At 48.9% G+C, this 70,126-nt stretch overlaps 2 protein-coding genes across 2 annotated transcripts; both read right to left on the bottom strand.

Moving 5' to 3' along the window:
• Positions 1-9,496: 9,496 nt before the first annotated feature.
• LOC102937739 (CCN family member 2) lies at positions 9,497-30,897 on the bottom strand. The gene is made up of 5 exons (XM_027827217.3): positions 30,346-30,897; positions 24,780-24,993; positions 15,921-16,160; positions 12,700-12,911; positions 9,497-11,657 (listed from the first exon to the last, which is right to left on the bottom strand). The coding sequence occupies exons 1-5, from the start codon at positions 30,652-30,654 to the stop codon at positions 11,346-11,348; spliced, it is 1,287 nt and encodes a 428-aa protein (XP_027683018.2). The 5' UTR covers positions 30,655-30,897; the 3' UTR covers positions 9,497-11,345.
• Positions 30,898-40,785: 9,888 nt separating this feature from the next.
• Positions 40,786-45,115, bottom strand: LOC122463348. The gene is made up of 2 exons (XM_043532388.1): positions 44,706-45,115; positions 40,786-42,743 (listed from the first exon to the last, which is right to left on the bottom strand). Exon 2 carries the CDS (start codon positions 42,300-42,302, stop codon positions 41,049-41,051), a length of 1,254 nt encoding a protein of 417 aa, XP_043388323.1. The 5' UTR covers positions 42,303-42,743; positions 44,706-45,115; the 3' UTR covers positions 40,786-41,048.
• Between the last annotated feature and the right edge of the window lie 25,011 nt (positions 45,116-70,126).

Below are 70,126 nucleotides of genomic sequence, written 5' to 3'. Positions count from 1 at the left end.
GCTGTCTGTAGGCAAGGACTGGCCTGTCTCCCAAGATCTGTGAGAGTGATGGGTCGTCCTTCAGGATAGGTTGTAGATCCTTGATGATGGGTTGGAGAGGTTTTAGTTGAGGGCTGAAGGTGATGGCTAGTTGCGTTTTGTTATTTTCTTTGTTGGGCCTGTCCTGGAGTAGGTAACTTCTGGGTACTCTTCTGCCTCTGTCAATCTGTTTCTTCACTTCAGCAGGTGGGTATTGTAATTGTAAGAATGCTTGATAAGAGATCTTGTAGGTGTTTGTCTCTGTCTGTGGGGTTGGAGCAAATGCGGTTGTATCGTAGATCTTGGCTGTAGACAATGGATCGTGTGGTGTGGTCTGGATGAAAGCTGGAGGCATGTAGGTAGGAATAGCCGTCAGTAGGTTTCCTGTATAGGGTGGTGTTTATGTGACCATCGCTTATTAGCATGGTAGTGTCCAGGAAGTGGATCTCTTGTGTGGACTGGTCCAGGCTGAGGTTGATGGTGGGGACACCATCATAGGGCCTAATCACATCAGCCACAGTATCAGAAGCTCGTTCACCTGCACATCTACCAATGTGATATATGCCATCATGTGTATATAAAATCTCCCCACTGTATTTTCCACTGCATGCATCCGATGAAGTGAGCTGTAGCTCACGAAAGCTTATGCTCAAATAAATTTATTAGTCTCTAAGATGCCACAAGTACTCCTTTTCTTTTTGCGGATACAGACTAACATGGCTACTACTCGGAAATCTGTTAATTATAGAACAGTTTCAGAAGCACTGAGCTCTGCGGGGCAGAGTAATCCCACTGATGCCTGGGCACGTGTCATGGCCCCACTTGTACAGCCCAAGGTGTGGGAAGCTTGTTAGAGGCCTGCAGGCTGCCCACACATAAGAGGGGCCCTCTGGCCATGGCAGGCAACAGTGGGTCCTCTCACCACCAGAGGAAGATTAATTGGCCAAGGATATGTGTCTGCTCTGCAGAAGCAGCTGTTTGCCTGGAGTCCTAGCTGGAGCCGCATGTAGGTGGGGGCATGAGTGAAAGAGGAGAGATAGAGAGAGAAAATACAGGAGCAAATCTCGGGCTAACTTTGGAAATCTACTGAAACTCTGGGGGCCAGATTTCACCCGGGTGTAATCAGGTGCAACTCCTGTTCAAGTCAATGGAGCTGCATCTGCTTGGCACCAGGACCAAACCTGGGCCTATGTGTGGACACCAGTGTTAATGCAGAGTAACTCCACTGAAGTCAATGGAGTTACTTTGGATCTGCACCAGAAGACGAGAATCAGTCCCTGCGAGACTGGCTCCCGCCATGAAGAGGATCCGCTGCTCACAATGCTCACTCTGATGCCCGTAACAGCCTGCTCATCATCTCAGTCCCCTTTTCCTCCTGTTCATGGGAGCAGGTGACAGGTGGGAAAACTCCCTGGGAGGATGTTTCTGCCCCTGGAGGCACTCTCAGGTGCAGAAACCGCCTCCCTGCTCTCTTACCTGCTTTGCCATGAGTGACGCGGTGCCCTGATGCCACCTCTGTTTCATACCTGCTTACCCAGTCTGGCAAGAACAGAGCTACTCCCTTTGCATCCGACAAGCCGGGCTAGGTTGGCTGGCTGAGAGAAAAGCTGCATCACGACTTGGCATGCGGCCTGGAGAATAGGATGGGGCAAGAGACACTTGGCCTGAGTCCTAGAGATGAGTGCGCATTGTATTTGCCAGTGAGAACCATTTTGGGGCTAGCAGTCTATCCAGGAGAGTTTCCGGACGTGGAATAGCTTGGGGGCTGCCAGCCAGGAGAGAGACGCAGAGGCTGTTCTGCGCAGGGGGAGCCCAGGACTGGATTAGCAGCGGGGGCTGTGGCTCAGGATTGAGGGGCATTGGCAGAGCTGTGTAGGGAGTCTGGGATTCAGGGGGCTGCAGAGATCAGGACTGAGGATGTTTTGCCAGCACCTGCCTGCACCATCGGTGTCTCACTTTGATAGGCGCACACAGATCTTGGGAGACAGGCCAGTCCTTGCTTACAAACAGCCCCCCAACCGTAAGCAAATACTCACCAGCAACCACACACCAGAACCACTAACCCAGGAACCTATCCTTGCAACAAAGCCTGTTGCCAACTGTGTCCACATATCTATTCAGGGGACACCATCATAGGGCCTAATCACATCAGCCACACTATCAGAGGCTCGTTCACCTGCACATCCACCAATGTGATATATGCCATCATGTGCCAGCAATGCCCCTCTGCCATGTACATTGGCCAAACTGGACAGTCTCTACGTAAAAGAATAAATGGACACAAATCAGACGTCAAGAATTATAACATTCAAAAACCAGTCGGAGAACACTTCAATCTCTCTGGTCACTCAATTTCTGATCTCAAAGTGACTATCCTTCAACAAAAAAACTTCAGAAACAGACTCCAAGGAGAGACTGCTGAATTGGAATTAATTTGCAAACTGGACACAATTAACTTAGGCTTGAATAGAGACTGGGACTGGATGTGTCATTACACAAAGTAAAACTATTTCCCCATGTTTATTTCCCCTCCTACTGTTCTTGTAAACTGCTGGAAATGGCCCACCTTGATTATCACTACAAAAGGTTCCCGCCCCCCGCCCCCCACCCCACTCTCCTGCTGGTAATAGCTCACCTTTCCTGATCATTCTTGTTACAGTCTGTATGGTAACACCCATTGTTTCATGTTCTCTGTGTATACAAAATCTCCCCACTGTATTTTCCACTACATGCATCCGATGAAGTGAGCTGTAGCTCACGAAAGCTTATGCTCAAATAAATTTGTTAGTCTCTAAGGTGCCACAAGTCCTCCTTTTCTTTTTACGGATACAGACTAACACGGCTGCTACTCTGAAACCTTTGATAGATACGTCACTGCCCTGCAATATTTGAAGGAAATCGATTCCTAGCTCATCGCCATTTGCAGCCATGAGTGATCACTCCCCGAGGTGTCCTCCCAAGCAGGCCATGCGGCAAATAAGGGGAACGACTTGGCAGGTGTCATATAGGGAACAGCACATGGAGTAGAAATGCTCAGGGGGGAGATCTCTTTGCTGGGAGAGTCACAGAGCTTTACCATCAGCTCTCCCAGCAAATGACCCCCAATCACCCTGGGTGTCTCAGCAAATGGAGCATCTGGAAGGGAACAGGAGAGATAGGATTGTCCCTTTGGCCTCTGCAACGCTGCCTGAATGTTGATGGGGGACTGTCTGGCTGGAGGACCAGAACGGGCTCCTGCTGCTGCCACTCAGCCCCAAAGCAGTCACTTGGGAAATCAAACTAATTAGGGCAGGGTCATCTAGCCGCATGGCAGAGCAATTAACCCTCTGTGGACTGCAGCATCCGAAAAATCAGCAGCTGCCTCCAGCCACAGGCAATAAACCACAAAGAGCCTGGCTCAACCCTACTGCTGGGTGCAATGCAATGCTGAGAGATAGCAGCTATCCTGCTGGGTGCCCAGGGAGGAGGAGTAAACCCTACAGATGCTGTCTAGAAAGAGGAATAGATGAGAACACAGCTAGAGTATGTTGTTATTGCTCTAAAAGGCAGGAGACACGAATAATGTCTCAGCCACAGCACTGCTCATTCAAGGGTCTTAAAGCATTTTACAAAACGCACTTTACAAGCCTCACATGCTTCTTTCTTTCTCTCAGAAAAATCACCACTGAAAATGAAAGGCTCTACCTGTCCCCACACCGCAATAATATGAGCTTATTGGGCCAAAATCTGGCTCTAAAGATCATCATTGGATGTTTGGCACAGGGCTCTCCCTGAAACACTGATAGGCTCATAGGCCCATTTGCCTCAGAACCTGAACTACGAAACTGGGTAATTGTTACCCGCAGTGCTGGACTAGAGAGACACGGCCCGAGTGACACAATCCAGTTTGCAGTGCAGCACCTCAATGGGGGAGAAGGGACTAGATTACAGCCCAAGCGGAGGCAGGGCGGGTCACTACCTGGCTGGGTGGTCTTGTGATAACTGAGCCTGAAAAGTTACCCTAATTGTGAGTTTCACTGTAGGAAGTGAGTGAAAGTTCATAAGACATCACAATAACCTATAACAACCAGTGTTGATGGGAAAGGGTACAAAAGGGAGACAGAAAGACTGAATTAGTCCAAACAAAAAGGCCGCCTGATATAACTCAAGGACTGTGTTCAGATTGTGTCTGTTGAACAAGAACAATGTGGGACCAGAAATCATCGAACCAAAATTGGTGTGTCAGAAACTAGGCCTAATTGTCCACCCATTGCTCCCTTTTGGAATCCTTAAAAAAAGAGACTTTGGGGGGGAAATTGGTTACTGGAGCAAGCTGCATCATCATGGCTGGTACCCCACAATCTTTTGGGACCCCGGCAGAGGCGGATTAGGGTTTTGTGGGGCCCTGGGCCTGAGCAAGTGGCGGCCCCTCCCCACCCCTTCTGCCTGCAGTCCCCTCCCACCACCGGCGGTCCTGCTGGGGACTGGGGTTGGGGCACAGAGGCTTCCCCCACGCACCTGGCAGTCCTGCCAGGGAGGGTTGGTGTGCAGGGGCTTCCCTCGCTCCCCAGCAGGAGCACCAGGCGGGAGGAGTGGGTCGGGGAACAGGGGTGCCCATTTTTCCGAGCCCCCCCCCCCAATTGGCCAGGGCCTATGAGCATGGGCCCCGTTGGCCCAGTGGCTTATCCACCATGGGACCCCAGGCCTTTTTCAATCTAATCCTGAAAGATGTCCTGACCAGAGAGAGGCACCCAGATGACATTGCCACCTGGGATGAAACAGGATCAGATGAATAACAGCGGCCACAACAACCGATCCAGCCACCTCAACTACCTTCTTCTCTTCTCCCCAAAAGGCCAGTTTTGTTACCATCTTTGGTACCATCTCAGACCCTCAAACAAGGGGCTTTTCCTTCTAAAACTCTCTCCAGCTAAAGGGAAAGGAAACAAGGGACGTTACACTTTACATTTCAAACCCTTGACCGTTTTTCCTTCTAATAAAAGGCTAAAAGGATTTTTAATGGTGTGTTTGCCCTGGTGCTAAGCAGGCTGACCACTGGTGGATAATGGTGGGTTATGCTAACACCTTTGGCCCATACATTCCATCTAAATAAAGAAAACAGTTTCCAAGGAAAACAAAGGAGTCGCCGGGAAGTGGCTTTGGTGATTCCGTAGGTGGTGTGCTTCCCTCTGAGTGAGGACAGAACTGGGACCACCAGAAGGGGGCACCGTGCTGTGCTGCTGGACGACAAGAGGTCCTGACCACTTGTGGTCATTAAGGAGCCCATGGTATTTTTCACAACTGTTGGGACACTAGCCATGGTGTCCTGGCCAAATTCTAACTGGGCAATTGCATTGTCTCTCTGAAATCCCCCTGATAGTTTTAACTCAATTCAGTATTCCTCGTTTCCTGGCCTAAATGTCTGCGCTCTACTCCAGAGGTGGCTGCATTTCAGGGGCTGGTTGGAGTGATTCTGACCTCCTCAGCTTGTAAAGCCATATGGGCGGAAAGGCACTGTAGAAATGTCAGCTTATCTTCCATTACAATGACTAATATAAGAGCCAATTTACCCTCTGCCGCTGGGATCCTAAGATATCAGCGTCACAGATGACACCACGTTCCAGCCAGATGAGCATCTCCAGCTGCAGGCTCAGACACAGCAAGGGAAATGTCTATCTATGGATCTGTCCTCATTTCACCATGTATTCCTGCGGAGGGAGGCCTTGTTCTCTTTTCAAAAGACTGTAATAATCACCAGCAAGGGTCCACAGCTGTCAACGTGCTGCACACCACAGCTACTTGGAACTTCACAATGGCAGCATGGCTAGAACTGGAGCTAACAGAGATTCTCCACAAGCTACCAGCAGTATAGGGTCTATGGCACACCACTGAGCCGTTCAGATTCCATCCAGCAGAGCTCAGAGGATGCAGACAGAATAGCCAGCACTGTACAGCCCTGCTTACCATAGCATCATTACAGGTGCCTTGTCTGAGACCTGGGTATATTTCCCTATATTCCAAGGGGCAGGAGTGTTGCTAGTTAGTACTTCGGGCATGCAGAGCTCTATGTATGTGATACGTAGCATTCGTTATTATTATTAAAGCCTTAGGAGCCAGTGGAGTCCAGTTATCTATCTCCCTCCTGTATGGGGTATGCAAACACTCAGCCCCACCTTTGGCCAGGCTGACAGAGCCGAGGGCAGCTTGCCTTGAGGGGCAGCTGCAGGAGCCTTTACTAATGTTTGCACAGCTCCATCCCCCAGGCGCCCCGGTGGAGGACCAAGGAAAGAGCCCAGAGCCTGTTTTCAGCTCCACTGAGCTGCGGGCTGCAACTGACAGTGATACCGTCCCAGCGGACGGGTGTGGCAGGCTGATAAGGGACCTGCTCTGCAGGGCGAAGAGCACAGTGGAGAATGCCTAGCCGCTCCGTCAGCTCTCTTATCCCCAGCCAAGCCAGCCAGAGCCCTGGCGACACACCCAGAATATCACCCCACACACGCAGTAAGGAGGTGGTTTGGGCTAAAGTGATAAAGTCACCGAGGTAAGTGAGGGCGGGAGCCCTCAGTTCACAGCTGGCCCCAAGGACACGTCCCATGTGCATGTTCCACTCCAGTCCAAGCCAGGGAGCTGAGCACCTCAGTACCCCTGGTAAAACCTGCGGGGGGAAGCTGGGGGCTTTTCGACATGGGGATATTGACCAGAATAATCCCCTGGCGTGGACACTCGTACTACGGAATAGCTCCAGCACTTTAAGTTCACACCCTACCTTGTTCCAGAATAACTCCCCTGTGTAGACAAGCCCAGGCGTTGGGCTGCCCTGTGAGCGTGCACTCATATACCACTCCCATTTTGCTCCAGAGTGAAGGCATCTCCATTATTGGGGGCTGTACCTGTCGCTAAAGAAGCTGACACCGGAGCTACAGCGGACTATTTAACCCCTTGCCAGCCCTCCAGAACCGCCCTGGGGTTCAGGCCGCAGGCTGCAGCGCATTCAAAGGGGGCATCTCATCTGAAATCTGACTTCGGAATCGGGAAGGCTCGCTAGGTGGCAGCCACACGAAGGAGCCGTGTCCCCCATCTCAGCCCCCCACGCACCAGGAGAACCCGAGTCCCGGCTAGTGAGGTGCCTGCTGCCACCTAGTGGCCACTGACTGTACACAACAGAGAACGAGAACTCATGGACGTTATGAGGAGTTTCAGAGTGGGAGCCGTGTTAGTCTGTATCAGCAAAAAAAACGAGGAGGACTTGTGGCACCTTAGGGAATAACAAATGTATTTGGGTATAAGCCCACGAAAGCATATGACCAAATAAATTTGTTAGTCTCTACGGGTTTTTTTTATTATGAGGAGTGACTCCAGACTTGGGTTCTTAGAGGCCCTATACTGAAAGCGGGCCACTCACCCCTTTCCCAGTGAGCCGGCCCCCTCTCCATTCCTCTGTCTTCCTCCTCCATCCTCCTCACCTGTCTTCCCCTTGCTGGGGTGTGGGGCTTGTTTCTGGGAGCCCCAAATCACATGCCAATTTCTGTCACGTCATGTATTGGTGCCCCCTGGCGGTCTCTGCGTGTGGTGCCCCACGCCCACTGAGAACAGAGACAAGCTCCTCACCTGCCCCCATGTCGCCGGCAGCCAGGAGCCACCAGCGTATTGCTCCTTGACTCTAGCTCAGGGATGACACAGGCTGCAACTACTCGTGGTCATTAAAGATCCGTGGGCACGTCCAACAAGATCCGTGGGCACGTCCCAGCGTCCTGGCCAGATTTCAGCACGGATGATCTGATCTGCTTCCCTCTATCCCCCCCGCCCTCCCGCACCTCTCCTTCCTGCCCTGTGCTAGTGTGCAAGCTGCTCTGCACGACTGAACACCTGCTACGGTCCACTCTCGAAGGGGTGGCATGCCAGGGTGGGTGAAGAAATTCCTGCTTCCAACGTGCTTTGGGAACCACTATAAGAAAATGCCAGATTATTGTTCGACTTCTCTGGTACTTAGGGGTGGGGAGCGGGGGAATGTGCCAGAAGCAGCAGCTCCTGATCTCCCCTCCCAACTTTTCTCCCTCTCTCCGACGACGCTGCCCTAGGAGCAGACAGCTTGGCGATGGGATGGAGGTAGCAGTGCAGTGTGGGATTGTGAGGCTGGCATTAGACAGTTGCAGAGGCACAGAGAGGGAAGGGTACACAGACAGGGTCTGGTGGGACATGGATTGGGAAGGGGTCCCCCTCCCCACACTCAGCAATGGGTGATTCACAGGATCAGCCGCCTGGGCCAGATCTAACTCTAAACATCCCTGAACTCTGGGAGTGTCTGGAGTCGGTGTGCCTCACCTTGCCAGAGAACGTTACAATTCTGCTCTCCCTTAGGCTGGCGTGAATGAGGAGCGGCCCCCTGGGAATCGATGGAAGTGGATGGTGTAAAACCAGCCAGAGCGAGAAGGAAATCGGGCCTGGTTATACACAGTAAATCAGGGAGGTGGGGGATTTGTCCCCGCTGCCAGCTTACTTGTCCTGTCTCCAAAGGGGCCGTAGCTGCAGAGCCTTCCCCCAAAAGAGATGGGGGAGAGCAAAGCTTATAGGACAGGAAAGGACCTTTCCTCTGTCCCAGCCAGCATCATGCAAGGTTCACCCACATGACCTCTGGTAAATTGTTCCTGTAAGTATTAAAAGAGAGTGGAGGTGCAGGGGAGAACCGCCTTTGGATAATACGATGAGATAGTGACTATCATTCGCAAGCTGCAAAGCCCCCATAAAACTCCCCCTCTACACCTTGACTTCTGGCCACATCTGCTCCCAGGTTCATTTTCATCCCAGTATTAAACACTGCAGGAAGCATGTCTGGCAAATAGCTGCCTCCGTGTGCACCGCAGGGCTGGCACCCAACTGAATCTTGTCTCACACACACTTGCACGATAGGATGCTAGCATAGCACGAGCATCACCTTGGCCTTGGGGGCTGGGGGCACAGGCCGGCACCTCTCTGCACATGCACTGTGCTATCCACGTCAGCGGGGATCATGCCAGGCCCTGTCCTTGCCGAGGCAGGACCAGAGGCTCAGTGAGATGAAGCGATTTGCCCAAAGTCACATACCCCAGTGAGTTGCAGAGCTGGGACCAAAATCGTGTCTCCTGACCCCCAGATCCAGGGGCTGGTTCACTCAGCCAGGCAGCCTGGGTCTCCCTGCCTCTTATTTAGAGTCAGTGAGATATTGGATGGACATGACTTACTGGCAGCATTCCTTGGGGCGGGGCGGGGGGGGGGAAGAGGAATTAATCTGTTTAGAGGACTCCAGCACGGACCAACGGCAAAGATCCTGGGGCTCTGAGGACTCCAACACGGACCAGTGGCAGAGATCCTTGGGTATGAAAATGGCCGGTGATTGGTCATACAGCTGAGACTTGCCCCTGTTCAGAAGGGAGCTCCTCTCAACTCGCTGCTTTGACACATCCCCTACTATGCTGCCAGTGGCCCTCCGGGGGCCATTCATCCACAGAGGAGTTCAGGTGGGTGAGTTATATACAAAACAAAGAGACATTTATTGTTATCAGGTAAAGTGCAACCATCATTTAGTTTTACACTCTGAAGCCAAGCAGCCAAGAGGAAGAACAGCCACCAACCCAGAAGAACTGCACGAAAGAGGTGGGGGCTGGGGAGTTTACAGTATGGCTGTTTGACAGATAGCAACACAATAACGGTACAAAGACCACTTACAGTTTGAATCCCAACACAAACAACAGGAGGCCAAAGCTCCAGGAGCAGCTGTGATGGGAGCGATGCTGCTGCAGCTGTTCAGGGATGGGGAAAAAGGGGTGATGCTTTATACCCCGGGCATTTCAGTGGCCAAGTCAGAGATGATGCTTTGAAGCCTATAAGCGAAGGGCGGCATTAACTAACTGCCTGGAATGTTATTTGAAAGGAAGCTCTGTTCTGAAATACCGCTATGGATGGCAGCATAGGCACAGTCCCAGCCTCTGCAGTTGGCTGGACCTTAGTTCTGCAGCAAGGCCACTTGATTCTGCATCATTCTGGTAGAAATTCTGTCCCAGCTTCAGATGAATTAAAGAATGGAGACAAAGGGCACTTAGAAATGGTGGGATCAGCCCATTAGCTGGATGTTTCTGCTAAAATGAGCAGGCATTAAATAGTAATGTTGATATTTGGACCATCATTAGTCTTCAGAGTTAACATCCCACTGAGTTCACACCTCTCAAACCTATTGCTGCAGGCTGGTTGCACACTCTGGTAGATACTCCTGCACTGGTTATACTTGGGCTACAATTGTAAGATTTTTGTTTGCAATTGTGAGGACTAGCAAAAATTTTCTCTACTGGAAGCTGAGATTATGAAGCATAGTTCTGCGGCAAGGGATGCATCCCATGACTGACACACAGGGCCCCAGTCAGAGTTTTTCTTGTTGTTGTCTCAATAACTTCAGGTCAAATCTGCTCAGTTTAGTTAAAGATTGTTTTTTTTTCCTTCCAGCACCTCAAACTCTCCCTGGGATCTGACCTGAGCTGGGTTCTTCCTGTTCACACACCACCAGGAATAAAGACTCTACAACTGAAACTTAGTGACAGCCCACCACAGCCCCATCATCTACAGAGATGCCTCATACTGGGTTTGGATTTTCCAAAGAAAGCCACACAGCAATGTTAGGTCTCTTGCAATGGAACCTGCTGGCCAACTCATCGTTTCCCTTGTAACTCTCTCTCTCCCGTTCTCAGTAGACCCCAGGGCACATGCAGGGTCATATGGCTTTTGAAAAATGGCTAATGTCAGAGACGCGCAGTGGATGCACAGGGCTCTCGAGCTGCTGACTGCTCTGAGACATAGGGTATCAAACAGGGGCACTGAGCAGGGAAAGAGAATTTGTCAAACAGCACCAAGACATGGCAGGTGTCAATAAGTCAAGAGTAACTGACAACCACAGCACTAACTCATCACTGGGCCAGGACTACTTTCATTTACAGGGATGCATTGCAAAAAGATAGATGCCTATGCACCAGGGCCCTAGTGTGTTGTTTAATGGGAAACAGGCCTAGCACACTGATGCACATTCAGACTTCTTGGACCTCTCCTTTGCCTGCTGCCCTGGATTTGCTGCCAGGTACCGGCACCGCAGGGGCTTTAAGGAATTGCTCACCCACTGCACTTTCAGCTAGAAATGGGCCTGGACCACAAGGCTTAGATCCCGATCCAAACTGCCTCAAAGTCTGGGGAATTTGGATCAGGATTTCAGTCCAGGCCCATCTCTGTTTCCAGGCTCGCCTCTTTCTGCCTCAGCATCCTCAAAAGGAACCAGCTCTGCAGGGACTTGAGAGCACTCAACGCATTGGCTTGACCAGGGAGAGGAGGGGCTACTGCCTCTGTATCTTGACATGGTCACCAGTCATCCTTCTGCGGTAGGTAGCCAGGAAGATATCGTTGTCTCTGGGGCAGTCATGGTGGCAGGAGCACGTCTTGATGAACATTATCTTACGCTGGAAGAAGTCCCCCTCCGGGCACCTGAACTCCACCTCTGCAGTGGTGGTGGTGTGGGGTGTGCAGCAGCGGCCGTCTGTGCAGCTACCGCAGAACTTGGGCCAGTAAGAGCGGGCGCTGGTGCAGCCCGAGAACTCAAAGCGGATTCCCCGGCGGGACTTTGGGGTCCGCACACACTTCTTTCCTTTCTGGGGAGAGAGCAGCAGGAAGGAGAAGGTTAACACAGCAGGACGGGATCGCACTATGGAAAAAGGCACCTGTGGGGGTGCGGGGGGTAGAAAAACCCTCAGAGGAAATACAAGTGGTTTCATTTGGGTTGAAATTCACTGTTTGTGGAAACATTTTTTTGTTTCAGTGTCGCCGGCTCTATTGGGGAAAAATAAAGCAATGAAACGTAGCGGTGGGGAAACCGTTTTAAAAAGCGAGAAGTGGGATTTTTCCCACCAAAATGAGGGGGGGAAATTTTTTAACATATTTCCAACATTTAAAAAAATTGGAGGAAAAATGGGGATTTTCAAAGAGCTCAGAACACTTTGGTGAATCGCTTTGATTGAACCCAAACACCAGTTTTCACTGGATATAGATCTAGATATAGATAGATAGGTATAAAGTGTTTGACCAGCTCTAGCTACATGACCTGATTCTGCCAGGAGCCAGCGCTCAGTTCCCACTGATATCAATGGAAGTGGACGATGCTCAGCACCTTTCTGGATTGGGCCCTGTATGAGATGCAGTATTCGGGGGAACTGATGTTCCAAACGTCCTCTAGGCTTTTAGGGCTGGAGGGGTGAGGCTACGTCTAGTAATGTGGTTGATGATCCTGCAGAGTGAGCATCCCCGGCCCAGGCCCTCTGGATCAATAGAAGTGGCACCTGCCTATGCCAGGGCTGAACTGGGCCTTTGAATGTTAGCCAGGATGGGTGTGCCATGACCAGCAACTTGGGGAATGAGCTGGTGGCCTCCTGAGCATGTACTCATAGTTTCATAGATTGTTAAGGCCAGAAGGGACAATTAGGCCATCTAGTCTGACCTGGATCAAACTGATGGGTGTCCCAGGCACACAGAACTGCGGTGCTACCCATGCCCAAGGCCTCTGCGATGGCAGGGAATTGACCGCTGTGTAGTCAGCCTCATCCTGCTTTGTCCTACCCACTCCAGCCCTGCTCCTGCCCCGTCTAGTCGCTCAGACGCTGGTGGCCCCTGCTCCCAGCTTCCACCAGCAGACAGTACCTTGATGATCTTCTCCCTGGGGAAGTCACAGGGCCGGACCATGCAGAGCCGGCTCTCCTTCTCCAGGCGGCACTGGGGGTTGTCATTGGTGACGCGGGTGGAGATGCCCATCCCACAGCTCTTGGAGCAGGCACTCCATTCGGTGGTCTGGACTACGCAGTTCTCCTGGAGGTCGTTCAGCTCAGGCCTGGGCGCTGGGTTCTCCCTGTAAACTGACCCAGGTCAAGAGGGACACAAGAGAGCGTTCAGGGACGTGGCACAAGGCACATGGCCAGATGCAAAGCAAGTGAATATCTGCGGCCTTGCTCTGCTGGGCAGCTCACAAGCTGGTGCTGCCTTGCTCTCCAGCGATGGGACAGGAGGTGCAGTAAATGAGGCCCTGCCAGAGCTGTTTGCCCTTTCACTAGGAGGGTGAGCAGGATCTGGTCTCCTTTCCCCGCTTCTGTCAGCTCCAGTGAGTGTAAACCTAGATCTGATTTGGTAACTGGATGATGTCTGAACCTTTCCCCCCTTTCTGGTGGTCATAAAAGGCACCATTCGGATGCCCTGTAGCCACAAAACAGGAGCAGCAGAGTCAGCAGCAGCACCTGCCTCTTCCACAAGACTTTGCCAACGGTCCTAGCTCCGGCCAGAGAAGATTAGTTGTTACTCAAAGTAGACCGGCCAGATCCAATGTGGCTAGTTCAGTTCTGCCCCCTCAATCTTCCTCCCCAGGCCCTGCTGATACAGTAGCTTCTTTCCCCTCTGTTACTACAGGAACTCACATGGAACCAGCTCCTGGTGCAGAACTGGTCACCCATCCCTTTGCCACTCATCACCACTCCACAGTCCTGATCGAGGGGAGGGAACTCACCTTTCTACTGGCTAATCACTGGTTTCTAGAGAAAGCCCCAGATCTGAATATCCCAAACTATGGGCAAGTTTGGCACTAACTTCAGGGCTTTGGGCCGCTATCTATTTTCCAGCTAATAGCTCTTCCCTGAGAGTGCAATCGGCTGCACCCTCATCTGTCTGTCACTCACCTGCCAATCACTAAAACCTCCAACCACACACCCTTAGTTGTCACCGACCACCCCACAATGGAACCCGTACAGGGTATCAAACAACTACTATCCATACTCTGTGGGGACTCCGTCCTGAAAGAAATCTTTCCAGAACCCCCTCTTCTGACCCTCAAAACAACCCCCAACCTCACCGAGCTCCCAACAGACCAGGACCCACCAACTCAAAGCGGCACCAGACCCTGTCAAAACAACAGATGCAAAACCTGCAGATGTATCTCCACGGCTACCATGATCAACACCCCCCCACAACACACCTTTCGAGATCCATGGCTCCCACACATGCCTATTACAACATGTGGGGTACCTCAGCCAGTGCACTACATGCCCCAATAACAACTGTGTGGGTGAAACCAGACAATCACTGAGCTCTCAAATCATAGAATCATAGAATATCAGGGTTGGAAGGGACCTCAGGAGGTCATCTAGTCCAACCCCCTGCTCAAAGCAGGACCAATCCCCAACTAAAGCATCCCAGCCAGGGCTTTGTCAAGCCTGACCTTAAAAACCTCTAAGGAAGGAGATTCCACCACCTCCCTAGGTAACGCTTTCCAGTGCTTCACCACCCTCCTAGTGAAAAAGTTTTTCCCAATATCCAACCTAAATCTCCCCCACTGCAACTTGAGACCATTACTCCTTGTTCTGTGATCCGCTACCTCTGAGAACAGTCTAGATCCATCCTCTTTGGAACCCCCTTTCAGGTAGTTGAAAGCAGCTATCAAATCCCCCCTCATTCTCCTCTTCCGCAGACTAAACATCCCCAGTTCCCTCAGCCTCTCCTCATAAGTCATGTGTTCCAGTCCCCTAATCATTTTTGTTGCCCTCCGCTGGACTCTTTCCAATTTTTCCACATCCTTCTTGTAGTGTGGGGCCCAAAACTGGACACAGTACTCCACATGAGGCCTCACCAATGTCGAATAGAGGGGAACGATCACGTCCCTCGATCTGCTGGCAATGCCCCTACTTATACATCCCAAAATGCCATTGGCCTTCTTGGCCACAAGGGTACACTGTTGACTCATATCCAGCTTCTCCTCCACTGTAACCCCTAGGTCCTTTTCTGCAGAACCGCTACCGAGCCATTCGGTCCCTAGTCTGTAGCGGTGCCTGGGATTCTTCCGTCCTAAGTGCAGGACTCTGCACTTGTCCTTGTTGAACCTCATCAGATTTCTTTTGGCCCAATCCTCTAATAACCTCACACAGGAAAAGAATAAAAAATAAAAACACCCTAAGACCGGTGGGCGAACACTTCTCACAAAGCAATCACTCCGTAACTGACCCCTCAGTCCTTGTCTGCAAAGGAAACCTGCACAACGCCTTCAAAAGACGAGCCTGGGGCCTTAAATTCATAACTTTGAAAATATTGGGTTTGTTTAGTCTGGAGCACAGAAGACTGAGAGGGGACATGGTCACAGTTTTCAAGTACATAAACGGTTGTTAGAAGGAAGAGGGAGAAAAATTGTTCTTCTTAACCTCTGAGGATAGGACCAGAAGCAATGGGCTAAAATTGCAGCAAGGGAGGTAACTTCCTAACTGTCAGGTTAGACACTGAATAAATTAAGCACTGGAATTAATTGCCTAGGGAGGTTGTGGAATCTCTGTCACTGGAGATTTTTAAGAGCAGATTAGACAAACACCTGTCATGCACATTACCCCACATAACCCTTTCACCAATGTGTTGCTTCTGGCTTCTCCCCAGCGGGGAGGGGGGTCTTGGGGCTTCAGCCCCACCAGGTACACCTGCCGGGGCTTGGGACCTCAGCAGGAGCAAGGTTTCAGCATCAAGCCCTGGCATGCACCTCCCACAGGGCTGAAGCCCTGAGACCCCCCCTCCCAGCAGGCACCTCCTTCAGGGCTGAAGCCCTCGGCAAGCGCAACCCGGCTCTCGAACGTCTGAAGATATGCAGCTCAGAGGGTCAGTAAGTTTGGCCACACCTGGCTTATTACAACCAGCTGTAACCTACTTTACCCCCCTTGCTGTCCTATGACTGCAGAGGCACCCTGCCTTGAACGGTCCCTTGAAAACTCCTGTGAGGCTGGGAGTTCCTTTCCCAGACTTCCTGAGGAAGAGCTCTGTGTGGCTCAAAAGCTGGTCGCCCTCACCAACAGAAGCTGGTCCAGTAAAAGATATTCCCACCCCCACCTTGTCGCTCTGCTCACCTGCCAGGGCTGTTTCCTGGCTGCCCCCTTGACAGATCCACTCCTCACAGCACTGGGTTGGGAGTTTGACCCAGCGGGGGTTCGGGCAGTCCAGAGAGGGGAGCCGCAGGTCGTCGGAGCACAGGGGGATGCAGCCGATGGCGCCGTCCATGCAGATGCATTGCAGCTTGCAGGTGGGCTGGAAGCTCTCACCGTTGTGATAGATCTTTCCCAGCAGGTCACAGGTCGCCCCCTCATGGGCTGTAGGGAGAGATGATGGGGGACAAGGGGGGAGAGTTGATGGAATGATTCAGCAGAAATGATCCAGGTGCTGAGGGCCAGGCCTCTTCCTCTAGGGGACTGCATGGTAACCAGAAATCAAAGCATGTGAACATCAGCTTCCTTGGGCTGAGATCTATGACTCCTGGGGGTGTAACTTGATCTTCCCACAGGCATCTGGGGTCCCAAGCCTCCAGTTTAGAGTCTTTTCCTTGAGTGCCTGTCCCAGGGGAGCCTGAGTTCACCAGGGACCAGGCTGCGCCCCTCCCCTCAGGGTAAGCAAGCCCTTCTAATTGAATTGGCATGGCTGGACAAGGGCAGTTTCACCTGCAGCGAACTGAGCCCCCATCCAAAAATGAGGAGGGTGGGGTGTGACCTCTCTGTTCACAAACCCATCGAGCAAGCCAGTAATGCACAGGGGTCATTTCCGGTGCAGCTCTACTCAAACCCCCACGTCTGAGACAGGCTGGTAAAATCCTGGTAAAAAGGCTGGTGTGGGGGATGGACTAGGGGACCTTGAGGTCTGGTCCAATCCTCTGTTGCTACAGTCCAGTAAATGCTTTGGATGGACAGTGCTGCAGAAGCACGAGGTGCTGACTGTCGTTTTAGGTTACAGCAGGGGGCACTAGCACCCTGCAGGACTGACCACAGCATCGAGATCTACCGGACTGGGTGAGTGCCCAGGCAAGAATAAACTGGAGGCTCCAGGAATCATGAGAAGCAGTGAAGAAGCTGGCTGACAGCTCCTGTGTGCAGAGCTAGTCTGAGGCCTTATAAATCCCCGGAGGAAGAGCTATTGCCTGGAGCTCTCTGTGGCAGAGAGCGGGTCCCCTCACGTAGTACGGCAGTATTTGAGTAGGGATGGGCTCAAGGCCAGATCTCAAACACCCCGAAGTTCTGGGTAGTTTGGATCCAGTACCTTGGTTTTGCTCCATCGCTTTGGGCCAGGTTGTGAACCCCATTGACAAGACTATTCATGTGAGTTACACCCCTGGGGTACACAGGGCCTAGCACTCTGGGGTCCTGCTCCATGACTGGGGCTGCTCGGTGCTACCGTAATGCAAACAAATAACTGCTCGGCAGCGTGACCAAGTGGTTCACAATCCAGCTCACAGTGATCGTATCAAACTCTTTGCTGCGAGGGCAGCTCTGGCTGATCCTCACTAACCTGCTTCTTTCAGAGATGGATCTGGGAAAAGGACAATTCTAACCTGGTTTCAGAGTAGCAGCCATGTTAGTCTGTATCCACAAAAAGAACAGGGATACTTGTAAAAAGAAAAGGAGGACTTGTGTCACCTTAGAGACTAACAAATTTATTTGAGCATAAGCTTTCGTGAGCTACAGCTCACTTCATCGGATGCATAGAATGGAACATATAGTAAGACATATATATATATATACACACACATACAGATAAGTTGGAAGTTACCATACAAACTGTGAGAGGCTAATTAGTTAAGATGAGCTATTATCAGCAGAAGAAAAAAAACTTTTGTAGTGATAATCAAGATGGCCCATTTAGATAGTTGACAAGAAGGTGTGAGGATACTTAACGTGGGGTAATAGATTCAATATGTGTAATGACCCAGCCACTCCCAGTCTCTATTCAAACCCAAGTTAATGGTATCTGGTTTGAATATTAATTCAAGCTCAGCAGTTTCTCCTTGGAGTCTGTTTTTGAAGCTTTTCTGTTGCAAAATTGCCACCCTTAAATCTTTTACTGAGAGGCCACAGAGGTTGAAGTGTTCTCCTACCGGTTTTTGAATGTTATGATTCCTGATGTCAGATTTGTGTCATAGAATCATAGAATCATAGAATATCAGGGTTGGAAGGGACCCCAGAAGGTCATCTAGTCCAACCCCCTGCTCGAAGCAGGACCAATTCCCAGTTAAATCATCCCAGCCAGGGCTTTGTCAAGCCTGACCTTAAAAACCTCTAAGGAAGGAGATTCTACCACCTCCCTAGGTAACGCATTCCAGTGTTTCACCACCCTCTTAGTGAAAAAGTTTTTCCTAATATCCAATCTAAACCTCCCCCATTGCAACTTGAAATGTCCATTGATTCCATTGTGTCCATTGATTCTTTTGCATAGAGACTGTCCAGTTTGGCCAATGTACATGGCAGAGGGGCATTGCTGGCACATGATGGCATATATCACATTGGTAAATGTGCAGGTGAACGAGCCCCTGATGGCGTGGCTAATGTGATTCGGTCCTATGATGGTGTCACCTGAATAAATATGTGGACAGAGTTGGCATCGGGCTTTGTTGCAAGGATAGGTTCCTGGGTTAGTGTTTTTGTTGTGTGGTGTGTGGTTGCTGGTGTGTATTTGCTTCAGGTTCGGGGGCTGTCTGTAAGCGAGGACTGGTCTGTCTCCCAAGATCTGTGAGAGTGAGGGATCGTTTTTCAGGATAGGTTGTAAATCTTTGATGATGCACTGGAGAGGTTTTAGTTGGGGGCTGAAGGTGATGGCTAGTGGCGTTCTGTTATTTTCTTTGGTGGGCCTATCCTGTAGTAGGTGACTTCTGGGTACTCTTCTGGCTCTGTCAATCTGTTTCTTCACTTCAGCAGGTGGGTACTGTAGTTGTAAGAACGCTTGATAGAGATCTTGTAGGTGTTTGTCTCTGTCTGAGGGATTGGAACAAATGCGGTTGTATCGTAGAGCTTGGCTATAGACAATGGATCGTGTGGTATGTCCTGGATGGAAGCTGGAGGCATGTAGGTAAGTATAGCGGTCAGTAGGTTTCCGGTATAGGGTGGTGTTTATGTGACCATCACTTATTAGCACAGTAGTGTCCAGGAAATGGACCGCTTGTGTGGATTGGTCGAGGCTGAGGTTGATGGTGGGACGGAAATTAACTTGACTTCTACATAGAATGCTTCCGTCGACGTGCACGGGCTGAAATGGTGGAAAAGCAGCATCACTTGCCCCATAACCTCAGCCGTGCGGAATGCAATGCCATCCACAGCCTCAGGAACAACTCTGACATCATAATCAAAAAGGCTGACAAAGGAGGTGCTGTCATCATCATGAATAAGTTGGAATATGAACAAGAGACTGATAGGCAGCTCTCTAACTCCACATTCTGCAGGCCATCATCCTCTGATCCCACTGAGGATTACCAAAAGAAACTACACCATCTGCTCAAGAAACTCCCTGAAAAAGCACAGGAACAGATCTGTGCAGACTCATGCCTAGAACCCCAACCAGGGGTATTCTATCTGCTTCCCAAGATCCATAAACCTGGAAATCCTGGGCGCCCCATCATCTCAGGCATCGGCACCCTGACAGCAGGATTGTCTGGCTATGTAGACTCCCTCCTCAGGCCCTACGCTACCAGCACTCCCAGCTATCTTCAAGAAACCACTGACTTCCTGAGGAAACTACAATCCATCGGTGATCTTCCTGAAAACACCATCCTGGCCACTATGGATGTAGAAGCCCTCTACACCAACATTCCACACAAAGATGGACTACAAGCCGTCAGGAACAGTATCCCCGATAATGTCATGGCTAACCTGGTGGCTGAACTTTGTGACTTTGTCCTCACCCATAACTATTTCACATTTGGGGACAATGTATACCTTCAAATCAGCAGCACTGCTATGGGTACCCGCATGGCCCCCACAGTATGCCAACATTTTTATGACTGACTTAGAACAACGCTTCCTCAGCTCTCGTCCCCTAATGCCCCTACTCTACTTGCACTACATTGATGACATCTTCATCATCTGGACCCATGGAAAAGAAGCCCTTGAGGAATTCCACCAGGATTTCAACAATTTCCATCCCACCATCAACCTCAGCCTGGACCAGTCCACACAAGCGGTCCCTGATTTTCCTGAAAGAACCTGTGTGACTGGAGACTTGGCAGGATTGTGACGTCAGATATCATGCAAGTGAAACCCAATCCAATCAAAATCTCACTTTCCCTCCTAACTATTTAAAGCTGCTGGTTTTCTATTTGTTGATGTCTATTCAACTCAAAGGTTTGGAAGACACTTGGGAGAAATGTGCTCTTTTTAAAAGATTGACCATACCAACCCTTCAACGGAGGGCTGAGAAATCTTCCAGTCCATGGCAGAGACTTCCAAGAAGTTCTCCAGCAAAGCCAAGGAACATTAGACTTAATGTTCCAGATATTTCTAAGCTAAGGAGAACTAGTAGACCCAGCCCCTAATTTAAAGAAAAAATCATCCTTATAAATCATAAATCTGCAAAAAAAGGCACAAACCACTGTCGTAGCCACAAGCCCAGCCTCCCTCATATGTGCTGCACAATGATACAATACAGCTTTACCACTGAACCAGGTAAGGGGACCAATTCCCTCGGTGAGAACGAACAGTAGCACCAAACAAGCAGCCTGTCTTTGCAGCATTAATCGAAAGGCATCCTGAAACCCTTCTTGCCTTGGCTACCCAGTGCGAGCACTACAGCAGTTTATCTTCGTGCAATGTTTCCCGGGGTCCATCTTTCCAGAAGTTACACACGCTGCAGCCCTGGGTGTCAATTTCCAGCCTCATGTTTGTACGGTTGATTTTAACACTAACCCAGCACAGAGCATTCAAGCCCTGCAGTACACAGCATTCTGAGAAGATGTATGAATCACAGTCCGTCTTGTCATGTGTTCCTGATGGGCTCGTTCACGTAAGGGGGGTACTTCCTACTCAGATGAGAGTGTCGCCTCTTTCTTGAATTCCTTTCTCTGCTGTGGAGCACGTAGTTCTGGTTGATGTGCGGTCAGACACATGGATCCCTGCCACTTGCTGGGTCTAGGGAACCTGTGGTCTAGTGAACCTGTGGTCATCCTTGCCTGTGGACCAGGGCTTTCCTCCCTTTATATGAGATGTAGGCACAAACTGTGTGTGGCGATTGCACATTTAAAGCCTGTAATATTCTGTGGCAGAGTACAGAAGTCTTGGAACCTGGAAGCCGGTGTTCGGAGATGGACATACCGATGTGCAATCGCCACACACTTAAAGATCCATACACTACACAAATAAGCCTCCTGACCATGAAATGTTCCCACCTCTGGATTTCCTGGGGACTCCCGTCTATGTATCTGTATTTTCAGCTTTAAGCTCGTTGGGGAAGGAATTCCCTCTAGTTGTGATTTATGCACAAAGTGTTGTGCACACGGTTAATAATCCTTATCCTCTTTGACTTCCCCCTCTCCTTTTCCCCTCATGCCCAGGCGGGTACCAAATTGTGATGGTTCTCCTTCTAATATTCTTAGAATCTCCTTTTTCCTTCCCCTGTCCCCACTGCCAAAACCGTAGTTCTCCCTCATCTGGATTCCTGTAAACTTCTCTTCTCCAGCCTCTCACACTCTCCCCTCTTCTCTCTATCCAATACAGTAACTCCTCACTTAACATTGTAGTTATGTTCCTGAAAAATGCAACTTTAAGTGAAACGATGTTAAACTAATCCAATTTTCCCATAAGATTTAATGTAAATGTGGGGGGTTAGGTTCCAAGGAAATTTTGGGGCGGCAGACAAAAGGCATTATTTACTGTACAGTACTGTACTGTACTGTGGTTGGGAAGCGCCCCTGGCTTACCCCACACAGGCACAGCCCGCTGCAGGCAAGGACGCTAGGAAGCACCTTCGCAGCAGCAATGGCAGCTTCCCCCCAGAAAAACAGGCGCCGACTTTGCCGGGGGATGCTCCAGGCCCGCCACTTCCCGTCCCTGCTCCACTCCAGGCCCACCTCTTCCCACCCCCACTCCACCTCATCTCCAGAGCACGCCATGTCCCCGCTCCTCCCCCCACTCCCGGAAAGTCCTAAGCGCTGGGGAGGGAGGGGGAGGAGGCGGAGAAGAGGAACTTGTGCAGTGCTCCCTCGTAAAGTCGCTGCTCTTCCACAGAATCGTACAAGCCGTGGACAGAGCAGGCAGCCAGACGACGTTACAAGGGAGCATTGCACAACTTTAACTGAGCATGTCCCTTAATGGAGCAGCGACATAACTTTGAAACAACGATAAGCAGGAGGATGTTAAGTGAGGAGTTACTGTCCCCAGTAGCTGAAGTCATCTTCCACCTCCACCACTCCATCTCCCACCCCTTCCTCAAGTTTCTTCACTGTCTCCAGCTGCTAATGTGCTGAGATATCAATGTGATGGTTCTGACAGGAATAGTCAAAGCCACTAGGGTGCACATTTTTCTAACAGATGCTCACAGATTCTAGGCTGAAATCCTGGCCCCACTGAAGTCAATAGATTTTTGCCAGCTCATTTTAATTTCCCATTTTAAGGTCAGAAGGGACCATTGTGATCATCTTGTCTGGCCTGCATAACACAGGCCATAGAAGTCCACCCTGTGATATCTGCATCAGCCCATATCTTATGGCTGAGCGAGAGTACCGCTTTTAGAAAGACATCCCATTTTCAATTAAAGACTTCAAGTGACAGAGACTCCACCACATCTCTTGGTAATTTGTTCTAGTGGTTAATAACCCTCACTGTTAAACATTTACAATTTATTTCCAATCTGAATTTGTCTAGTTTTGACTTCCAGCCATTGGGTCTAGTTCTGCTTCTTCTCTGCTTATGTACGTGGTGTACCAGGCCAGTTGTTATGAGAACACTACAAACTCCAGAGACAGTTAGTGGTATCTTTCTATTACCAATAGTTAGATATATCAACTCACGTGAATTAAAACTGAGAAACATGTGCACTCACCTCTAAAGGCCCAACCAGAGATTTAACAAGTGGGGAGGAAAGAAAATTAAACAGATCAAAGAAAATAAGACTGATCAAAGAAGAGGACAACTGGCGTTTGCAAGTGAAACTTGCCATCTGAATCCTTGCAAGCAAGTGAAAAATTAGCACACAATAAAAACAGCAGCTGCAACAAGTAACCTGCAACTCTATTGACTCCAACTAATTCTGAAATACTGCGGCTGGAGCACTAATGGTAGCTAGAGTTAAGGTTGTGTGAGCATTTCTATTACAACCCCATTTTCAGTCGTTTAAAAGTTTCCAAAACTTTTACCTCTCAGGCAGTCTGTTGTAGCCGTGATAGTCCCAGGATATTAGAGAGACAAGGTGGGTGAGGTCATAGCAGCCACGGGGGAAAAACAGTGGGTGCTGAGCACCCACTGGCAGCCCCCGACAGCTCCCCCTCACCCCACCCCCAGCGCTTCCTGCCCGACAGCAGGCCCATGGATCAGTGCCTCCCGCTCCCTCCCCGCGCCTCCCACCTGCTGCAAACAGTTGTTTTGCGGTGTGCAGGAGGCTGGGAGAGAATAGGGAGGAGTGAGGACACAGCGCACTTGGGAGAGGGGGCGGAACTGGGCGGGAAGAGGCAGGGTAGGGGTGGGGCCTTGGGGAAAGGGGTGTAGTGGGGGCGGGGCCTGGGGCAGAGCTGGGGGTCGAGCACCCCCGGCACTTTGGAAAATTGGCGCCTGTGGGTAAGGTAATATCTTTTATTGGACCATCTTCTGTTGGTGAGAGAGACAAGCTTTCAAGCTGACTCAAAGTGTGTTTAAAGTGAGAAATGAAAGGTTTCCCAAGCCTGAAGAAGAGCTCTGTATAAGCTTGAAAGTTTGCCTCTCTCACCAACAGACGTTGGCCCAATAAAAAATATTCCCTCACTCACCTTATACCCCTCAAGCAGAAATTTTCCAGCCCTGGTGTCTGTCCAAGGGCAAATTTTTTGGAAAGTTTGAGCCAAAAATGATGCCACTAGTTTTTGGGGAGGAAAACAAAGAAAAGTGGGAGGGAGACAATATATTTCCTCCACTATGAAAAAAAAGTCTTGATTTTTTGTTTTTTATACAGTCCTACTGGCACAATAGCTCTGGCTAAAACGCTGATATTGGGCAGGGATGTAATAGCCTTCGCTGAGAGACGCTCCAGGAGGGGTCTGGTGAAAACAGGTTTGCATTTGCAGTTATCAGGATGTGTAGAGGCCAGTTGGTGCATACACACTCTTTTGTAAATGATATTCTTAGCTATTTCTATTAATGTTTTGAACACAGGAAGGCTTGGAAATAAGGTGTAAATTTATAACGGTGAGAGTAATTAACCATGGGAACAAATTTACCCAGGGTCCTGGTGGACTCTCTGTCACTGACAATCTTTAAAATCGAGATGGGATGTTTTTCCAAAAGCTCTGCTCTAGGAATTACTGCGGGGGGGTGGGGGGGTGGGGGCTGTGCTATGCAGGTTAGATTGGATGACACAATGGTCCCTTCCGGCCTTGGAATCTATGAACACGTGTGTACAATGGATTTAAAATGCTACCATTAATGTGATAGGGTAGAGAATTCTGCTCTGATTACAAAAGTAACAATACGTTACAATAATGGTCCAAAATAGCCTCAAGCATTGGGGGCATCCTGGCCTCTCCTGTTCTCTGCCCGTGGCTCACAATGGATTAGTTGCCTGAGGACTGAAATGTTTTGGTCTAACTAGTGTCTGGTCTGTGACATAGGAGGTCAGAGAAGACTATCAGATGGTTCCTCCTGGCCATGCACTTGTCTGGTCCAATATTGTGAACCTCCTAAGGGAGGTTCTTATGTCCCTCTGGCTCTCCCATGGTCTGTGGGGCCTCAGGACAGGGCAGCTTCACGCTGGAGGGATACACAGCTGCTCACCTAAGCAGATCCCGACGTCTCTGTGGATTTTGGAGAAGTCGCAGTAGAGTCCCTTGTGGTGATCGCAGGGTGTCTGAAGGGAACACAGCTCACCCAGCTGCTGGGCACACACCTTACAGCATCCGCAGGCATCCCACACGTGGCTGGTGCCAACAGGGCACAGCAGCGGCTCAGAGGGGCACTGGCATGGGTACGAGCACGGCTGTGGCTCTGCCTAGAGGACAGACAAGCCATGAAAATAAGACCCTTCTTCTCACAAACCAGCAAGGTGGAGAGATTAAAAGTGAATCAATCTGCTGCCCCAGCTCCAGCAGGATAAACCCACCTTTCTCTCCCCCTCCCCAGCCTGGGTGCCATGAAGGACCTTCCATGCAGCTCCAGTTGAGCAATCCTCTTACCCTAAAATCAAGTGGAGTCCAGGAAAGAGGAATCCCCCTAGGAGGCAGGGTCAGCTTTAAACACTAACAGGGCGAGCAAATGCTTGGAGTTCCCCACTCTGTGGAATCGGTCCCCTTCCCTTTGACTGTATCAACAACAACACACCTGGCTCTGTCATCAGTACGTGCCAAAGCACTCCACAGAGGAGGTCACCATCATTATTCCCATTTTACAGATTGGGAAACTGAGGCACAGAGTGGGGAATGGATTGGCCCAAAGTCACCCAGCAGCACAGCCAAGAATAGAACCCAGGTTTTCCAAATCCCAGGGCAGTGCTATATTCAAAAGGCCACATTACCTCTCCAAGTAGGCCCTGAGAGGTGAGCCCCACCTTTCTGGGGACTTTAATGTAACCTCCTTCCTTGGGACCTTACAAAAGTAATGCCATCCCTCTCAAAGGACTTCAGGTTGCCCTTCCCTCCTTTCAAAACCCCACACTTCAGTATTTCTGCTGTTTGATTTCACATGGTGAACAAGGTTGGGCTGGGTCTGAAGGATGGGAATGCTCTCGGAAAACCCAGGAGGCTGCAAGTGACGGTGGTGGTACAGTAGGTGGTAGCCTTCCCCCAGAGCCAGTGCGGAACCAGCCCCCCAGCTGCTGTACACAGCATGGTTTGGATGAGATGTGAAACCAAGGTCATTAAAGGTGCTAAATTTGCAGTCATTAAAGATCCCCCTTTTAATTAAAAAAAAAAAAAACTGTGTTAATCCCACTTGGGTAACTACATTTTGCCTACCAACATTCCCACTAGGTAGTTTCAACAGGGATATGGAGTAGTTCTTCACTTCCCATGTCTACTTGCTGTGTCATGCCTCTGTGCATCGCTAGCCATCTGCTATGTTCCACCCCAGAGGTGGCTGCAATTGCAGTGAGAAAATGATTTTTGTGTATTATTTGCATGCGTCAGTCTAAGCTTACTACATGTTTTGACACGTTTCAGAGTAGCAGCCGATGAAGTGAGCTGTAGCTCACGAAAGCTTATGCTCAAATAAATTGGTTAGTCTCCAAGGTGCCACAAGTACTCCTTTTCTTTTTACATGTTTTGAGATAGCAATGTAAAGTAACAAAGCAACCAAGTTCATACACATCTGCTCTTGTATCATACCCAGCCCTTGTTGGTAAAGCAGCTTCCTTGCATGGTTTGTTTTGTGACCAATAACAGTAGTAAAACTTTTCCAGCTGCTTTGGCTGTTGTTCCCAAACACTGTCCTAACTGAAGCTCACATGGGGCTAGGAGGTGCCAGCTGCTTTATACTCTTGCAACAATCAGCACAGTATAGTATAGGACAGGGATTTGTCTGAATCGTAACCCACAAGACCTCACCAAGTCTTACCCCATTCAAGAGGAATTAATCTAATTCTCTCTGAAAACTCCTAGTGCAAAATCTTCTTGTAATAAAGCCTCTAACACCACCTTACTGCCTGTAACACACCCATTCTCAAATCGCGGTCAAGAGCTGGCAGGATCCTCCCTGTTTCCAGCTGTGAAGCTGCATTACAAGAAGCTGACGGTATTTCAGTGCTTTCCTCTATTTTTCAGTTGCTGTAGTTGCCAAAGGGGCAAGATATTCGATCAAGACTAGGTGGAGAGGTGAGTACAGGGGAGGATCATGAATAGGGGTGATGTGCGTCTGCCACAATATCTATATTAAGATGTGGTCCGTGCACTGAAAAAGTTGGCAGCAGCCGGCATTCTCCAACACTGTGGTGGCAGCAGCCTATTTAAAAAAACACTCTCAAAATGTCTGTCTGATTTTTTTTAAATTGTCTGTCTGTCATTTTTTAAATGACAACAATCTGAGATGAAACCCAACGGAATTTGAATCATTCCCTGACCTTGCAACTGTCAGTGCTGATTGCCTCCTTTCCCAACTTCACACAGAGAAACTGAACTGCTCTGTTTTACTTTTTGTTTATAGGCAGGTTAACTTTCCATTCTCGGGTTGCAGAGAAAGGATGGTCTGGTGGCTACAGCAGCACAGACCCAGATAAGCTAAGTTCTCTTCCTAGCTCTGCCACAGAACTGCTGTGTGACTTCACACCACTCATGTCACCTCACTTTGGTTCACAGTACACCTGGCCCCAGTGTGTATTCAGACTCCAATCTGCTCTGGTTTTGCGTCTTTTAACTCCTGCTAGCAGGGCAAGCCCAAAACATTTTCGCATCTGAGGTGGGGAGCTCAAATGAGGCCCCCATGCCCCCTCACTTGGGCCAAAACTTTGAAACTCTGGGTCCTAGTGCCCCCCCCCCCCCACCCACTGTCTGGCACCTGAGGCAGACGCTTCAGTTCGCCTCATGGTAAGGCCACCCCTGCCTGCTAGCTTTACAGAGTCTACAGAGCAGCAAGTCAGCTGGAGTCTTTTCTGGCTCATCCACTATCACCAGTGAGCAGAGACAAGGACCATGTAAGGTAGGGAACAGCTGGTATAGACTGGGCAGGGTTGAAGTGGCTACCTGGAGTCGCCTCGCAAGCACCTTCCATTAGTTATTCCACTTTCATGAAATATTAAAAGACGACGAGCATGAATTATTCTGCAACATGCCTGAAGACAATTCCTCATTCCTGCCCATATTCTTTCTGCTAGAATTTGCCTCGATACAAAGAAGATGAACCCAGGGTCTGAAGTTCAGCTCCAGATCCAAACTTCCCCAAAGAACTGAGCAGGGGCTTTGCAACAGACCTGTGCATAATACAAAGTCCCTTTCTAGCAGGTTGTGCTGCAGAGGTGGGTGGAAAAGGAACCCAGGATCAGGCAATGTACATTTCATCTTCCTCCCACCCACAAAAGTCGCTGGCCCTAAAGTTCCATGCTGTTGGAGTTTTCAATGGAAGAGGCCCCACTTCCCTTTAAAGGCCTGATCCTGCTTCTGTTGAAGTCAGTGGCAAACGTCTACAGACTTCAGTGGAAACAGAATTGAGCCAATATTATCGATCAGAGCTACTGGAATTGAAAAAGAAAAAGAAGCCAAAAAAGATGACTCCCCTGCGCTGGTTTTGCTGGCAGCTCTTGCATGCACCACAAACATCATTTGCAAAGCTGCCACTCCCAGGAGCCCTGAGCGCTGACTGAGCTGCAGTTGTGGGCAAAAAGCTGACTAGCAGAATCACATCTCCAAGCTGCATATATATTCCCCATCAGTGGCTCCCAGGTCCCATCTCCTCAGCTTACAAGTCAAAACAAGATTTTCCTAACTGCCAGCACTGCAGGCTGAACCTAGGTACCTGGAAGAAGAGAGACGAGTAATGTTCTTTCTGCTTCACATAACTCTTAGCACTGGTGAAGAATCTGGGGTGGGGTGGGAGAAACCAACTCACATCTCCGCAGCTGCTGGCTCTGCAGCATGGACAGCAGGGAAATCTTGGGACAGATCAGTGAACCAAGCGGCTCTAACACCAGGGAAAGGGCAAACGCAGGCAATGACAAAGGGTTCTTTATTTTAAAGAACCCTGCTTTTTGGCTCATGATCCCATTCAAAGAGGTGGGAAAGGGTACTGTAAGGCTCAATTAAATGTTTACAAAGCACCCAGGGTGCCTGGGACGAAAGGTGCAAGACAGGTATGGTTAATGCTCTTTGTATGGTCGGACAATGACAAGGATAAAGGGGGCAAAGTGTGATCATTCCAATAGTCCTAACACTGGATTAGTTTGGATAACACTGCTTTACCCTCCATTACAGGATTTCAAGGCACTGATAAGCAACACCCTTGTGTGCTAAGTAAGAATCGCTATCCCCTTTTCATAGATAGGGAAACTGAGGCAGAGAGAGGCAGTGACATGCCCAAGGTCACAAAAGTCAGTGGCAGAGCTGAGAACAGAGCCAAAGAATCCTGAATCTGAGCACTCCGCTCTAACCACTAGACAACACTCCTCCTCAAGACCTAGGAGCAGACCTAGGAGCTCCTGCTCCTCTGTTCTAATCAGATCCTTGCTCCCCTCCTAGAGCTAAGAAGAGAAAAGGAGTCCAAAGTCCCATTTTCAAAGCACTCAGCAGATGCTTGAGAACATGATCTCATTTGGATAAATCAAATTTGTGACCAAAGTTTGACTGTAAAGTGTTTCAGAAACTATGTTTTTATTAATTATTATTATTATATATTATGTGTGTTGCTGTAACACCCAGGAACCTGGGTCACAGACCAGGACCTCATTGCGCAAGGCGCTGTACAACCACAGAAGAAAAAGACAGTCCCTGCCCCAAAAAGTTTGCTAATTTCCCCTCAGCACAGAAACTGCCCAGCCCCTGATAACATTATATTATAAGCATCTCCGTACAGAGATCAGCATTCTTTCTGTTTGGAAATCATGGGGCACATTTTTGGTGCTACCAGCAAGAATCAATACACAGAGTTCGTCTACCTAAAGCATTTTGCATACATCAGTGCGATAAGCCACAAAAATCTATTTAGATCCATAGCAGCTGGCAGCATGGACCTCGTCTCCTTACTGGTCTGCAAGGTGATTAATACAGTTCGGGCCCTATAATAACAAATCATCATCATCATTAATAATGCCCCTGTTGCTGTCATTTGGATTGTGGTCACATCCAAAGGCCCCATCAGAATCAGACCCCCACAGGTACTGCACAAAACGCAGCGAGACACAGTCCCTGCCCCCACACAGAGCTTCCAATCCAATTTCTCCTTTAGATTTCAAGCTCACGGTTTCCAGAAGCAAACAGCTGCATTTCAATATCAGCTGTTTTTCTTAGCAGGAAGGGGGGCACATGGCTGAGATATCAGGGTTTTCCTCCTAGAAGTGCCACACATTAGGCAGGTAATGCTGCGGTTAAGTTGCTTGACCTCTCTGTGCCTTGGGTTTCCCTCCTGTAAATTGGGGATAGCAGGAGAGCACAGGGGAGCTTCATCCACACGTTTATGAAGTGCTTTGAGATCCTTGGGCAGAGGGCACTACACAGGTCACTGTATGTCTGCAGCATGCCGTTCTGAGTGTTATTTATCGACGCAGTGCTTTGGGATGCCAAGTTAACAGCTAACTCCTCCTAGGCGCTGTCAGAGGCAGGTGACAGCTGTAACAGTTAGGCTTGCTGAAAGCATTCTGCCCGCATCAAAAAAAGAAGCTGCAAAGCTCCTCCAGTAAATAAAACAACTGCAGTACGGTACATACCCAGCCAGGCGCAAGGAGGAGAAGGAACAGAGACCAGGTTATTATCCCAAAGCTGTCACACATCCTGAGCGAGAGGGGTGGGGTTTCAGACTGACAGCTTGCTGGCTTTCTGCTCTGTTTGGAGAATGCTGCACACGGGCTCTTCTTTAAATAGCCTCCTGACGGGGTGTGCCCTGCACTTGAGTGACAAGCTGGAGAGCGGCCCAAACTGGGTGAACCAAAAAGTGTCCGAATTCCAGAGAACATTAGCAGATTCCTGTGCGCCTGGTGGTCACGGGGCTGCTGGTTGAGTCTGGGACTCAGCTGCATTCCACTCGGGGAAATCAAATCTTGGGAAAAATACCTTTGTGTTCGGATTTTATTATTACCCCCTCTTTAATTCTAAAAGTATGAAGCCTGAAACAGCTTCCTCCACTCCCCCTCTCCACCTTCCTTTTGGCCACAAGAGCTGTACTCTTAAATAAGTGAAGCTTTGTTAGGCTAATCTTTTCCCCTTGCAAGAGGAAGGGACAGAAAGTTTAGCCTTGTTAGAAGCCATTCAGTACCATACGTGATAGTGCATCCACAAGGCCTGCAGACACACCCGGCCCAGGGGAGTCAAAGCTACAAGACAACAAGCCCTGAACCTAGTGCTTACTGGCTAGGGTGGCTTCTTCCGCTTCAGGGAAATGAAAGGCAATAGGGCCAAGCTTGCTTTTAAGGGACGACAGCTTCCCACAATGTTTTAATTTGGGTCACAAAATGGCTAGAGGGGAAGAGCACACACCGAGGGTGACCAGATGTCCCTATTTTATAGGGACAGTCCCCAAATATTCGGGGGTTTGTCTTATATGAGAGTCTATTATCTCCCACCCCCATCCCGATTTTTCACACTTGCTATCTGGTCACCCTACACACACTTGTATCACAGTGTATGATCTTTCGGGTGATTATCGCTGAAATACAGGACCTTGTGTCTCCTATACAGACAGAGCGTGGGGTCATATAAAGTGACAGCCTTTACAATCCAGGACAGTTGTTTTGCTTACACCTGCCTGGCAAGGCAGAGCATTCCCACCACGCAGGAGATGAGCAGGATAGGAGAGCAAGGCTGGGAAATGAACTCAGGATATGTATATGACAGAGAAGAGCAATCTCAGGTCTGGCATACACTGAATACACAGCTGTGGTGCTCAGGAGTCTGAAAAACCCACCCCCCGGAGTGCTGTAACTATGTTGACCTAACCGCTGGTGTAGACGTGGCTAGGTCTACGGAAGAATGCTTCCATCACCTTAGCTACTGTCGCTCGGGGAGGCAGAGTTCCTACTGTGATGAAAAGCCCCTTCCGTAGCTGCAGCTTGCGGCTACACTACAGGGTTATAGAGACATAGCTCTGACGCTGTAGGCAGGCTGCTATAGCCCCCGTAGGTTAGATGAGCCCAGAGTCCATGCTGGCTTGGGGCGTGACAGACCAGGCCTGGGAACTGGACCCAGGAACCCTGTAGAACAGCATACCGTGCTTTGCACCAACCAGGTCTCTCGGCTTGTGAACATTCCAAGAGCGGCACGAGGTGGCACTTTTGATTGGTCTGGCCTCAGAAAGCTGGGAAACGGCGGCACAGGTAGGAAGGTGGGTCGTTCTGGCTCTGCCGGTGAGTCATTGTGTGCCCTTGGTTAAGTCCCTTCACCTCTGTCTCTGAGTTTCTCTATCTGCAATACAGCGTAAGACAACAGGGCAGAGATAATATGCTACCTACCAAGGGTGCTGGGAGTTTAAATGTATACATTAATATTTCTCCATTGCTTTTCAAAGGTAAAACGCTCAGTATTGTTAGTAAATAAAAGCATAATAAAATTACATATACATACAACACCAATATGAGAACCCTACTTAACCAGGGTTCCTAACAATACAGCAGCCATTTATTTTCTAAGCAGTGCGCCAACATTGACTAGCCAATACTCACCACCTCCACGGGGGCTCATCAAATATAGTTATCCCCATTGTAGAGATGGGGAAACTGTCCCAGAACTAGTCATGTCTGGGATTAGAACTCAGGAATTTCTGGGTCAGTCGACTCACCCATGCCATTTATAGCTAACATAGCAAACCTGAAACAAAACTGCTATGGAAAATAACAATCACCCATCAAAACTTCGCCTTACTATTCCATGAAGCTGCTTAGCAGCCATATCTCATCACTGTAAATTCTCAAAAGCAATAGTTAAGCTGATATTTAAGCAACAAGATTATCTCTACTGATTTAATATACGGGGCAGCTGCAAACAATGTTGCCTGATGCAAAATATGCTGTTTAGATTAGAAACAGTTTTCCCCACACATTATCATATGTTCTATGCTCCTTCTCCATCCTTCTCTGTTTATTCAGGGCAACTGTGTGAAAGCAGGACCTTTATTTCTTTTCAATGCATACAGAGAGGAAGGGTGCACAGTGATTAAATCAAGAGTCTGGAGACCTGGGGCATGATTCTCATTTACACGAGAACCCAGTGTAAAGGGGCCATAAAGGGGGTGGAAGAAGGAGCCCTTTGACAATATGCCCTGTGCAGGGGACCTCCCTGGTCAGTGTTGGCCCTACCTCAGCCCTGCTTCCAACCCCAACTATAGGGAGTGTGGACAAAATGCACTATACCATGGCCATTCTCTGCCTCCCACACTCACAGAGGGGCCGGGAAAGCAGAACATAAGTAGGAGCAGCCCTGAGGCTGCTCCAACTTACTCCAGGTCCAGTTGTGGGCCCTCTACAGCCTCAGAATATAGGGACTGTAAAGGTGGCCTAAAGGAACATCATCTCCCCTCCCCCTTTCCTGTCTCAGAATAGGATCCTAGATTCTATTCCTTGATCAGAGTCGCAAAGTGAGTTAGACGAGCAAGTCACTTGCGCTCTGTTTTGCCAACGGTAAGACTGGGTGTTGTGACGTTTCATTCAGACTTGTAAAATCCCTTGGGATCCTTGCATGGAAGGCACCAGTAAAGTGCTAACCGCATTCTCTGCTCCTTCTGCTCTTCTCCCACCTGAAGATCTGTGATTTCACAATCATTTCCATAGCAGCTGGTTCTGACGCCACAAACAGAGGAGTAAGTCTCTGCACAGAGGAGTTAATGAACTGGAAATGGTATAAACACACAGTGCCCAGGAGCAGTTACAAGACAAAAGCAGTCTAGCCAGACACTGATACAGATCTGGGCTTGGAAGCCGTCACACCTTTAAGTTGTGCTTTAGTTGTGCTGTCTAATACCCGCTGCTCAGAATCGTACTCTGGAGGACATGTAAATAAGGGAGGCTGGGGCAGGGCACTGTGCCCCTCTGTTCTCATTTTCCTCCTGCAACAAGGAAATAACCCACATCTGGATTGCAAATCATTTTGACCACTTTGTAGCTGTGACATCTGTGCTTCTGTAAGTCCTAGACACCGTTGTTATTGCTCAATAACTTACGGCGATCACCCCGGTATAAAAGGCCGCACCGTCTATTGAGGTGGGGCTGGGAGCTCTTGAGTTCTAACCCTGGGTCTGATACAAACTTGCTGCATGACCCTGAACAAGCTACAGCCACGCCATGACTCGGGGATAATAATACTTACCTACCTATCAGGGATGTGCGGTGGAGCAGGCAGCACTATAGAAATACTATCAGCATAATTATTGTTAAGCAGCACTGGGCATGTTTTCAGCACAGAGCAAAAATAATCCCTCTCCAGAAAAAAATATTGTCAAGGTGAAGTTACCAGTGCAGGCCTTTGTCAGTGGTCTGCGTGCATATTACCTTGCGAGAATGTTGCTAATAAAATGCTCACAATGTTAAAAACAGGCAAGGCTGAGTTAAAGTCAACAAAGCTGAGTATGAGTCAACAGTGTGCCCTTGTTGCCAAGAAGGCTAACGGCATTTTGGACTGTAGAAATAGGAGCATTGCCAGCAGATGGAGGGACGTGATTGTTCCCCTGTATTCGACATTGGTGAGGCCTCATCTGGAATACTGTGTCCAGTTTTGGGCCCCACACTACAAGAAGGATGTGGAAAAATTGGAAAGAGTCCAGCGGAGGGCAACAAAAATGATTAGGGGACTGGAACACATGACTTATGAGGAGAGGTTGAGGGAACTGGGATGGTTTAGTCTGCGGAAGAGAAGAATGAGGGGGGATTTGATAGCTGCTTTCAACTACCTGAAAGGGGGTTCCAAAGAGGATGGATCTAGACTGTTCTCAGTGGTAGCGGATGACAGAACAAGGAGTAATGGTCTCAAGTTGCAGTGGGGGAGGTTTAGGTTGGATATTAGGAAAAACTTTTTCGCTAGGAGGGTGGTGAAGCACTGGAATGCGTTACCTAGGGAGGTGGTGGAATCTCCTTCCTTAGAGGTTTTTAAGGTCAGGCTTGACAAAGCCCTGGCTGGGATGCTTTAGTTGGGGATTGGTCCTGCTTTGAGCAGGGGCTGGACTAGATGACCTCCTGGGGCCCCTTCCAACCCTGATATTCTATGAAAGTAGCACTTCTCATATGACCCACCTTAATCCTGCCTTTGTATAGTTGCCAGCCTCCTATCTTCCCCTCCTTGCTAAAACAGCATGAACTGGATTCTATTCTGGCTCCTCTATCAGTAACCGAATAGATAACTCAGTTCCAGAATCTTTACTTCAAAGTGCTCAGAAGTTTCCATCTTAGTTGGATGAGGGTTCCTGGGGATGAAAGAACCCACCCATGAGTCTCAGATCCCAGGGTGAACCTGCACCAAAGGCAGTAAGGTGAAGAGCAGCTTTGTACTTATAAGCTGAGCAAGTTAGATCTGGAGTCTGGAATCCCCACAGTGTTACTCTTGCTGAGTCACTTTTCACAGCAGACCCATTAAAAGTCCAAGCAAGACAAATGGCTGCTTTGGGCCTTTGCATACCGTACCTCATGAATAGCTTCCCTCTTCCAGGAGCTAAATCAAAGGAGAAGGTCTGCCAGACAACATCTACCCTCTTCTGGTAGCAGGATTGGAGCAGAAGACCTTAAACACAAGGACTAGTGACTGTTTGAGATCTCTTGCATATACCATCAGTAATTCAAGGACTGAGTTCTTCCTCGGGGCATTGGACAAATTAAAACCACGCCTGGTACTATCAACTGAGCTATTCACCTCCAGTGCCAAAAGCCAAGAGAAGAACATTAAGGCTGAGTGACTCAGAACCTTCAAAGTCAGGAAACACCCAAGTTAGGAGCAATTTGTGTCTCTTCTTTTTGCCTGAGCCATGTGTAATGAAGGGATAAAGACGTCAACCCAGTTTAATATCTCCCTGGAGCGAAGAATGCTTGGTGTTTAATTCATTTAATTGTTATGCTCTTCTGTGCTTCACCCTCAATGTCCTGCCAATGGCTCCTCTTGAATTTGTTTTTATTAAATTTATTAAAAAGAAATTTGGATAATTGCTAAAAACTTATGTAACGCTGCAGAGTGAATATCAGGCAAATAAACGCCATCAGAAACAAGAACAAGAGCACCCTGGTACAATTCCTTGGAGCACTCAGGTGCTGAAGTGATATCAATAAGATGTCACTGTTTCCTTCAACCCTTGCTTTAAAAAATATTGTCCCATCTGGAGGGTGTTCAGTGGCCTGTGTGAAATGTTGGTGGATCTCAGGACAATTCCTTGTAGGAAGGGGTCCACAGCATAAAAATTACCATCATAACTGGCCCCCTTGATAGTAGTGTCCAAGGAGGGAATGGGCCGGAGGCTGGACTTCCCTCTCAACTAATTATGAGATAAAAAACTACTCCAGTTACCTAACTCCCCTGAACTTTGGGGATGAGAATAAAACTAAAATGGCTCAAGCCATGACATTTGCATCCAGATCCAGGTTTGGATTCAGAACATCCCTAAGCTGTAGAAGAGTTAAGCACTGTGAAATAGGCCAATCCCTAGATAGGAGAGGGAACCTGGATCTGAACCAGCTGCAACACAAAATCCAACCTGACAGGCAAACCAAAAGCACCCTTTGTATTAACCACCACTATTTGAAACAGAAGTGGGACAAACCCAGAGCTGGGCATCAGAATGTTCAGATAAAATGTGAGCCAGATCGGTCTTACAAAAAGAAAACTTGTTTGATTAGACTTGGTAAAAACAAAAGGATTTCTGTATTTTTCCATATTTATTCTCAAGCCCTATGTAGGGGTTCCTCTGGGTCAGGGATGAGTTACACGTGCATGGCAGTGGAGGATTTCATTCTCCAAAGCAGTCAACTTTAACCAGCTTTAAAATCAATTCACATTATTTTGAAAGTTGATACCTGGCAATAGGACACATGGCTTTTTACCAGCTAAAATAAAACAATGCTGAGGTCTGAGGAAAGGCAAAAGAAATTATTAGAAAGAATCTATGTTGGAGTAAACTCTCTGAGTTGGCAATGACCTCAATGGAGTTACACCAAGGATGAATTTGGCCCTATGAATAGAACATGCTGAATTTCATCCAGCTTGATGAAATTTATAAGCAGAGAATCCAGGAAGCATGTGGATTTCATTCCTTTGTCTTCCTCTTCCCCAGATTTAGGATCCAGTCCAAATTCGATGGCAGTTACAGCTAACTTGGTGAGTTCAGCCCAGTCCCACTTGAACTAGATTATAGTATAGATTAGAAAGTATAGATTATAAAGCCAGAAAGGATCCCTACAATCATCTGGTCTGACCGTCTACATGTTCTTACTGCACAGTTTCTGCTCAGGAGACTCATCTCACAGGGTTACCCACCAAGGATTAATTAAATCCATTTTATCATAAACTCAGATGACACAGTGGAGACTCGAACAGAGAAAACCTCAAGAAAGATGCAATGCTTCTGTGTTTACTAGGGCTGTGTGGTTGTGCAACATATCCAGTCTATTGCTGTGAAGCTCTCTCATGAGAGCTAAAAAATTCATCCCATTTAAATGGAAATGAAAAACAAACCTGGCATATGAATTCCCTACACTGTTGTGTCGGCACTTTAAGTAGGCAGGCAAAAGCAATACATAAAGGCAGGCTCAGAGCACAGCAGCAGGTAAAGACTGCTCTCTCTCTGACTCACCCGCGGATGGGAAAGGCTACACAGCTCTAAGGACGGAAAGGGTGGGAGAGGTCACCCATCCCCTGTCCACCAGAGCCCAGGGATGATCCTGTCTCCACTCCTATTGACTTCAACAGGGCCAGGACCTGTTAGCTTCCGGGGCACGCTGCAGCATCCACCTTTTGGGCAAGCCAAGGGTGGTAAGCTTGTGTCCTTGGCTAAGAGGTTATGCAATATGTGATATATTTACATTGGTGCTGGGAGGAGCAGCCCATTGTATTTGAGCATTTATTGTGAGATTCAATTCTACTGGGGCTCTCAGAGATTGGGATGGGCGGGTGTCTATTTACGTCCTTATAAATGAAATAAAGACATTAAAGCATTCTAGCATCCCTCGTTCAGAGCCAAATCTCAGATGTGCAGAGCTTTGCAACCAAAGCGTGCCTGCGCTTTGGGGAAAGGAAGGGGGAACTAGTCCCCCTGGTGTATGTTTTCTGTAGAAGGCCTGGCAATGGGTCCTATGGCATAAAATGCCACTTTGGCAGAGCGTATGTAGGGACTTACAGGGGCTACAATGACATAGCACATACTGTTTATCAAAACACTGGTGGTTCCTGTTTCCAGGCGGGTAAAACAATATGAAGCAAAAACATTTAGGGCCAGATTTTCAAGAGAGCCCAGCGTGGTGGATGTTTGGGTTCTTTGGAAAATCGGGTCCCAGTCATGGGTGCTGACCACTTGAAAATCTGACCGTAGGCTCTTGGGAAAATTTGGCCCATACTCCAAATCCAGGGCATTTTAGTTGATTCACAGTTCTTAAATCCAGAAGGGACCATTTTGGTCACCTGGTCTGAGCTCCTGCACAAGACAGCCTGAAGAATGTCACCCCTACAATGGGCCAGATCTTGCAGCATGGGAAGCTGGCCTGAGTCAACACCACAGGGTTTGGCCCCATATTTTCAAATCAGTGTAGAGTCTGATGGCTGGTTGCTGCCATCTCTTTCTCTCCTCCCTTCTGGTACTAGCCTTCATGCTACTAGCCCTGTCCCTGAGTCTGGCAAAGCACCTACCTTCAGAGCTATTAATATCGCCTTAAATTATACTGGCCACAGCAGGGTTGAAACACTGTCAGCAACTGCTGCAAGCAGATAAAACATTCCTATGTATACTAGGCACACAGGATGGCCTTGTGGCCTTACCATACCACACACTATGTGTGACCTTAGGCATTGCTCTCTGTGCCTCAGTTCCCCATTTGTCAATCCCTTCTCCCATATACATCTATCCTTTTACCAGGGTGGGCAACCACCCAGGGCACTGTGGTCAGGAGGATGCCGTCTGAGTGCCGCATAGTCTGGGCTCGTGTGATTGCTGCACTAGAGACTCAGGTTTGCAATGGGGATGTTACCCACACCCTTCCCACGAAAATTCAAGTTCACTAGCGGGAAGCTTATGTTTGTAATGCCAAAGGACAACTCTGAAGCTGCATGTGGAGGTTGGCAGAGAGAGGTACTGGGACAAGATGTTCCCGCACCGGCCCATCAGAGCCACATTTGGCTGTGATGCTGTTTCTCTGCCTGTACCATTCACCCTGAGGTGCGCTCTGGATACGCCTTTCATTTTTTATGTAACCTGTAGCTTTAAAAATAAAAAGGTGTAATGAGGGTTGTGTGTCCCACATTTACCTAAAAGAAAGCAAATCTGGGGAGACTACGCAGGGGATAAGGGCGCTGAGTCAAATGCTTTACACAGGGGCTTTGATGAGCTCAAGAAATAGTAACATTAATTAAGCTTGCTTGCTATGGCATAATAATGACAGCAGCCAATAGGGGGAACAACAAAGTAGATACTAGTCCACCTGCCCTGTGCCCTTATTGACTGATGTTTCCTATGCAGTTTGCTTTGTCATCCCAAATCTTTCATCTTCCCTTCCCCACAGGGTGCTTTAAAATACTGAATGCCAAATCACAACAGCTAATGCTCGAAGCAAAGGGGAAATCTGACCCTAAAGGGCTGGGAATGGATGCCTGGGTATTTAGGTATTGTATCCCTCACACTGCCTAAAGGGGGTGCTCTTACATTTTTGGAAAGGTTACTCCAATGCAAACACAGGTCACTCATTCTGCACCAGTGGAATTAGAGGATGGAGAACAAGCTACATCTTCCCTCATTGAACCCGTGGTGAGGACAGAGAGAGGAGAGGAAGGGTTCAGAGACAGAAAAAAGAGAAGAGTTTTGCATTGGCTCTGCATGCAAAAGCTCAGCAAGCCGGGACCCTTTGCCTGCTGGCTGTTGTCTTGTACAACAGAATCTCAGCTTTCAGTGGGAAAGAAAATTAAGTTTCTAGCCCTTAGGGTAAAGGTAACCTTCAAAATGTGAACCAAGTGCAATGTAATGTTCTTCTGTTGGTCTGAATCTATAGACAGCTTGAAAGAAATATAACTTCTCCCACCCAGCCAAAGGGATTGTTGATTCTGGAGTGAAATGATGCAATTTAAAAATCATTTTTGTTAACGATTTCACTGTCAATTAAAGCACACAAGATAGGGGAGAGATAATTTTTCAAGGGCAGCACGCATTCATAAGTGGCAGGGTAGATAAAAACCATGAGTTTAAAAACGTAAAGATTGATTTTTTTTTCAATTTAAAAAGTTATGATTTAAGTTTAAATTGATTTAAAAATTAATTTTTTAAATTTCCATACTTTAGATGGAAGAAAAATGAGTGTGGTAAGAAAGCACCTGTGACAGGGCATCATCTTGCTCCTGTCTCCTTTTCTAGCCATGAGCTGCTCAGAGACCTTCATCTGGCCAAGCGCTTTGGGCCACATATTTATGGTATTCTCCCCACTGCCTTCACCAACTTCTGCAGCTCTGTATCTGCATCATCCTACACTCTTTTGGTCACTCAGCCAAGGAGGGGGAAGGCCAAAGGTATTTTCCTGTAGTCTGCCCCAGATTTATAGGTTCACGCCACGGTGATAGGATCCTATAAATCTGAAGATCAAAAATGGGCTTCATTCTGGTCTCACTTATGCTGATTTCACCGTGGTGTAGCTGTTGACTTCAGGGAAGTTACTCCTGATTTATCCCAGTGTTGCCGGCACAGAGTGCCCGAGGCAAGCAACAGTTGGGTTCGTTGCCCGGTGTGCGTCGCACCAATGACCACAACGGGGTGGAGAAGCAGACAGATTTATTTGAAGCTTCAAATAGGGCGCAGGGAGACTAAGCTGTCTCAAATCCTGCAGCCCCGCATGCAGATTCCAGTATACATTTTATACCTTTGCCTATTTCACTACACAAGCTTATGCAACCAATTACCTGTTGCCCCGTACCATACCGTAGCCAATCAGCTAAAGCAGCCAGTTGTGTTTTTCCTCAGTAGCATTGCCCGAGCCTTGCCTTATTCGGGTCTATTTGTTACTAGTTTTTGCTAAACATTTCTGCCTTATCTAGACGTTTCCCAGGCCGAAGCTGGCCTTGGCTAGCGAGCCGTGTGCAAACCTGCCTGTTTGTGTGCTAGCTTCCTCACAGTTGTGCAGGGTCACAGAAAGTTCAAGGGGCTTCAGTTCATCTGGGCCTAGAGCAAGAGGGCTTCATCGACACTCGTGGTCTTCACCCTCCCGAGTTACCTAGAGTAGTGCCCAGTGTCACCAACAACTCCCTCCTTTGAGAACACTCAACAAGCTTGCAACTGAGTTGTCTCATATTCCAAGGACAATAAGTGATTAAGTGCTGAGGAGTTGGAATCCTCAACAAGAGGATATAATGGGGTTTCTGTGGAGTGGGAGGCACGTATTTTGTATATGAGCGCTTTACAACAGGCAAGCAAGAGGAGAATGATAATACACAACACGGCACCTGTGACGAGGAGACGAACAATGCCTTCCCCCAGGTCGGGCAGCCATCCCCAGAGTGAGTCAAGAATAGTGGGTTCTCTTTCCTGGGCTTTCCACTGGTTAAGAGCCTGTTCAGCTGACAGGATGTGCTTGTTAATATCCTGTGAATCTTCTGGGACATACGTACAGCATTCATCCCCAATCAGGGCACACACCCCACCCTGTGCAGCCAGAAGGTAATCTCGGGCCTGGCGGTTTTGCAGGGACAACAACGGGAGTTGATAAACTTCCGTGTGGAGGCTCCTCTCTATGGCCAAGGTATCATTGGCGAACTTGGTGAGGAATATAGAGACCTGGCGATAGAGCTTGGCCAATCCACCCACCCCATATGCTGGGAGAAGGATCATACTGAATCTATCTTCCACACTAATGGGTTCGGGGGTGGCATACAGGGACCGCTGATGCCGGGGCCGGCCCGATGGGAGGTGGGCCATGACCCGAAGGGGAGGAGTAAAGTATCCCAAATAACAGCTTCCGTTCCAGTGGTGGGGTAGCCATTTATAGGCTGAGTTACCACAGACATAAAAGGACTGTCCATTGGCTACCTTGCCACTGTTGCCCAATTTGTCGGCTGCAGCTTCTAAGGGGGTGTAATATTGAAGCCTTTCGCCTGTATCTTGGCCAGAACTATTACATAGAGGAATAGTGGTATTCGCAGACGGGGACAAATAATACTGACAGGTACTATTACCAGCAAACCAGGTATGGTTAGCAGTGGCTTCCTGGCGATAACAAAGGAGGCCCATGGGGACGGAGCGTAGCTGGATGGGTTTGGGGGCATGGGTCGCATTCCAGTAGGGTTTCCAGGGATCAGTGTTGCTGCTAAACTTGACCTCTTTAGTGCAGTTTTCTGTAAAGGTGGGCCGCGTTTGCAACCGAGTGGCGTTTGCTTTTATCCACCCGTCACAGAGGTCTGACCAGTTGTGGGGGGGTTGCCCTCCAAGGGAAGCTGGCCGCCTGGTAGGGGATCTGAGAACATATCCAGCAGTTGGAAAGATTAAATTCCCGGGCAAAGGCGATTTTGAGGGCCTCATAGGTATTTACATTCAAGTTAACGGTCCCCATCCATCCCTTCTTCAGAGAGAGAGAGAGATGGGGAATACTAGGCAAATGACACCCACTATGAGGGACCTCATGGTGTATATGCCCTTGTAGTCGTCCCGTCCCCCCGTGCTCATGTCTTTTTAAACAATAATTTGAGTCCAAGATCGTCGGAGGGTGATGTGGTGATGGGCTGGACGGTCCACTGTTCTGCCGGTGGAGGAGCAGGCACCGCCTTCAGGCGAGAGTGATGGATCCAGTTTTTGTGTCCCTCGACCTTTGCCGCCGTGTGGGAGACCAGCAGGACGCTGTGGGGTCCCTTCCACTTCTCTTGGAGAGGCTCGTCCTTCCAGGTACGAACAAGCACGGAGTCACCTGGCTGCAAGGAGTGGACAGGGGCATTCAGTGGAAGAGGCTGGAAGTCTTTGGTATACCTGTGGAGAGAAGAGAGAACAGCAGACAGAGAGCACATATACTGAAACAAAAAACCACACCCCATCTCCCACTCCTCCAGAACCGGTGTCCCATTCATAGGCCATGCCCTTCCGAACACAATTTCAAAGGGACTCTACCCTTCAGGAGAGCGCGGACGCGGAGCAGAACAAGGGGCAGAGCATTGGGCCATTGCAGGGAGGCTTCTTGGCACACTTTTGAGAGGTGTCACTTAAGGGTTTGATTGGTATGCTCCACTACACCACTGGCCTGCGGTCTCCATGGCGTATAGAGTTTCCAAGGGATCTGTAAGGCATCTGAGATGTCTTGAACGATTTTTGATGTGAAGTGCGTCCCATTGTCAGATTCCATCCACTGGGGGAGTCCGAAGCAGGGAGTAATTTCCCTAACAAACTTGAGGGCCACTGTTTTGGCAGTGCAATTACGGCATGGGAAGGCTTCAGGCCATCCGCTAAATCGGTCCACCAAGACGAGGAGATATCTGAACCCTTGAGTTCGGGGAAACTCAGTAAAATCTATTTGCCACACCAGTCCGGGGCCTGGAGTGGGTTCCAGGGTAGCTGGTGTTACTGGATGTCCTGGCCGGGGGTTATTCTTTTGGCAGACTAAACAGTCAGCTTGTATCTGGGTAGCCAGCAGGGCTCGGACCATATGGGGAGTATAGATTTGCATAACCCCTCCCAATGTTAGCTTCTCGGCTTCCTCAAGTACTAGGGCAGTAGCTGCGACTGCCCGTAAACATGCCGGCCAACCCTTTGCACCCTGATCCAGTTGTTTGGAAAAATAAGCCACGGGACGTTTCCAGGTCCCCAACAACTGGGTTAGCACTCCCAGGGCCACCGCGTTTCGTTCATGTATATACAATTGAAATGGCTTAGAGAGATCCAGCAGACCCAGGGCTGGAGCTTCCATCAGCTTCCTTTTTAAGATTTTAAATGACTTGTCGGCTTCTGGGGACCAGTGAAAGGAGTCGTGATCCGTTCCCTTGACACAGTCATATAACGGTTTAGCCCATAGTCCAAACTCTGGGATCCAGATCCTGCAAAAGCCCGCCATACCCAGAAAAGCCCTGAGCCGTTTACGAGTGCTTGGGGTAGGGACCTGACAGATAGTTTCCTTTCTTTCATTTGAAAGCTGGCACTCCCCTTGCCTTAGCTGTAACCTAATTCCGCTCCACCTCAGACAACAGGGTTCTCAGGAGGATATTACAGTCATCCCAATCCGGCTTGTGACTACTGAGGCACTCCTCAAAGACTGAAATAAACCGGCTTGGGTTCGTTGAGAATTCCCCAGCCTGTGTTTTAAAAGCTGCCAAGTCGATGGGATTGAATGGCACATGGGTGTAAACCTGCATGGTGGTGGCCTGGCATCCGTCTGCCCCTGGGCGAGCTACAACAGTCTTGGTAATCAAAGGATAGGGTCCCATCGAGGGGGCACTCTCTGTAACCCGTGGCGTCCTACCTTTATGGGTGGGGGTGTGGGGGCCGAAGGGGACACCGAATCTGCCATTACAACATTGGGGGGGTTCTGGGGGCTAACATTAGCTACTACCGGTCCTGTTGGAGTCAAATTACATCTCTGCAGACTGTCTGTTCTATCTCTTAAAGCCATAAATGCTTGCGCATACAGATGTTCATTCCATTTACCCGTTCGCTGACAAAACAGAACTAATTGGAGGATCGTATTATAATTGACTGACCCTCCCGGTGGCCACTGTTCCTGGTCCTCTAGCCAATATTGAGGCCAGTCTACTGTACAAAACCTTTTCAATTTGCTTTTTGTCATTGGATCCGATCCAAACACTTTCCAGTTTGCTAGAATGCATTCTAGGGGCGTGCACTGTGCCCTGCCTGTAGTACTCTGTCCCTGTCCCATATTCCCGGACGACACTGGGTCTCCCCAGGTCTTAACAGAGAAAGTCCAGACCACTGGACTGTTCCTACCTTTTCCAAGGGACCGGTTCCTCACCGTCGACTGCAGTTGCTTCTCCACTATAGGGGTGCGTTGCACCGTTGTGCCCTCCAGGGTCGAGCAAATCGCGTCTCCTCCGAGGCCTCCCGATGAACTCACTGGTGCGCGCTGGGTGTCGGTCGTCACCGCAATCCGTTGGCCGCCAGGAGGGGTCCGGGAAAGGCTAAATAGCAGCCTCGATGCCCCACGTTGGGCGCCAAGAACTGTTGCCGGCACAGAGTGCCCGAGGCAAGCAACAGTTGGGTTCGTTGCCCAGTGTGCGTCGCGCCAATGACCACAACGGGGTGGAGAAGCAGAAAGATTTATTTGAAGCTTCAAATAGGGCGCAGGGAGACTGAGCTGTCTCAAATCCTGCAGCCCCGCATGCAGATTCCAGTATACTTTTTATACCTTTGCCTACTTCACTATACGAGCTTATGCAACCAATTACCTGTTGCCCCATACAATACCGTAGCCAATCAGCTAAAGCAGCCAGTTGTGTTTTTCCTCAGTAGCATTGCCCGAGCCTTGCCTTATCTGGGTCTATTTGTTACTAGTTTTTGCTAAACATTTCTGCCTTATCTAGATGTTTCCCAGGCCGAAGCTGGCCTTGGCTAGCGAGCCGTGTGCAAACCTGTCTGTCTGTGTGCTAGCTTCCTCACAGTTGTGCAGGGTCACAGAAAGTTCAAGGAGCAGAGGGGCTTCAGTTCGTCTGGGCCTAGAGCAAGTGGGCTTCATCGACACTCGTGGTCTTCCACTCTCCCAAGTTACCTAGAGTAGTGCCCAGTGTCACCAACACCAGTGTGAGACCAGAATCAGGCCTTGTCGATGGACCATTCCACTCAGAGATATTAGAGATCCCACCCCTCATGGATCCCACCCCTGCAGCAGCCAGGGTTGTCCTGCCTCAGGAATCATGGTGGTGGGTCTAGCATATGTTAGGATTTTGATAGGTATCAGATTGAGAGCCCTGAGGACTCTACTTACCCACAAAACAGGCCACAACAAAGCAAGTTCTCCCAGTACTGCTGCAGTGTCTTGCCCTGGGGGAACCAGCTCTAGTAGTGAAAGGGTAGTTCTGTCTCCATGGCCTATTCAGCCCCGCACCTCGCTGCTGAGATGAACAGAGGGGGCCACATACTGGTTGTTGGTTTTGGTGATGTAGACACTGGAAAATTAGATTGGGATGGTCAAACTCATGTCAGATAGGCTGCTAAAAAGCCGCTGCACGGTAATGACTATTCCCAGATATCCTGTTCCTGTTCTCTGGGCTCCACTGTGGCCTTTCGGAGAAGGTGTGCGACGGTTGCACAGCTCCAGCAGCAGCATGGCCAGAGACATTCTGCTTGTGATGTGCCGAGGCAGCTAGAGCCTCTCCTGGGCTGGGAGCAGCAATCAGCTCAGCTGCAACTTCTAAGCCTCCTTTTCAGACATGCAGGATGCATGCCCCACATCCCTGCACTGGGGCCACCGGCACGTGGAGGAGTGGGGAGAAGAGTATTCTGTGCCCTCTCTTTTCTCATCCATCCTGCAGGAGCAGCCAAGAGGAGACCCACAGTCTTAGCTCAATGAAATGGCTTGAAGAGCCTGTGTGCATGAGAGGGGGAGGGTACAATAAGCACAGAAGTTGCATTGTTCTTTCACATCCTTTACAGGAAGATATTCACTCCATAAATATCCTGGGTTGTGGCTGGGCCTGGAGTTCATGCTGAGTTTAATGGACTGTGCTAAGCAGGCTGTGTGTGTGTATATTTCTCCTCCTTTGCTGGAGGGAAGCTCTTTCTGGGTGTACGCTCTTTGACTGATGGCTGCTCTCTGCAATGTAGCTCGGGCTCTGTGAACATTTCAAAGCAGCACTTTGGAAGGGACACCATGCAAGATGTCTTGTGTTCCTAAAGCTCATGCTTCAAGGTTTCAGACGGCCACTTGCAGTGGTCAGGAAGGGATTCTCCCTCCCACCCTACCCCCGCCCAATGTATTCTGCAAGGTTGGGGGGTTTTTTTAATCTCTTTTTGAAGCATCAGGGATGGCCATGGCTGGAGATGGGACACTGGGCGGGGTGGACCAGGGCTCTGAGATCAATTCTCTCTCTTAGGTACTTGGCTGGCTGGTTCTTGCTCACATGGTCAGGGTCTAACTGATCACTATATGTGGGGTCAGGAAGGAATTTTTGCCCAGGTCATACTGGCCGGGACCTTTAGGGTTTTTTTGCCTACCTCTGCAGCATGGGGGATTATCTGGGTATATCTCACATAATCATTTCCCTGACACTCCAGGGCCTTGGTCCCTCCTGTTCTCCACCTGTGGCATGTAATAGTCTAGTCTCCCGTGGGCTGTAATAAGTCGGTCCAGTTTCAGTTGTTGAGTTTACTGTGCGGGTGGTGGTGGCCTGTGACATACAGAAGGTCAGACTGGATGATCTGGTGGGCCCTTCTGGCTGCAAGCTGCGTCCCCCTCCATCAAGGGCACTGACCTTCAGGTAGAATTCCCTCCCCTCCTTCTGGAAAGTCCTGGCTCAGCATTGCTTTTGTCTCTCATCCCATCCATCACTGCTGATCAGGGAATGTCTGAGGCACACTGAATGGTTTGACCAGACCACAAAAGCCTGAGATCTGGAGGTGGAAAAGACACATTATCAAGAAACAGGCCTCAATGGAGCTACACTGATTTACACCAGCTGAGGATTTGGCCCCACCTCCCATTGGGAGTTAGGAGCCTACCTGCTTAGGCACTTTTGAAAATCTCTCCAAGCATCTATCTGCAGTTTAAGGCACCTGTTTACCTTGAAAATCTGGCCCTAGATTCAGGCTTGTGTTTCAGATTTCTCCCAATATTTGGGGGTGGTTGGTTCCAGGTTTTGGTTTGACTCAGTTTATAGAGCCAGTGGCCAAATTCCAACCTGAATCCTGCTCTGAACTTGCCCAAAATCCAGATCTTGCATCTTCCCCCATGCTCAGAAGAAAGTTGCATTAATCAGCATGCTCCCTCTAAGGGTTCCTTTTGTTTGTTTGTTTGTTTACAGGCTACAGCAACCCAAATTTGCCTGAGTCACTGAGAATTTCTGTTCAGCTCATTCCAAGACTCTTCTGTTTTTATTTATTTCCAAGTAACAAATGTTTGGTTTGCTCAAGAAAATGGTCCCGATGCTGCTTCCATTCCAACCGTCACAAACCAAGAGTAACTCCACTGAAGCCACAGGAGCCAACAGCAGGGTGAATCCAGTCTGAGACGAAAATCAGGCTCAACCCTTTCAATAACTTGGGGCCAAATTTTTTAATTCCCTCCACCCCTCCTGCCCCCATAACCCACTCCCCACAACGTTAGCTCTCTTCCCACCTTTACAAAATCTCTCCCAAGGGAGAATTTTGCAACTAGGATATTAAAAGGCAGTTATCACTGAATATTTAGGGGCAGGGTGGTTTATAACCATGTGATGCTCTCCAGGTGCTACAGGAATGAGTACATTTTAAGGGACAGACCACTCTCATTTACACTGGTATAAATCACTCCTTTTACTCCACTGGAGTAACTCCAGATGCACAGCAGCATAACTGAGATCAGAATCTGGCCTTAAATTACTATGGAAAATTAACCAAATACCTTTCCTAGACTTTCGAAGTGATAAATGACAAACAAACTAAAGAAGGGCCCCAGGACACACATTTCTCGAAGTCACAGCAATTTGCACTTATGCAACAAGGACTCTTTTTTTTAAACCCAATACAAGAAAAACAAAACCATTCATTCTAAGATATCCTAGTTTCTCCTCCTTATTAGGACGTACTATTGCTAAGAGCACGAATGAACAGGTCCTGTTTACCTCTTTGCCTTGGTGTTTTGTTACTTGGTCTGAATGGTCATTTGGGTTTAATGCAACATGAGTCAGGCGTCAGAATGAGGGATTGTGGTTCCCACAGTCTGAGATCTGCTGTTTGACTCAGTTCCATTTACTGGAACAGAGTCTTCTCTCAGTTACACCAGAGTGATTCCAGAGTAATTCAGATGGAGTCACTCCAGATTGACACAAGTGTAACTGAGAACAAAATCTAATTCCTGAAGGTGGTTGGGAAACCCAGAGCCTACCTCACCACTGTACCTCCAACTGGATTTTAAATCAGTTTCACAGAACCAGTTTTAACATTGATCAGAAGTTTGGGAAGTATGGATAATATAAACAGACCTTGAAGCAGGAGGCTCATAACCCTTCCAAAGCATGGCCAGGGTTCAGGTATGCCACAAAGGTCCCTTGTCCTTCTCACCCATATGGCTGCAACAATAACCTATCTGCTGGAATAGCAGCTGCAGCCCATCCTGTGCATTATCCTACACCCCGTGTTAATTCCTTTTCCTGAACTCTCCCTCTTCTTCCTCTGAATGTGTAAGGCCTGGTCTACACTACGAGTTTATGTCGGATTTAGCAGCATTAAATCAAATTAACCCTGCACCCGTCCACACAACGAAGCCATTTTTTTCTATATGAAGGGCTCTTAAAACTGATTTCTGTACTCCTCCCCAACGAGGGGATTAGCGCTGAAATCAACATCGCCGTTTCGAATTAGGGTTAGCATGGGCGCAATTCAAAGGTATTGGCCTCTGGGAGCTATCCCACAGTGCACCATTGTGACCGCTCTGGACAGCACTCTGAACTCGATGCACTGGCCAGGTGTACAGGAAAAGCCCCGGGAACTTCTGAATCTCATTTCCTGTTTGGCAAGGCGAGCTCATCAGCACAGGTGACCATGCAGTCCCAGAATCGAAAAAGAGCTCCAGCATGGACCAAACGGGAGGTACTGGATCTGATTGCTGTATGGGGAGAGGAATCCGTGCTATCAGAACTACGTTCCAAAAGACGAAATCCTGGACGCCCCATCATCTCAGGCATTGGCACCCTCCCCACCCCCCACCCTGCTCTCCTGCTGGTAAAACTCACCTTACCTGATCACTCTTGTTACAGTGTGTATGGTAACACCCATTGTTTCATGTTCTCTGTGTATATAAATCTCTCCACTGTATTTTCCACTGAATGCATCCGATGAAGTGAGCTGTAGCTCACGGAAACTTATGCTCAAATACATTTGTTAGTCTCTAAGGTGCCACAAGTCCTCCTTTTCTTTTTGAGGATACAGACTAACATGGCTGCTACTCTGAAACCTCAGGAAAGTGATATCATTCATGGTAACCTGGTTGAAATAGGGGAATTTAATTAAGGAGACATTCAGAGGTGGCTGTTCCTACTGGGCTGTTTGCCTGTGACTGAAAAGAAATCCTCCCCGCAGTTAGCCACGTGGTGCGGGGGTGAAGGGGGCAGGCATTGGCACTGAGCTGTTCGAATTTGGCTAGCAGCAATCTTCCCTGATACCAGCCACGTGGTGGAGGGATGGGTAAAGCGATCATCCCAGAGAACTGGATGGGGGTGGGGGTTAGTTTGGTTTCTGCTGCTGCACGTTAACATGAAAACCGCAGCACTAAAATGGCCAACGCAACGTGCTTTGCTTGGTATGGGAGAGGAGGACGCTGCTGTTATGAAGGTTGCAGAAGCCGAAAGACTATGGCTTACCATGGCCGCCTGCAAGCCGAATTCTGTTGCCCGGCATTGCGTGTGTGATCTCTAACACCAAAGCCGCAGGCACTCAATATAAGATGCAAAATGCGACCTTGTACCAAAATCACATGTGCTATGTAATGTGAATAGTGTTGTTCACCATGAAAGAGTTTTGCCATTGTTCTGTAAAATGTATCTTTTAAAATACTTCACTCCCTTTTTTTCCTCCAGCAGCTGCAAATGTTTCAAGCCTCCCTCCTCCGTCCCAAAGGCTATCTCAGATAAGGTGGCGAAATAAACGCACGCGCGATGACATGTTCTCTGAGCTCATGCAGTCGTCCGGCACTGACAGAGCTGTGTAGAAGGACATAATAGCAGAGTACAGGATGGTGGCCGATGAACGTGAGGAGAGGTGGTGGCAGGAAGATCAGAGGAGGCATGAGGCAATGCTGGGGCTACTGCGGGATCAAACGGACATGCTCTGGCGTCTGGTGGAGGTTCATGAACGGCAGCAGGATTACAGACTGCCTCTGCAGCCCCTGCTTAGCCGCCCTCCCTCCTCCCCAAGTTCCATCGCCTCCTCACTCAGACGCCCAAGAACGCGGGGTGGGAGGCTCTAGGCACCCAACCACTCCACCCCAGTGCACAGCCCAAGTAACAGAAGGCTGGCATTCAACAAGTTTTAAAGTGGCCTTTTCCTTCCCTCCTTCCACACCCCACTCAGGCTACCTTGTGAGTTATCTCCCTATTTTTATAATCAATTAATAAAGAATGCATGTTTTTTAGATGATAGTGACTTTATTTCCTTTGCAAGCAAGCTGTGATCGAAGGGGGGAGGGCTTACAGGGAATTTAGAGGCAACCAAGGGGGCAGTTTTTCATCAAGGAGAAACAAACAGAAGTGTCACACAGTACCCTGGCCAGTCATGAAACTGGTTTTCAAAGCTTCTCTGACGTACACCGCTTCCTGCTGTGCTCTTCTAACTGCCCTGGTGTCTGGCTGCTCATATTCAGCGGCCAGGCGATTTGCATCAACCTCCTACCCCACCATAAACGTCTCCCCCTTACTCTCACAGAGATAGTGGAGCGCACAGCAAGCAGCAATAACAATAGGAATATTGGTTTCGCTGAGGTCTGACCGAGTCAGTAAACTGCGCCAGCGACCCTTTAAATCTCCAAATGCACACTCTACCACCATTCTGCACTTGCTCAGCCTATAGTTGAATAGTTCCTGACTACTGTCCAGGTGCCTGTGTACGGCTTCATGAGCCAGGGCATTAAGGGGTAGCCTGGGTCCCCAAGGATAACTATAGGCATTTCGCAAAAAGAAAAGGAGTACTTGTGGCACCTTAGAGACTAACCAATTTATTTGAGCATAAGCTTTCATGAGCTATCATCGGATGCATTAGGTGGAAATCCGATGAAGTGAGCTGTAGCTCACGAAAGCTTATGCTCAAATAAATTGGTTAGTCTCTAAGGTGCCACAAGTACTCCTTTTCTTTTTGCAAATACAGACTAACACGACTGCTACTCTGAAACCTGTCATTATGGGCATTTCAACATCCCCAATAGTTATTTTCTGGTCTGGGAAGTAAATCCCTTCCTGCAGCCATTTAAACAGACCAGAGTTCCTGAAGACGCAAGCGTCATGAACCTTTCCCGGCCATCCCACGTTGATGTTGGTGAAATGTCCCTTGTGATCCACCAGTGCTTGCAGCACCATTGAAAAGTACCCCTTGCGGTTTATGTACTGGCTGCCCTGGTGGTCTGGTCCCAAGGTAGGGATATGCGTTCCGTCTATAGCCCCACCACAGTTAGGGAATCCCATTGCAACAAAGCCATCTAGTATGACCTGCACATTTCCCAGAGTCACTACCTTTGATAGCAGCAGCTCAATGATTGCGTTGGCTACCTGCATCACAGCAACCCCCACAGTAGTTTGCCCACTCCAGATTGATTCCCGACTGACCGGTAGCTATCTGGCGTTGCAAGCTTCCACAGGGCTATTGCCACTCGCTTGTGAACTGTGAGGGCTGCTCTCATCTTGGTATTCTTGTGCTTCAGAGCAGGGGAAAGCAAGTCACAAAGTTCCATAAAAGTGCCCTTACGCATGTGAAAGTTTCGGAGCCACGGGGAATCATCCCAAACCTGCAACACTATGCAGTCCACCACTCTGTGCTTGTTTCCCGGGCCCAGAATCTGCATTCCACGGCATGAGCCTGCCCCAGTTTATCTCCAAATTGCTGGGGACCGTGGTTTTAGAGAAATCTGTGTTCATGTCCTCATCACCGCGCTTACGTCGCCTCCTTGCCTGGTTTTTCAGGTGCTGGTTCTGCATAAACTGCACGATAATGCGCGAGGTGTTTACAATGGTCATAACGGCTGCGGTGAGCTGAACGGGCTCCATGCTTACTGTGCTATGGCGTCTGCTTGGGCAATCCAGGGAAAAGGGCACAAAACGATTGTCTGCCATTGCTCTGACGGAGAGAGGGGCGACTGACAACATGGCTTACAGGGTTGGCTTACAGGGAAATAAAATCAACAAAGGGGGTGGCTTTGCATCAAGGAGAAACAGAATGGCCCCCTCAAGGATAGAACTCAAAACCCTGGGTTTAGCAGGCCCTTGATTTCACGGAGGGAGGAAGGAAGGGAGGAGAAAATGAATACAACACAAGTCTGGTCTATTTCTTGTTTTGTCCACTTCATCTATCTTTATACATCTTGCTGGCAGCAGATGGTGCAGTACGACCGCTGGCCATCGTCATCTCCTGGGTGCTCGGCAGAAGACGGTGCAGTACGACTGCTGGCCATTGTCGTCTCCTGGCTGCTCATTAGAAGATGGCGATTCAGTCCTGCCGGCAGTCATACTGCACCATGAGACGAAACTTAAAAGGGAAATGACCTGGCTGAGTCACTCCCTTGTTTGCCCAGGCGCCCATGACTGACCTCACGGAGGTCGGCTAAAAGAGCACCCTGGGGTATGTCAACAATGGCTACCAGTCATACTGCACTGTCTGCTGCCCAAAGGCAATGAGCTGCTGCTGTGTAGCTTAATGGGACTAAATCGGGGGGCCCAGATAATCTTCATCCAAGAATATTAAAGGACTGGCACATGAAATTGCAAGCCCATTAGCAAAAATTTTTAATGAATCTGTAAACTCAGGGGTTGTACCGTATGATTGGAGAATTGCTAACATAGTTCCTATTTTTAAGAAAGGAAAAAAAAGGTGATTGGGGTAACTACAGGCCTGTTAGTTTGACATCTGTAGTATGCAAGGTCTTGGAAAAAATTTTGAAGGAGAAAGTAGTTAAGGACATTGAGGTCAATGGTAAATGGGACAAAATACAACATGGTTTTACAAAAGGTAGATCGTGCCAAACTAACCTGATCTCCTTCTTTGAGAAAGTAACAGATTTTTTAGACAAAGGAAATGCAGGGGATCTAATTTACCTAGATTTCAGTAAGGCGTTTGATACCATGCCACATGGGGAATTATTAGTTAAATTGGAAAAGATGGGGATCAATATGAAAATTGAAAGGTGGATAAGGAATTGGTTAATAGGGAGACTACAGCGGGTCATACTGAAAGGTGAACTGTCAGGCTGGAGGGAGGTTACCAGTGGAGTTCCTCAGGGATCAGTTTTGGGACCAATCTTATTTATCTTTTTATAACTGACCTTGGCCCAAAAAGTGGGGATGTGCTAATAAAGTTTGCGGATGATACAAAGCTGGGAGGTATTGCCAATTTAGAGAGAGACCAGGATATCATACAGGAAGATTTGGATGACCTTGTAAACTGGACTAATAGTAATAGGATGAAATTTAATAGTGAGAAGTGCAAGGTCATGCACTTAGGGATTAATAACAAGAATTTTAGTTATAAGCTGGGGATGCATCAATTAGAAGTAACGGAGGAGGAGAAGGACCTTGGAGTACTGGTTGATCACAGGATGACTATGAGCTGCCAATGTGATATGGCTGTGAAAAAAGCTAATGCGGTCTTGGGATGCATCAGGCGAGGTATTTCCAGTAGAGATAAGGAGGTGTTAGTACCGTTATACAAGGGACTGGTGAGACCTCACCTGGAATACTGTGTGCAGTTCTGGTCTCCCATGTTTAAGAAGGATGAATTCAAACTGGAACAGGTACAGAGAAGGCTATTAGGATGATCCGAGGAATGGAAAACCTGTCTTATGAAAGAAGACTCAAGGAGGTTGGCTTGTTTAGCCTAACTAAAAGAAGGTTGAGGGGAGTTATGATTGCTCTCTATAAATATATCAGAGGGATAAATACCAGAGAGGGAGAAGAATTATTTAAGCTCAGTACCAAGGTGGACACAAGAACAAATGGATATAAACTGGCCACCAGGAAGTTTAGACTTGAAATTAGACGAAGGTTTCTAACCATCAGAGGAGTGAAGTTTTGGAATAGCCTTCCAAGGGAAGCAATGGGGGCAAAAGACCTATGTGGTTTTAAGATTAAACTCGATAAGTTTATGGAGGAGATGGTATGATGGGATAACATGATTTTGGTAATTAATTGATCTTTAAATATTCATGGTAAATAGGCCCAATGGCCTGTGATGGGATGTTAGATGGGGTGGGATCTGAGTTACTACAGAAAATTCTTTTCTGGGTATCTGGCTGGTGAATCTTGCCCATATACTCAGGGTTTAGCTGATCGCCGTATTTGGGATGGGGAAGGAATTTTCCTCCAGGGCAGATTGGAAGAGGTCCTGGAGGTTTTTCGCCTTCCTCTGTAGCATGGGGCACGAGTCACTTGCTGGAGGATTCTCTGCTCCTTGAAGTCTTTAAACCACGATTTGAGGACTTCAATAGCTCAGACATAGGTGAGAGGTTTTTCGCAGGAGTGGGTGGGTGAGATTCTGTGGCCTGCGTTGTGCAGGAGGTCGGACTAGATGATCATAATGGTCCCTTCTGACCTTAATATCTATGAATCTATGAATTCAGTACCGCGTCTGCCAGCACCCAGGAGACATACGGTGAGCTGAGCAGGCTCCATGCTTGCCGTGGTATGGCGTCTGCATGGGTAACCCAGGAAAAAAGGCGCAAAACAATTGTCTGCCGTTGCTTTCACGGAGGGAGGGAGGGAGGGAAGGGGGGGGCCTGACGATATGTACCCAGAACCATCAGGGTTTTTTTGCCTCATCAGGCATTCGGATTTCTACCCAGAATTCAAATGGGTGGCAGAGACTGCAGGAACTGTGGGATAGCTACTCACAGTGCAATGCTCCGGAAGTCGACGGCTGCCTCGATACTGTGGACGCACTCCACCAACTAAATGCCGACTAAATGCACTTAGACCATTTGTGTGGGGACACACCCAATCGACTGTATAAAAACGCTTTCTACAAAACCGACTTCTATAAATTCAACCTAATTTCGTAGTGTAGACATGGCCTTAGTTACACCTTGTTTGTACACTCACTGAGTACCTAGTAGTCACAAGTTACATTGCCTTTTTGCTTACACCCATTTTCTGACCAATTTACACCTGACGTAACTTTCACCCCGGTTTATGTCACCGGTGAATTTGGTCTTGGACTTTCTGTGCTGCAAAGCTATTTGATTCTTCAAATGGTGCCCAGTGCGAGTTTGCAATTCGTTTAAACTTTGGACCAGATTCAGCAACACTCTCCAGGCTGCTTTCCACTGGTCAGGCAATGCAAAGCAGCTATAAACTCAGTTTAGCCAGCCAGTTAAACTGGATTTGCTGCTGCTTTGTTTCGCTGGAGTGGCACAAAGCAGACAAAGTATATCGGTTAATCTGGCCCTCTCAGAGCAAATATCAGAGGGATGCTTTCAAAAATGTGAACACTTTCCTAAAATACAAGTTTGTGCCAATTTCTGCTCTCATTGCTGTAAATGCAGAGTAACTCATTAAAGACAATTGAGTTACATGAGTATAAATAAGATTATGGTCTATGGCTCCTTGTCCTGGCAGCTACAGGTCTTAGAGACAAACAGTGACACATTTTTTCCTCAGAAGGTACAAAACGGCTACGGCAGGAGAACTACATTTCACACCAAACGTACACACACCAGAGTGTTGGGGCATGTTAAAATCTTTCTCACATGGCTGAGTGTTTACTGGAGAAACATTGTCCTGGTAACAGTGTTTATAACCTTCATGGGCAAATGAAAGCCAATGTCTTTCAAAACAGGGTTTGTACTAGGAGGACGCCTCCTCTCCTGGATTATCCACCACAGATGACTCCAGTCAGAGTCATTGGCATAGTCAAGGCTGCACAGAGCACAACCAGAAAATCGGTTTTTACTCTTTATGGGTCTGATTCTGATGTCAGGCTGCTGTAAATGAGGAGTAACGCTCCTGAAACTGCTCCAGGTGCCCAGTTCCCTCTGTCTTGAGCAATATATATCTTTATTGATGGCAGTGAACTGTATCCTCCAAACTAGCAAATTAACAAGTAGGAGCTACCAGTCTTTCATCCATACTTAAGATGGCCACATTCCTTTCATATGAGGATCTCAAAGCACAAACCAAAAGTCAATAAGTATTATCCCTATTCTATAGATGGGGCAATAAAGCAGTTAAGTGACATGCCCAAGGTTACCCAGCAAGGCAGTGGCAGCTCTAAAGACAGGCTAGGACCTAGGGCCTAGATTTTCAAAAGTGACTAGTGATTTTGGGTGCCTCAATTTTGGGGTGTCCGACCTCAGATACGTTATAGGGGCCAGATTTTCAGAAAATGCTGGACATCAACCTTGTGAAAAATCAGGTCCCTTTAAGGTATCTCACATTGAATAGCCTTAAATAGGAGTCACATGAAATCATGAGTCATTTTTGAAAGTTTAAGCCTAGGACTCTTGGCTACCAGTCTCTTCCTTGTTCTAACCCACTGGAACTCACTATCTTAAATAGATTATGGTCCTGCTTCTTTTCTCACACACACCAATGTAAATCAGAAGTAAAGCCACTGAAAGCAAGGAGAGTAAATGCTCTGCAATAACTTTTACAGGAAACACTTAGGTTTGACTGCCTGCCATGCAACCTGATTCTCCTCTTGCTGGCTCTGGTTTAACACAAGTGTAACTCCACTCCCTTCATTGCCATTACTCCCAATTTCTACTGGTGTGAGATCAGTCAGGGCCCAAGTCTGCCCTCTCTGGCTGAATAAATAGCAGCGGTGATGGGGTTTCGTGGGAATCATATCTGGTTCCCATCAACCAGACAGATACTGGTTGCAGCAAGGTACCTTGTGGCTACCAGGGATGGCGGGGTGAGGAGAACAGAACTTTAGGACTCTTTTAAGGATGTGGATAAAAAGCCCCATAAGGGATAAAAGGTGAAGCTGTAAGGGGAACAAGTCTGCCTATGGAAAACACTGGTGCCAGCTTGCTGAAGATTCTGGGGCCCATATGTGAGTCTGTATATTCTGACAATAAACACCTGTCAGAAGCACATCCTTCCTCACAGGTGCCCCTCTGTAGGAAGCTCCCTAGCACACATGTACTGACAGCTGTTTTACTCCTGACCCCGAACACAAAATGTTTGCAGTGACTATTCTAGGCCCCCTGAACTTTAAAATTTCCCTGAACCATGAAACATAGCTTTCAGCAAATGGTTAAAAATACCTCCCCAGGCTATGAATGGACTGTTCCATGAATGAGCCATTGAGAGGACAGGGGTAATGATCGGTTTATACGGAGGGCAACATGGATGGCGTGATGCAGGGGAAAACAAGGGTTGCAATGTACCTGCATGTGGAGAGCGACACCTGCAAATTCACGCTGTCACACCTGTGGCCTTGTATTTGAAGAGGGAGCCAGACCCATCCTCTGGCCTTGATGAGGATGGTCCAATGGTTAGGGCACTAGGCTAGGACTTGGGCAATGTGGGTTCAAGTCCTTGTTCTACCACAGACCTCCTGTGTGACTCTGGGTAAGCCACTGAGCCTGTAGCTCATGAAAGCTTATGCTCAAATAAATTGGTTAGTCTCTAAGGTGCCACAAGTACTCCTTTTCTTTTTGCAAATACAGACTAACACGGCTGTTACTCTGAAACCTGAGCTTCTTTGTGCCCCAGTACACTGGGGATGACATCACTGCCCTGCCCCAAGCAGCGTTGTGAGAATAAATACATAAAAGCTGGTGAGATGCTCAGAGGAAGCAGGGTAACTCAGATAGTGTCAGTGAGTAGTCCCAAATTTTTAAGGCTTTATGCAACAATTTGACTTAATCACTCAACTGTCATCTGGCTGTTTCAAGTAAGGAGACATCTGAAAAACGTTCCCCTCTTTGGATGGGAAGGAGGCAACATCTAGACCAGTGGTCCCTGAACAGTGGGGTGCAGGCCCCCTAGGGGAGCATGGAGGAATGTTCAGGGGGCATGGTGGGGCCAACCCCCAAGGAGGGAGGGAGAGAGTGCCGCTCTACCCCCAGCTCCACTCCGGCCTCACACCCAGCCCCAGCCACAGCCCCCAGCCTTGGCTCCCTGCCCGGCTCCTGACCACGGTTTCTGGGGGAGGCAGGGGACACAGACAAGTTCCATTATGGGTAAGGGAGGACGCGATGAAAAAAGTTTGGGGAGCACTGAACTCGATCCGCATTCCTTTGGATGCTAGAGATTCCCACCCACGTAGTTTTTTAAAGGTTGGCAGGTATTCAAGTGAACTGACATTTATTTTCTGTTTGAATGTAGTGCCCGACAGCAATGTACAGACTCAAACACAGCAGGATGTTTCCTCACACAGCTCTGCCAACGTGCCACAGTCCTGACCCGACACACCCACTTTCTGATCCAAGCCTGAGTTTCTCTCCCCACCCCCTCCAACACACACATACCAGAGCACTGCCTTCCTACAGTGGCTACTCTTGTCCCGGTTGCCTCACACTTCTCTCACTTCTGACCCCTAGATCACCCCAGGAATAACGCCCAAGATGATGAAATTATGATGCAGCAAAAAGAATGAAAAGCTTTCATTGGATATAAGATGGGCCCAATCCCTCCTTCTCTCTCTGTGGCTTCCCCTTTGATCATGCCCAGCCAGCACATCCCTCTCTCTCTCTCTCTCCTTCATTTCTCCTCTTTTAGATGGCACCTGGAAGTTTTCATTTCGGATTTTGAACTCCTGCCTTACAGCATGCAGCCTTTCAGCCTGAGCTTCTCAGCCTTTTCACAGCCTCTGAATAACAAGAAATAATTATACCAGCGCTGAGCACTTATTGATGCTGTGTATAGCATGTTCCATCTTCAAGACGCTTTGCAAAGACTAAGAAATAAGTCACAAATCCCTGATGAAGTGGGAATGACTAACCCCACTTTACAACTGGGGAAACTGAGGTACAGAGTGGCGCGATGACTTGTCTGAGGCCACACAAAGCGTCTGCGGCAAAGCCAAGAATAGAACGCAGATCTGCTCCATCCCTGGTCAGTGCATCTTCACTGACACTGATAAGATGGGCTCCTTGTGAATGAAGTGAACAAAGAGGTTCCTTTCTGAGTTGAGCATGATGCCATGTGTTTCCCTGCTGCCAGTGATTATCCGTGGGATTCCCAACAAAGCTCTACAGTAATTGCCAACATCTGCCTCCCGGTTTCTCAGGGGGTTGTTGACAGGCTGTTTTCAACCTCTGTTTATTTGGACTAGTTTGTAGCTTGCCAGAAGAGCTCCCCCCACCACACACACACTCCTTGGCCGTGGAGTAGGGGCCATCGATCCTACACAGGCTGCATTGTGGGGCCAGGCTCCGCAGGAGGCCAGTCCTCCCATTTCTCCAGAGTCAGCAACTTCAAGTGGTGCTGAGATAAGACAAAAGATTTGACCAGGAATCTGTGGAACACAAGAATTGTTGATCCGGATCACACCATTGGTCCAATAAACCCGTGGCAGTAACTAGCCCCTGATGCATCAAGAGAATCCTTTTCCCCCTGCCCAGAGGCACCTGGCTAGCTGTGCAAAGCTTGCTGTATGTGAGTACAGTGGGATTTCTTGCCACAAACCCAAAAAATCTGGTAAAGACTGGCTTCCTGGCCTTGCGGGTTTGTCCCACATGTCCCAAAGGTAGATCCAGGGTTCAATGTTCAGACTGGAATGTGAATCTGAATTTCCACATAGATTGTTGGGGTCCAGATCCAGGGATATTGGGGCCACTTGGGCAGGCCTCAGATCAAGGGTTTTGCACTGTTAGTAGTGTGGGAGCTCAAGGTAGGTTCCACGCTCCATTCACACGATTTCTCCTATATTGTATGCTGGAGAAATAATGCCCCTCTTAAAGTACTTTTAAGTGAACCTTAGTGCTAGTGAGGTGCTGGATTGACAGCCAGGGAGACTGTAGACTCATAGACTTTAAGGTTAGAAGGTCAGTGCTTAATTTGTAATGAAAGAGGTGCCAGGGCTCAAGCAATTAGGTACTGGGGCTCAAGCAATTTTTTTACTTTCATAACTAATGCGGCAAGCCCAGAGGTGCCGGGTCTATGAACTGCCAAGCCTTTAAGTGCCGGGGCTCAGCTCTGGCAAGCCCTGGCACAAATTAAGCACTGTTGGAAGGGACCATCACGATCATCTAGTCCAGGGGTCGGCAACCTTTTAGAAGTGGTGTGCCGAGTCTTCATTTATTCAATTTAAGGTTGCGCGTGCCAATAATACATTTTAACGTTTTTTAGAAGGTCTCGTTCTATAAGTCTATACATTATATAACTAAACTATTGTCATATGTAAACAAGGCTTTCAAAATGTTTAAGAAGCTTCATTTAAAATTAAATTAAAATGCTGATCTTACACTGCCAGCCCGCTCAGCCCGTTGCCGGCCTGGGGTTCCGTTCACCTAGGCTGGCAGCAGGCTGAGCAGGGCCTGCGGCCGGGACCCTGGCTGGCAAGGGGCAGGCAGCCAGAACCCCAGACCAGCAGTGGGCTGAGTGGGGCTGGTGGCCGGGACCCCAGACCAGCAGTGGGCTGAGCGGCTCAGCCCGCTGTCGGTCTGGGGTTCCGTCCACCGGCTCCTGCCAGCCAGGGTCCCAGCCCTGCCCACATAGAGTGGGTACCTATCTTCTCCCTGGTTCTAGCCATTCTCTTCCTCTCTCTGCACTGAGATGAGGGTGGGAGTGTGCTGAGCACAGGGCTGGGGGTGAAGGAGCAGGCTGGGGGTTGGGGTGCAGGGTCTGGCCATGAGCTATAATGAGGCAGGGGGCTCAGGGTTGGGGCAGGAGGTTTGGGTGTGGAGCGCTTACCTGGGCAGCTCCCATTTGGTGCAAGGGGTGCAAGTGGGAATGTGGGGGTGTGTGTGTGCAGGAGCTCCTGTTTGGTGCTCAGGGTGGGAGTGGGGATGTGGGGGGTGCAAGAGTCAAGGCATGGGGTGGCTGGGTATGTGTCAGGGGTGCAGGAGTCAGGGGGCTGGGTATGTGTGGGGGGTGCCGGAGTCAGGGCTGGGGCGGATGGGGGGTGCAGGGGTGAGGGCAGAGGGCTGTGTGTGTGAGGAGGGTTCCGCAGTGAGGGCAGAGGGCTGGAGGGTGTGAGCAGGATGCAGGGGTCAGGGCAGAGGGATGGGAGTGTGTGAGGAGGGTGCAGGGGTCAGGGCAGAGGGCTGGGAGTGTGGGCTGGGGTCATGGGGGTGCTCCTAGTCCCCTGCCCAGAGCGGCTCACGGCAGGGGGCTGGAGGGGATATGTCCTGATTCCACTCCCTTCCCCACGGTTCCCGGAGCAAAGCGCGCGCTGCGGCTCCGCTTTTACCTCTCCCCCGCGCCATCAGCTGATCGGCCACAGGGAGGGAGAGGAGGAGGGGCAGGAACCCAGCATGCTGGGAGAGGGGGAAGCTTGCCTGCCCTGCAAGGAGAGAGCCAGGGGCGGAAAAGAGCAGGCCGGGCCGGGCAGGATTTTTAGTGGCACGCTGCTGTCTGCCCAGGTCTGGCAGACAGCAGCGTGCCATTAAAAATTGGCTCGCGTGCCGTGTTTGGCAACCCCTGATCTAGTCTGACCTCCTGCACATTGCAGGCCACTGAACCTCACCCACCCACTACTGTAATAGACCCCTAACCTCTGGCTGAGTTACTGAAGTCCTCAGATCATGATTTAAAGACTTCAAGTTACAAAGAATCCACCATTTACACTAGTTTAAACCTGCAAGTGACCCACGCCCCATGCTGCAGACAAAGGTGAAAAAAGTCCTCTGTTTATTGACAGAATAGGCGACCCAGTTCTCCTCTCACTTATACAGGGGTAGAAGAGGAATCACTCCACAGAAGCCAGTGAAATTACTCCAGGGTTAGACCAGTACATGTGAGAGAAGAATCAGGTACAGCACAGGCTGGAGGAACTTCCCCACACAGAGAACAACTGTCCTGCTGTAAACTAGGCTGAAGACAAAGCCCATTTGTTTCCACACATATTTATTACATACACTTTCTCTCTAGCCTCCTTCAAACTTGAAAAGTGCCAGGACGAAAGGCTGTATTTGGCAGCTCCTTGACAGCTGGGGCACTGAGTAATCCCAAGTACATGTGGGGAGCTCTGGTTCACCCATTGTCGGCCTTTGTCTTTTCCCATTATGTTTCATGACCCACGAAGGCATCGACGAAATGGGACCACAATTACAAGGAGGAAACAAATGGGGCTTCCCATCCTGTCTGGGAAGAGGATGTGACACTTGGATGTTCTTTTCTCTTCTGGCTGCCCTGCTGTTACGATTCTTTGCTCCCTGCCTCATTAGAGGGTAGAGCATATTCCCACAGCTTCTGCTTCCTCTGACAAAGAAAACACAGGGGGTCTTTCTAGGGAACTCACAGAGGCTGATTTCCCTCTCACACCTGTGTAACTCCACTGATTTCAATGAAGCTGTTCCACATTTGTTACTAGTGCAACTGACAGGAGAACCAGGCCCAAAACTCTGCACCTCGGTCAAGGCATTTCTTTGCAGCTGTTCATTTAGGTTTTGTACAAGATGCCTTACCCAGAGGTGACAGAACGTCTCAACTCGGTGGTGAGGAATTCTAGCACTACACTTTAAGGTCATCACTTCAAATCCCGTCCAGATCGGGAACATTTGCCACTGGCTACCATCCAAGGCTGCCTGGAGTCTCGTGCAAACTGATTTGGTGGAGCCAATAAATGCCAGATTGTGGTGGACTTTACATGAACAGCTGTGCTCTTGAAATTAAATAGAGACCCACCACCAGTTAAAAGAAAAGGAGTACTTGTGGCACCTTAGAGACTAACAAATTTATTTGAGCATAAGCTTTCGTGAGATCTTTTATATACCGCTGTATGCATCTTACATGGATCTCCAATTTTATGGCACACAAAAATAAATACATGGGAAGCACTGTATATATCTTTTGTCTATATGAAAGTCTTTGGCCTCTGTGCTATCGTCTTTGCTGGTGTGAGTTGTTTCAGATATAAAACAGCTTCTTTTTAGAGTACGTGTACCACTGCAGTTGGATATGTACTTCCCAGAGTGGGTAGATATTCTTGTGCTAGCGTTGATCGAGCTAGCAAGTTAAAAACAGCAGTGTAGACAGCAGCACTGGAGATGGCATGGGCTAGCCACCCAGGTATGTATCTAGGGTCTCGGACAGGATTGTACTCAGGTGGCTAGCCCATCCTACCATCCACACTGCCACAGCTTCAAGCTAGCATGCTAAAAACAGCAGTGATCAAAGCTTGCATGTGTATGTCTACCCAGGCTGGAAGTTACACATCCAGCTGCAATACAGATGTATCCTGAGAGAGGCAGTGCTGTCTGCAGCAGGGGACTGGGACTTGGGATCCACTCCCATCTCAGACACTGACTTGTTATGTGGCTCTGGCCCAGTCATGGCATCGCTCTGTGTCTCAGTTTCCCCCTCTGTGTCCAATGGGAGTAATACCATCCTATAACGTACTGTACTTTGAGATCCGTGACGGGGTGAACTCATCCTGCACTGGAAAGGAAAGGGTTAACTCCACACTGTGGGCAGAGAAAGCCATGCCCCCACGTCCCTACTGGGCATGCTCCAGGTGTTGCATCAGTATAAGAGGGAACAGCCCAGCAAAACTGGCCATGCCGACTGCCGGAGATGAAAGATGCTCCTTGCTGGTTCCTTCCCAGGGACCGCTGGCGCCGCGGACCGCGAAAGCCAGAGGTGCCGAGACCCAGGCAGATGCCCAGCTACCTGTGGATGCCCCAGGGAGGTCTGAGCTACAGGAAGTTGCACTGGCTGAGGAACCCGGAGACCGCGAAGACGCACAGACTGCCACCAGGAGTGACACGGTAGGAAGTAGCCTGTGGTGGGGGACTAGCCATTGTCCTGATGATGGTCAGCGTGTTGCAGATGGCTCCCTGCTGACCCAGTGGTAGACACATGTGCCATTGACAGGGCCCTGGGCTGGGACCCAGTGGAGCAGGGAGAGCCCGGATCCCCTTACCTGGCCGCCACTCTCCTTTGGGTGGCAGCCCACACACCCCAGCTGGCCACTAGGCCACACAGCCCTGTCCCGAAGGGCAACTCTATTGACTCTCGCCGCTTGACCTAGCTGCCTTACAAACCCAGGGCAACTCTATTGACTCTGGCTGCTAGGCCATACAGTCCTGCCCTGGCGGGCAACTCTATTGACTCTGCCTGGCAACCAGGCCTTACTACCCTGTGAACCCAGGGTATCCCTACGGACTCTGGCCGCTAGACCTCACTGCCCTGCAGAGAAGGGCTACCCCCTGACCTAGGTCACATGACCCTACCACCCTGTGGATCAGGACAATTAAATTGACTCTGGCCATTGGGCCTTACAGCTCTGCGGATCAAGGGAACTCCATGGACTTCAGCAGCCCTTAGGTCTCATGGCCTAGAGATAGAGGGAAGCTCAAAGGATGGGGTGAACTCACCCCGCACTGGACGGGGTCTCCCCACCCCGTCACAGATCCTCATACGAAAACTGCAACCTAAGCACATAATATTCTTCTTTTCTAACAAAAGGAATTGACAGTGATTAAAAGTCCGTCTCTGCTTTGTTGCCAGTGGGCTGCATGTTCTTGAATAGGCCATACCAAGATGTAACCGTCAGTCATGCCCTCTCGTTCTAGGACATTTAACACCAGAAGTCAGAAGCTTGAATCTTTTTATGTGCCTACAGCAATGATGAGTTTCCAGCAGTGATGGGTGGGCTCTTGCTGCTGAAAAGAGGTGGGGTGGGCCAGGTGGGGGTACTGGACTGAGAGAGACAGCATCTGCTTTGCAAGACAAGATCCCTTACCTTTGCAAGAGACACGGCAGAAAAGAGAAAAAAAATCCCCAGCCACTTACAGGAGGGAAATGTCAGTGCTGCAGACATCCCTTGGCATTGACTGGTTAGCACATGACCCTTTTCAGAGGACGACAAAGCTGAGAGCTGCTTTTCTGGTGAGAGGAGGAGAATGCTGTGCTCTCTGCAAAGGGGGAAGCAAGGATGTATAGAAACATCTGCAGGAAGTTCAAGGAACCCCCTCTTTTGGGTCATGTTCTTTTCTCTTAGCAGCAAAGCCCAGGGGAAGAAGAATTAGCCCCGTGGGTGGGGATGAATACTAAAGTAGTGGTGGCCCACAATGACAGGCTGATGGTGGGTAAGCATGCACCCTGCATTCCATAATAAACCTATGGTCTGTGCAGCGTTGCACAGCCAGCCTCATGCCCTGGGGGAACAGTATATATTCCTATATACTGGACTAAATGGCCCCACAGTCTGATCCACTCTAAATCTTTTTTATGAATGATTTCACATTTCCAAAACACTTTTCCAACCAACTAATTATCCCCCCAAAACCCTCCTGTGAGGTAGGTAAGAATTAGTCTCCTCCTTTCACAGGTGGGGAAATTGAGGCACAGAGTGGTAAAGCAACTTGTCCAAGCTCAAACAATAACGTAGCGGTGATGCTGGGTTTAGAGCTCAGAAAGCCTGGCCCCTACCCTTGTGCTCCACCCACTAGCCAATGTTGTCTCTCTATGTGGTGTAGCAAATACCCTGACATGGGAGCTTAGAATCATAGAATATCAGGGTTGGAAGGGACCTCAGGAGGTCATCTAGTCTAATCCCATGCTCAAAGCAGGACCGATCCCCGACTAAATCATCCCAGCCAGGGCTTTGTCAAGCCTGACCTTAAAAACTTCTAGGGAAGGAGATTCTACCACCTCCCTAGGTAACGCATTCCAGTGTTTCACCACCCTCCTAGTAAAAAAGTTTTTCCTAATATCCAACCTAAACCTCCCCCACTTGCAACATTACTCCTCGTTCTGTCATCTGCTACCACTGAGAACAGTCTAGATCCATCCTCTTTGGAACCCCCTTTCAGGAAGTTGAAAGCAGCTATCAAATCCCCCATCATTCTTCTCTTCTGCAGACTAAACAATCCCAGTTCCCTCAGCCTCTCCTCATAAGTTGTGTTCCAGTCCCCTAATCATTTTTGTTGCCCTTTGCTGGACTCTCTCCAATTTCTCCACATCCTTCTTGTAGTGTGGGGCCCAAAACTGGACACAGTACTCCAGATGAGGCCTCACCAATGTCGAATACAGGGGAACGATCACGTCCCTCGATCTGCTGGCAATGCCCCTACTTATACACCCCAAAATGCCATTGGCCTTCTTGGCAACAAGGGCACACTGTTGACTCATATCCAGCTTCTCGTCCACTGTCACCCCTAGATCCTTCTCTGCAGAACTGCTGCCGAGCCATTCGGTCCCTAGTCTGTAGCGGTGCATTGGATTCTTCCGTCCTAAGTGCACTTGTCCTTGTTGAACCTCATCAGATTTCTTTTGGCCCAATCCTCTAATTTGTCTAGGGCCCTCTCTATCCTATCCCTACCCTCCAGCGTTATCTACCACTCCTCCCAGTTTAGTGTCATCTGAAAACTTGCTGAGGGTGCAATCCACACCATCCTCCAGATCATTAATGAAGATATTGAACAAAACCGGCCCCAGGACCGACCCTTGGGGCACTCCACTAGATACCGGCTGCCAACTAGACATGGAGCCATTGATCACTACCCGTTGAGCCCGACAATCTAGCCAACTTTCTACCCACCTTGTAGTGCATCCATCCAGCCCATACTTCTTTAACTTGCTGACACGAATACTGTGGGAGACCGGTCAAAAGCTTTGCTGAAGTCGTGGAATAACACGTCCACTGCTTTCCCTTCAACCACAGAACCAGTTATCTCATCATAGAAGGCAATTAGATTAGTCAGGCATGACTTGCCCTTGGTGAATCCATGCTGACTGTTCCTGATCACTTTCCTCTCCTCTAAGTGCTTCAGAATTGATTCCTTGAGGACCTGCTCCATGATTTTTCCAGGGACTGAGGTGAGGCTGACTGGCCTGTAGTTCCCAGGATCCTCCTCCTTCCCTTTCTTAAAGATGGGCACTACATTAGCCTTTTTCCAGTCTTCTGGGACCTCCCCCGATCGCCACGAGTTTTCAAAGATAATTGCCAATGGCTGTGCAATCACATCCGCCAACTCCTTTAGCACTCTTGGATGCAACGCATCCGGCCCCATGGACTTGTGCTCGTCCAGCTTTTCTAAATAGTCCCGAACCATTTCTTTCTCCACAGAGGGCTGGTCACCTTCTCCCCATGCTGTGCTGCCCAGTGCAGTAGTCTGGGAGCTGACCTTGTTTGTGAAGACAGAGGCAAAAAAAGCACTGAGTACATTAGCTTTTTCCACATCCTCTGTCACTAGGTTGCCTCCCTCATTCAGTAAGGGGCCCACACTTTCCTTGACTTTCTTCTTGTTGCTAACATACCTGAAGAAACCCTTCTTGTTACTCTTAACATCTCTTGCTAGCTGCAACTCCAGGTGTGATTTGGCCTTCCTGATTTCACTCCTGCAAGCCCGAGCAATATTTTTATACTCATCCCTTGTCATTTGTCCAGTCTTCCACTTCTTGTAAGCTGCTTTTTTGTATTTAAGAGCAGCAAGGATTTCCCTGTTAAGCCAAGCTGGTTGCCTGCCATATTTACTATTCTTTCTACACGTCGGGATGGTTTGTCCCTGTAACCTCAATAAGGATTCTTTAAAATACAGCCAGCTCTCCTGGACTCCTTTCCCCCTCATGTTATTCTCCCAGGGGATCTTGCCCATCAGTTCCCTGAGGGAGTCAGTCTGCTTTTCTGAAGTCCAGGGTCTGTATTCTGCTGCTTTCCTTTCTTCCTTGTGTTAGGATCCTGAACTCGACCATTTCATGGTCACTGCCTCCCAGGTTCCCATCCACTTTTGCTTCCCCTACTAATTCTTCCCGGTTTGTGAGCAGCAGGTCAAGAAGAGCTCTGCCCCTAGTTGGTTCCTCCAGCACTTGCACCAGGAAATTGTCCCCTATATTTTCCAAAAACTTCCTGGATTGCCTGTGCACCGCTGTATTGCTCTCCCAGCAGATATCAGGGTGATTGAAGTCTCCCATGAGAACCAGGGCCTGCGATCTAGTAACTTCTGTGACTTGCCGGAAGAAAGCCTCATCCCCCTGGTCCGGTGGTCTATAGTAGACTCCCACCACGACATCACCCTTGTTGCTCACACTTCTAAACTTAATCCAGAGACTCTCAGGTTTTTCTGCAGTTTCATAGCAGAGCTCTGAGCAGTCATACTGCTCTCTTACATACAGTGCAACTCCCCCACCTTTTCTGCCCTGCCTGTCCTTCCTGAACAGCTTATATCCATTCATGACAGTACTCCAGTCATGTGAGTTATCCCACCAAGTCTCTGTTATTCCAATCACATCATAATTCCTTGACTGTGCCAGGACTTCCAGTTCTCCCTGCTTGTTTCCCAGGCTTCGTGCATTTGTATATAGGCACTTGAGGTAACTTGCTGATCGCCCCTCTTTCTCAGTATGAGGCAGGCGCCCTCCCCTCTCACGGGCTCCTGCTCGTGCCTCCTCCCGGTATCCCACTTCCCCACTTACCTCAGGGCTTTGGTCTCCTTCCCCCGGTGAACCTAGTTTAAAGCCCTCCTCACTAGGTTAGCCAGCCTGCTTGCGAAGATGCTCTTCCCTCTCTTTGTTAGGTGGAGCCCGTCTCTGCCTAGCACTCCTTCTTGGAACACCATCCCATGGTCAAAGAATCCAAAGCCTTCTCTCCAACACCACCTGCGTAGCCATTCGTTGACTTCCACGATTCGACGGTCTCTACCCAGGCCTTTTCCTTCCACGGGGAGGATGGACGAGAATACCACTTGCACCTCAAACTCCTTTATCCTTCTTCCCAGAGCCACGTAGTCTGCAGTGATCTGCTCAAGGTCATTCTTGTCAGTATCATTGGTGCCCACGTGAAGAAGCAGGAAGGGGTAGCGATCTGATGACTTGATGAGTCTTGGCAATCTCTCCATCACATCGTGAATCTTAGCTCCTGGCAAGCAGCAGACTTCTTGGTTTTCCCGGTTGGGGCAGCATATAGATGACTCAGTCCCCCTGAGGAGAGAGTCCCCGACCACCACCACCCGCCTTCTTCTCTTGGGAGCGGTGGTCGTGGAACCCCCAACCCTAGGACATTGCACCCCATGCCTTCCAATCGGCGGAGTCTCCTTCTGCTCCCTTTCCTCGACGTATCATCTGGTCCACTCTCCGCATTAATACCTGTGGAGAGAACATGAAAACGGTTACTTACCTGTATCTGCCCTGCTGGTACATGGACATTCCCCTTTTTTCTTCTGGAGGTCACATGATGCCAAATTTCTTCACCATCCTTCTGTCCCCGATGTGCAGCCTGCTCTGAATCTTCAGAACCTTGTGCCCGTAGAAGCCTATCCTGTCATCCATCCAGGAAATCTTCAGTTTCTCTTATGCAACGCAGCGTCGATACCTTAGCCACCTCCCTTCTGAATAATTCCTAATCCCAGCCATCAGGCTCTCATCACTAGGCGTGCTCCATTTCATAATACTTCCACAGAGAGATCTGAC

The sequence above is a fragment of the Chelonia mydas genome, chromosome 19, assembly GCF_015237465.2.
Source record: "Chelonia mydas isolate rCheMyd1 chromosome 19, rCheMyd1.pri.v2, whole genome shotgun sequence".
Classification (NCBI taxonomy): domain Eukaryota; kingdom Metazoa; phylum Chordata; order Testudines; family Cheloniidae; genus Chelonia; species Chelonia mydas.
Note: the sequence above shows the minus strand (reverse complement) of the source record. Positions and strands in the feature narration are given on the sequence as shown.

Excerpts from the sequence above, each read along its gene's own strand:
- LOC102937739 (XM_027827217.3), bottom strand. The coding sequence starts at position 30,654 with ATGCAGCTGAGTCCCAGACTCAACCAGCAGCCCCGTGACCACCAGGCG. Across the intron at positions 12,912-15,920 it reads CCAGGAAACAGCCCTGGCAG|TTTACAGGGAGAACCCAGCG; the intron begins GTGAGCAGAGCG and ends GACCTGGGTCAG. Across the intron at positions 11,658-12,699 it reads CCAGGGAGAAGATCATCAAG|AAAGGAAAGAAGTGTGTGCG; the intron begins GTACTGTCTGCT and ends CTCTCTCCCCAG.
- LOC122463348 (XM_043532388.1), bottom strand. The coding sequence starts at position 42,302 with ATGAGGCCCTCAAAATCGCCTTTGCCCGGGAATTTAATCTTTCCAACT.